This window comes from Mercenaria mercenaria, unplaced genomic scaffold (genome assembly GCF_021730395.1).
Source record: "Mercenaria mercenaria strain notata unplaced genomic scaffold, MADL_Memer_1 contig_4980, whole genome shotgun sequence".
In the NCBI taxonomy this organism is placed as follows: Eukaryota; Metazoa; Mollusca; class Bivalvia; order Venerida; family Veneridae; genus Mercenaria; species Mercenaria mercenaria.
The window spans coordinates 1-62,678 of record NW_026463254.1 but is presented as its reverse complement, the minus strand read 5'-3'; the positions used below and the strand labels follow the sequence as shown (position 1 = coordinate 62,678).

Here is a 62,678-nt window from a genome sequence, read left to right as displayed (position 1 = left end):
GATCACCTTGTGTCTGTCATCAGTCGTTAGTGTCCTCATTCAATGTGCATCATGTGTCATCAACATTGTGACTGCTAACTTTCACTTTCTGGAGGTCATAGTTTTTGCCAAATCTTAAAGGAACTTTGTCAAAATCTGACCTGCAATAAAATCTTGGATGAGTTTGTTACTGGGTCATCTGGGGTCAAAAACTAGGTCACTAGGTCAATAAATAGAGAATAATAGGTTAGTGCCGTAGATGAGGAAGTTTATCTGGCGAGGTGGAGGAGGTTATCGGGTGAGCCGAAGGCGAACCTGATAACGTCCGGAGCCGAGCCAGATAAACTTTCTCCATCTTAGGCACTAACCTATTATTCTATTTATCTTGTCATTACTTCATTTTCCGATATTTGGCAATTTATTTTACAAAAATAAGTGTTCGACAACCGCTTTAATGACGTCATATTCGTAATGACGTCACTTATATAATGACGTGATTACCGGCAAAATCGCAATAACTTCTTCGTTTTTTAATAAAAACTCATTATTTGACCACTCATTTTCTTAGTTCGGACATTTCCAACACAATGATGATAGTTTCGTTGCAAAATTTCTTATGACAACAATATCGATCATAAGGTCACATGATCAACTGACCGTATATCACTGGTCACATGATCAACTGACGGTATATCAAGAAAGATATACGGCACCCTGATATCGGGTCGAAAATACTGCAAGTGACAGGATAAATTGGAAAACATTGTTAACACTATGAAAGCCATTTTCCATCTAATCTTCAGCAGAAAATTTTGTCAAGAATATCTGTCTCTATGAAGTCTGGTTCAAGTTTGGAACTTATTTACCTGAAATCTTAAATTAGGCCACTGGGTCATAGTTAGCACTCCAGAGGCCACTTTCTCCATTTGATCTTTACATCACTTTGTCAAAATGTTTCTAATTATCTTATTTAGGTCATGTTTGAAACTTGTTTACCTCTGGTCGGAAACTAGGTCACTAGGTCTAGTTAGAACAGAACCTTGTTAACACCCTAGAGGCCAAAGTTTCATGAAATATTATCAGAATGTTTGTCTCTCTGACATCAAGATTAAATATGTAACTGGATTACCCAAAGTCTTAAACTAGGTTACCAGGTCAAGTGATAATAAACAAGAAATATCTTTAAAAATGATGGTCGGCGAATTGTAATAAGGAAAGAAGTTTATGAATTTTTCATCTAACATTCATCTTTCATCTAACATTTTTCAAATTGCAAAACTAAACACCGCACTTTAACAATTTAAATGGTTCTCTTTTAATTTTTCACAAAGGTTTCGTAGGGTTGCAGTTTTGTTTCGTTTATCCTTAGACGAATAATTACAGCAGTAGTTTGGTGAAGATTCATGAAGCGGTTCATGGGAAGAGGTCATTAAACGTGTTAATATTTTTAGCTAAATTGGTCCCTATCCCATTTGTAACAAAATAGCAGGAGACCTTACGATATTGTTACACATCGAGTTTGATAAAAATCCATTACATTTTAGTGGTTAATGCGAAGAAAGGCATATCTACTTTTAGCTATAGTGGTCCCAAATAGGACCCAAGTTCCTATATAAATAAATTTGGAAGAGGACCTTATAATGATGCTCCAGACCAAGTATGACAAAGATCCACCAAGCTATTCATGAGACGCTGTATAAAGGCATTTCTAGTTTTAGCTGTAGCAGCCCCTAAAAGGGGTCAAATGTCCCAGCTGAACAAAGTTGGCTGCGGGCCTAATAAAGATGCTACAAATCAAGTTTGATTAGAATACATGAGAAAATGTTTTAATTTATTATTTTTATTTATTTCTAAAATAGGCCAACTGATCCCGCTTTAACAAATGCATATTCGCTATCATGAGTCTTTGGACAATGACGTCACACCTATAAAAAGTGAAGGTCAAGCAAAACATACAATTGTAATTATTTCAATATTTCTGTTTCATAAGCAAAGTTTGACCGTAGTCATATCACATAGATAAACTGTATGCAGCGTACCTTCATTTCAGTGTAATGAGATTCAGTCATTATATAGCATATATATAATGAAACAGATTTCAACTGAGTTCAATATTTGTATACCATACTAAAGAAAAATATTCATATATAATAAATCAGTTAAATAATTTATAACAAATATATCAAAGCAAACAAGTACTCATTTTAATATGCAATCTGAATAAGTCAAAAAGCAAGAAAACTTTTCATATACAGACGACAATTGTAACAAGGAAAATCTTTTAAAAAGCACTTCTCTACATAAAAGACTCTTATCACACCCTTATTCATGTGATACGCAGACCGTATTCAGCTCTTTCTTTAATTTGATATATGTTGGTATTTGAACAGTTTTTTTATCATATTTATTAGACTTACTTATCATTTTGAGATATATCAATATTCTTGATAAATATACTGAGCCAAAGTTAGCTTTAAAATTGTGAACAGCGTCGTTTAGGATAAACGCTTTGTCTACATTTCACTCAGCGTAGCACAATCAACAGAGTGAAAGAAATTGACACTCTCGTCCAATCAGGAAGAGAGTTGCATAAATCTTCCATTCTGATAAATTATCTATAATGCGTTATCAAGTAGTTTGATTTGCAAACTGAAGTCACGTGGCATAGGTAGCGAAAACGAATTTAGACGGCGTTGCCGAAAAAAAATATTTACACTCTAGAGGCCACGTTTTCTATTTGATCATCATTACTGTATGTCTTAAAATTTGACTCCATGAAATTTATGTCTACTTGGTTTTTGTGATACTTTGATACTAAGAATGTTTGCCTGTTTAGAATCTAGGATACATTTGTTACTTGGTCCTTGGTCGAAAAACTAAATCAAATTGTTGAGAGAGAAAACTTGGTTAATGATTTGCCTGATTTACATAAAACATGGTCAGAATGTTTGTCTCGGTGAAATCTACTTTAAACACAATGTTTCTTCGGAGAACCTTTACCAAGATTATTCCAGTTTTTCTAAAAATTAACCACCAGAGATGTTAGTCACTTTTTCGTGTTTGTATACAATATGTCCTATATGCATATTGTGGATACTTACTTCGAAAAATCTTCTTGTCAGAAAACACTAGCCTGATTTCAAAATAATTTTAGATATATTTATATATTTTCCATGTATGAACCTCTACCAAAATTGTTCACTCAGGTGAGTAAACTAGGGCCATCGTGGGCCTCTTTGTTCTCTGTTATTACTTACGGATTTGCTTCAGACCAAAAATTTGTTTCTCACCTGCCTCATATGACAAAGAGGTCCTAATTCTCACACTAGTCAATAATCAAGTGCTAATATTTCATGAATTGTGCTTACTTTTTAGCTCACCTGAGCCAAAGGCTCAGGGTGAGCTATTGTGATCACTCACCGTCCGGCGTCCGTCCGGCCACACTTTCCTTTAAACAACATCTTCTCCTAAACCACCAGGCCAGTTTTGATGAAACTTCACAGGGATGTTACTTGGATGGTTTTCTTTGAAAAGTTTAAAGAATTCAATTCCATATAGAATAAAACAACCCGTCGGCTAATGGTCTAAATAAAAGAAGTGGGTCCCAGTCAAAAGCATTTGGATCCAGTCAGAAAATAGCATTTTGGTCCAGTCAAAAATGTTTAATACATTGTAGTTGGCTGCCTGCAAACATTAAAGGATGTGCTGAGCGAGTTCTCTAGTGTCACGTGCTAATTACAGAACGATTACCAAGGTGACAATCGGAACGATTGACACGTTTATTGATTATTTGAGAGTGCGATCAACAATTTCCTGCTTGGCAGGTAGTCGTGTATATTGAGATTTCAATCGAAATTTATACTTGTCTCCATTTTTAGCTGCACTATTCGGAGAATAGGGGGGCTATTCTACTCGCCCTGGCGTCTGTGTCGGCGTCGGCGTGAGCTTTCTTTGTTAAAGTTTTCAGCAACCTTTGTTTTTCTGTCATATCTTTGTTGCTATTGCTTATATCTTACTGTAACTTCACATAAACATTGTCCAGCATACAAACAAAGTATGTGCAGGGGCTTGGCCCATTACACCCAAGGTCAAGATCACCAAGGTGTTATACTTAGGTTATTTTTAAAGTTAAAGTTTTTCGGCAGCCTTTGTTTTTCTGTCATATCTTTGTTACTATCTTACTGTAAGTTCACATAAACCTTTGCAGGATACAAAGAAAGTGTGTGCAGGGGCTGGGCCCATTTTACCCAAGGTCAAGGTCACAAAGTTGTTATAGGCCTACTTGGAATTATTTTCATGTAAAATTTTTTCGAAAGCTTCGTTTATAGACTTATCTTTGGTACTTTAAAAGATAATGACTTGAAATGAAAAATATTTCTTTATAATCATCATCTGCATGTGTGGTTACAATCCCCATAACTCTAACTGTATTTTTGACAGAATAATGCCCCTTTCATACTTAAAGTTTTTTGGCAATCTTCGCTTTCTGTATATTACTTTAGTACAATATAAGATAAAGATGTATCTTTATCATCATCATCATCTGCATGTGTGGTAACAATCCCCATAACTCTGATTTGTACTTTTGACCAAATTATGCCCCTTTCATACTTAATTTTTTTGACAAACTTCGTTTTCTGGACATAACTTTGGTACTATATAAGATAATGACTTGAAACTCAAAATATATCTTTACCATCATCATCTGCATGTGTAGTAAAAATCCCAATAACTCTAATTTGTGTTCTTGACAGAATTATGCCCCTTGGTGAATCTTCCTTTTAAAGTAGAGGTCTCTTATTGAGACATATATTTATTTTACTGTCAAATTTCCGAATAGTGGATCGCGCTGTCTTACGGACAGCTCTTGTTACCAGACCAATTATTTTTGTCTCCCCACCACTGGAGGAGACATATTGTTTTTGCCCTATCCGTATGTCCGTCCGTACTTCACACTTCATTTCCGATCAATAACTGGAGAACCATTTAACTTAGAACCTTCAGACTTCATAGGATGGTAGGGCTTATTGAGTAGACGGCCCTATTGTTTTTGGGGTCACTCCATCAAAGTCGAGGTCACAGGGGCCAGAACATGGAAAACCATTTCTGATCCACTTGACCCAGAATGTTGAAACTTCATAGGATGATTGGTCATGCAGAGTAGATGACCCCTATTGTTTTTGGGGTCACTTTGTTAAAGATCAAGGTCACAGGGGCCTGAACATGGAAAATCATTTCCGATCAATAACATGAGAACCACTTGACCCAGAATGTTGAAACTTCATAGGATGATTGGACATGCAGAGTAGATGACCCCTATTGATTTTAGGGTCACCGTGGACAGAACATGGAAATCCATTTCCGGTCAGTAATAAGAGAACCATTTGACCTAGAACCTTCAAACTTAATAGGGTGATAAGACTTACAGAGTAGATGACCCCTAATAATTTTAGGTTCACTCTGTTAAAGCTCAAAGTCACAGGGACTTGAACATGGAAACCCATTCCTGATCAATAACTTGTGAACTACTTGACCCAGAATGTTGAAACTTCATAGGATGATTGGACATGCAAAGTAGATGGCCCCTATTGATTTTGGGGTCACTTTGTTAAAGGTCAAGGTCACAATGATCCATTTCCGGTCACTAGCTTGAGAACTGTTTGACCTAGAACCTTCAAACTTCATAGGGTGATAGGACTTACAGAGTAGATGACCCCCCTAATGTTTTTGGGGTCACTCCATTGAAGGTCAAGGCCACAGAGGGCTGAACGTAGAAAACTCTTTCCAATCAATAACTTGAGAACCACTTGACCCAGAATGTTAATTGAATATTATTAGGATGATTAGATGACCACTACTTATTTTGGGGTCACTCGATCAAAGGTCAAGGTTACAGGGGCCTGAACATGGAAAAACGTTTCCAATTCATAACTTTAGAACCACCAGGCCCAAAATGTTGAAACTTAGTGGTATGATTGGACATGCCAAGTAGATGATCCCTATTGCAGCCAACCATCAGCGTCTCTTTGACTTTCGCTCCTGTCCCCTATTGACTTCTTGCCTATACGACTATGCACTGGGGGAGACATGGGCTTTTTTACAAAAGCATCTTCTAGTTTTTTCACTTCACGAATCGGTCTGAAAAGTCAAAAATCGGTCCAAAACCGACAAACAGGCAAATTTCTGGAGCCCTCAGGTCTGTAGAGGAAACTTCTAAAATCTTCTTGAATGAAACTGCCCGATTTTTAAATAATTTCACACAAATGGTCCTTGTGTGATCCATTACCAAGATTGGTAAAATGATACTGATTCCGCAAAAAACATGGCCACCAGAGGGGTGGTCACTTTTCCCTATATGAATATAATGGAAACTTTAAAAATCTTGTATGAAACTGCATGCATGATTTTTAGCTCGACTTTTTGAAGAAAAAGTAGAGTACTATCAAAGCTTTTGACTTGAAACTTAAACATTATTAATAGTTATTTACTATCAAAGTCTACACCAGGAGAAACAATCTTCATAACTCTGATTTAAATTTTGAGAGATTTATGCCTCTTTTTAACTTAAAATTTTTTGGTTAAAGTTTTTCAAAGTTTTTACTGGCAAAGCTCTAATTTAGAGTTAAGCACTGAGAAAAGTCGAGCATGCTGTCTTATGGACAGCTCTTGTTAAATAGTTTCACACAAGTGGTCCTTGTGTGACCATCTACCAATATTTTTTGAATTAGATTATATGGTTTCTGCATTTAGGTTCTACTAGAGCTAAAAATAAAAAAAATCTTGAAACAACTTAACAGTTAATGTCCTGTGTATATGTAGTAGAAACTTTTAAAGTATTCTTGTCAGAAAACATTGGCAAGATTTCAAAATAATTTCACAGACATTTTCCTTGCATCTACCTAGCAAGCTGTTGAAACAAACACTGTAATTCAGGTGAGCAATCTAAGGCCATCATGATCCTCTTGTTATGACTAAGCTTTACATTTTAGAAATACCCATCAATGTAAAAACACTTACTGGAAAGGTCATCAGAATAAATGCCAAACTAACAGACACTATCGGAAAGGTCATGGAGAAAATTAAAGATAAAGAAGGCATTGCTGCTGATGTTCAGAGATTGATATTTGATGGGAAACAGCTAGAAGAAAACCATACATTGTTAGAATACAGCATTGGCAAAGGGTCTACTATACACCTTGTTGTTAGTCGTAAGACAGGTACATTGTTACGATTTTTTTTATCTCTGAGAAACAGGATTAAGGGGTTGCTTTTAATTACAGTTGAAAAACTGTATCTTGAATTCCAAGGTATCAAGGGCTTTACTGCAAATAACTGAAATCTGACATAAAATTATCTTTTGTGCACATTTTTTGGGGACTGGACTTGAAAATGTCTTAGAGATAGCCAGAATTTCTCGAAAAGTGAGTTCGATATATTGAGTTTCAGCTGTACCTTGTCCTGCTTGATAATGTATTAAAGACAAAAGCACAAATTACTCATTTTCTTGAAATAGTTACAAGATAAAAAAATGTACAAACCATCAACATGTACAGCATAAGTTTAATTATATGAGGCCCAAACATTGTATTTAATATAACTAAACTCTGAAAAAAGGGGAACAAAATATTCTATTTGGATATGTATCTTCATGAACGGAATGTAACCCTGAAATTTTTAAATGTATTAGAAAGACTGGCCAGTTGTGAATATGCTATTATTATGTCTCTCTTGGGGAGAGGTAATGTTTTTTGCCCTGTCCATGTCCGTCTGTCCATCACACTTAATTTCCAGTCAGTATCTGGAGAACCATTTGACCTAGAACCTTCAAACTTTATAGGGTGGTAGGACTTATGGAGTAGAAGTCCCTATTGTTTTTGGAGTCACTTCTTTAAAGATCAAGGTCACACCGGGGCCTGAACATGGAAAACCATTTCTGTTCAATAACTTGAGAACCATTTGACCCAGAATGTTGAAACTTCATAGGATGATTGAACATGCAGAGTAGATGATCCCTATTGATTTTGGGGTCAGTGTATTAAAGGTCAAGGTCACAGGGGCCTGGTCATGTAAAATAATTTCTGGAGAATAACTTGAGAACCACTTGACCTAGAATGTTGAAACTGAATAAGATGATTGGACATGCAGAGTAGATGACCCCTATTTATTTTGAGGTCACTTGATCAAAGGTCAAGGTCACAGGAGCCTGAACAGTGACTTGAGAACCACTAGGCCAATAGTGTTGAAATTTAGCGGGATGACTGGACATGCCAAGTAGATGATCCCTATTGCAGCCAATCATCAGTGTCTCTTTGACTTTCGCTCCTGACCCCTATTAACTTCTTGCCTATAAGACTTTGCATTGGGGGAGACATATGCTTTTTTACAAAAGCAATTTCTAGTTAACTATAATTTTCAAAATCCACCATGATATAATGACCAGAAGTCGGTAATGAACCAAAAATAATTGATTATTACATGTATCTAAGACTTACGCTGAAAAGATACTGTATTTTGGTGCGTATAGGTCGCACTTTTTCTACCCATTTTGCTGCCTGAAAAAGTTCCTGCGACCTATATGACAGAACATTGCCAGCAGAATTTTTTCCGGCCAATTTTCTGACTGTAGCTCTTGCAAAATTACATGCGTCTGTTATGAACAAACAAAATGGGTAAAAAATATCAATATCGGCGGCTTTTCAACCAATAGCGGTTACTTTCAATAAAATATGTTGTAAATAACCCATACAGACTATTAAAATTACGAATGACTTTAATTCAGAGATGTTTTTGCAGTTTGAATTATGTTTGTTTCTACTTTCGTTTTACTGGACGCCATTGACATGTACTCCGGGTTGGATAAAATCCTGACAGATCCGTCCTCCATTCCAAACATTGTTTATACTAATTCTTAGCATATTAAAAATCTTGAAAGATAATTTTTTAGCTCACCTGAGCAATGCTCAGGTGAGTTTTTCTGATCGCTCGATGTCTGGCGTCCGTCGTCTGTCGTCTGTCAACATTTAGCTTGTGTATGCGATAGAGGCTTTATTTTTCAACTGATCTTCATGAAATTTGGTCAGAATGATTACCTTGATGAAATCTAGGCCGAGTTCGAAAATGTGTCATCTGGGGTCAAAAACTAGGTCACTAGGTCAAATCAAAGAAAAACCTTGTGTATGCGATAGAGGCTGTATTTTTCAATTAATCTTCATGAATATTAGTCAGATTGATAACCTTGATGAAATCCAGGCCGAGTTCAAAAATGGGTCATCACCGGTAAAAAACTAGGTCACTAGCTCAAATCAAAGAAAAACCTTGTGTATGTGATAGAGGCTGTATTTTTCAATTGATCTTCATGACATTTGGTCAGAATAATTGCCTTGATGAAATATAGGTCAAGTTTGAATATGGGTCATCTGGGGTCAAAAAGTAGGTCACTAGGTCAAATCTAAGAAAAATCTTGTGTATGCGATAGAGGCTGTATTTTTCAATTGATCTTCATGAATATTGGTCAGAATGATAGCCTTGATGAAATCTAGGCCGAGTTCGAAAATGGGTCATCTCGGGTCAAAAAGTAGGTCACTAGGTCAAATCAAAGAAAAACCTTGTGTATGCGATAGAGGCTGTATTTTTCCATTAATCTTCATGACATTTGGTCAGAATGATTGCATTGATGAAATATAGGTTAAGTTTGAATATTGGTCATCTCGGGTCAAAAAGTAGGTCACTAGGTCAAATCAAAGAAAAACTTTGTGTATGCGATAGAGGCTATATTTTTCAATTGATCTTCCTGAAATTAAGTCAGAATGATTGCCTTGATGAAATCTAGGTCGAGTTTTAATATAGGTCATCTGAGGTCAAAAACTAGGTCACTAGGTCAAATTTAAAAAAAAACTTATGTATGCGATAGAGGCTGTATTTTTCAATTGATATTCATGAAATTTCCTCAGAATGATTGCCTTGATAAAATCTGCATTGAGTTTGATTATGGGTCATTGGACTCAAAAAGTAGGTCACTAGGTCAAATCAAAGAAAACCCTTCTGTATGCGATAGAGGCTGTATTTTTCAATTAATCTTCATGAAATTTGGTCAGAATGATTGCCTTGATGTAATCTAGGTCAAGTTCGAAAATGGGTCATCTCGGGTCAAAAAGTAGGTCACTAGGTTAAATCAAAGAGAAACCTTGTGTATGCGATAGAGGCTGTATTTTTCAACTGATCTTCATAAAATTTTGTCAGAATGATTGCCTTGATGAAATCTAGGTCAAGTTCGAATATGGGTCATCTGGGTTTAAAAACTAGGTCACTAAGTCAAATCAAAGAAAATACTTATTTATACTCAAGATTTTTTGCTCCAATTTTAATGATTATTGGTCAGAATATTGTGTATGCAATAGGGACTGCAATTTACACTGGATTTCATAAAATTTGGTCAGAATGGTTGCCTTGATGAAATCTAGGTCAAGTTTGAATATGGGTAGTCTGGGGTCAAAAACTAGGTCACTAGGTCAAATCAAAGAAAATACTTATTTATACTCAATATTTTTTGCTCCAATTTTAATGATAATTGGTCAGAATATTTTTTTCCATGAAATCATTAGGTCAAACATGTTTACACTGTTATGGTGTGTTTCTGAGGTGAGCGACCTAGGGCCATCTTAGCTCTCTTGTTTACTTTTGATTTTTAAATAAAAGAAAAAAATCCAAAAAGAGATATTTTGTTAATCTTTTTACTCAGAATGAAAAGTACGCGGTTAATTACATGGCGCGGAAAGGTGTTATAATTGCTGTGCAAACAATTCACACTTTAACTTGCATAATTACAGAATGTAAACGCAGACCGACTGCTGCCAATTAGTGTCAAAAGGCCGCTTTTCTTTGATTTGAAATGTAGCCTGTTACCGATACTACTGTTGGTACAAAACGGTTGGGATCAAAAATAACACTGTCCGGTTTCCACCAATCGGGTTCTGATAATAATTCAGTCCGCGGCATCAATATGGCCGCCGCCATAATTATTTTTGCCGGTAAATATTGCTGGGGAAAAATCCGAAATTTAACTGCGACTAATACGCTAGAACTTAAATTTTCCGGCCATTTCCAGAGCAAAAATTAGATGCGGACTATACATTACCACGACCTATACGCACCAAAATACGGTATTTGATAATTTAGAATGGGGGTATAGAAAACTATTTTGCAATATATTTTAGTTTATATTGCCGAACCCTATAAATTGAATGTCGTCACAATACAGAGTGATCCAACTTCTTGAAACGATTTTTTATTTTGTGTTCTAAGACAGAATTATCGTGCAAAACAAGGGCGATAAACTTTCAGGATGACCGAAAACTCTTAAGAAATATTTTTATCTTATACATCTACATAGGCCTATTCTCTAACTATTATGTCTGTTTCATTTGAATTCATATCAAGAAAATTTCTAAAACTAAAATCCGAAACTTTCATTTCATATGCGTTACTTCACGTTATTTATGCTTTGATTTGATACAAACTCGCACAGAATGATTATCTTGATGATCTCTAGGCCTGGATCGAAACTGGGTCATGTCAGGTCAAAAACTAGGTCATCAGGCCAAATCAAAGGAAAAGCTTGTTAACAACCTAGGGGCCACATTTATGACCGTGTCTTCATGAAACTTGGTCAGAATGTTTATCTTGATGATTGCTAGGCCAAATTTGAAACTGGGTCATATGGGGCCAAAAACTAGGTCACCCAGTCAAATCAAAGGAAAAGCTTGTTAACACTCTTGTTCATTTGATGTGCATAAAACTTGGTCAAAATGTTTGTCTGCATGAAACTTGGTCAGAATGTTTGTCTGCATGAAATATCGAATGAATTTTTATCTGGGTCATGTGGGGTTAAAAACTAGGTCACCAGGTCAAATCAAAGAATAAGCTTGTTTACACACTAGGGGGCACATTTTTGATTCTATCTTCATAAATTTTGGTCAGAATGTTTGTTTTCATGAAGTCTTGGACAGTTTGAAATCTGGGTCACTTGGGTTAAGCACTAGGTCACTAGGTCAGGTCATAGGAAAAGCTTGTATACACACTAGAGGGCACTTTTTTGCTCCAATCTTCCCGAAACTTTGTCAGAATGTTTGTTTTCATGAAATTTTGGACAAGTTCTAATCTGGGTCATGTGGGATAAAAAACTAGGTCACTAGGTCAAATCAAAGAAAATGCTTGTTTACTCTCAAGAGGCCACGTTTTTTGGTCCAATCTTAATGAAAATTGGTCAGAATATTTGTCTCCATGAAATCACTAGGTAAAACATGCTTACAGTGTTATTGTATGTTACACAGGTGAGGCCCTCTTGTTTTTTAGCTCACCTGAGCACAAAGTGCTCAAGGTGAGCTTTTGTGATTACCCTGTGTCTGTCTTCTGTCTTCATCAGTCGTCCATCGTCAGTCGCCCGTCGTCAACAATTTGACTGTTAACACTCTAGAGGTCACAATTTTAGCCGAAACTTAATGAAACTTGGTCAGAATGTTACCCTCAATAAAATCTTGGAAGAGTTTGATATTGGGTCATCTGGGGTCAAAAACTAGGTCACCAAGTCAAATCAAAGGAAAAGCTTGTTAGCACTCTAGAGGTCACAATTTTGGCCCAATCTTAATGAAACTTGGTCAGAATGTTCCCTTGCAAAAATGCAGTTGAAAATCCAAGGAATTCTTTGAAAATTCATTGGAAATCATTGCAGTAAAGTTCAAGGAATTTCTAAGGATTCTTTGCAAAAGTTTGGAAAGGTTTGATGGAAAAACATTGGAAAACATTGCTGGTATTGGCACAAAATTCCAATGAATTCCTATGAATTCCAATGAAATTTGTGATGAAAATCCAAATAATTTCAAAGAATTGCAACCTAGAAAAAGATAGGAAATCTTTGGAATTTCAATAAGGCCTGGCAATGAGGAAAAGATTGCAATTCATTGAAATTTTTACTATTGTACCTAAACAGATACAATATTAACTATGGAAAACTTTAGAATACCTTGAAATCCTAAAGAAATTCCAAGAAATCCAAAGAAAAAAAAGAAATAATATCATTACAAAATTATTTTAATATAATAATAATAATTTTAAATATTAATAATATTGTGACAGATCTGGGCTTCACAAAACACAAAAAGCATAAAATTCAAAAGGGAATAACACATCTGTCAGCAGCTTTTACATCTATGGTTAAGAATAATAAAAATTCACTTAGCTTAAACTTAAAAATTAAACTAAAAGATATATTAAATATAAAAATTATTTGGTGGAAAGTTATGAATACAACAAAATCATTTTTGGAGTATTGTAGGCTCAATATAAGGTGGCATCAGAATGTCTCTTTGCTTTTCCAAAACCATCACCTGGGTCAGGAACTTCATTCCAGCCATTTCTGAAAATGATATAACATATAATATAGAAACAAATTATATTATTAATTGTGATTAAAATATAATTTTAGACAATACAATATTACCTAGTATAATAGTATGTGAAATGAAAACTCTAAAGCCAGTTTTAATTTGTAGTTACCATTTAAACATTCTACATGTATCAGAACCATTTAATTATTTATTGGACACTGAAATGAAAATATTGAGAGCACCGCCTGAGGGTATTATACTATCCCTCATCTGTGTAAGTGCTTGACCATACAATATGCAAGTTTTTTTTAATCAGACAAGATTAAAAAGAAATCTTAGAACTTAGTACTGACAAAAAATTAATGTCATAAAATGTTGGTGTAATGATCAACCTGTCAGTGTGACGTTAACCCCAACAAAATAAATAAATTATCAGCCTTTTATAGTAATTTGTATAGTATAATTGTTTGCAAATTTTAACTTACAATTTAGTTGAAATATTCTGTAATTTATGTCTGATGGGATTTCTGTCTGTGATCTCACATCATCCTGTACATAGCATAGTCACTGAAGCCATCTGATTTCTCTGACTACATCAGTTCATACATATGTGTTGAAGGCATACTTCTAATAATTAGATATGCACACTCTTTCATCTGAAAATGTTTATAGACTCTGTTGTAAGTCAGAGGTTCAAAGTGATTTATCTTCATTTTAGTACTTATTACAAGAAATAAAGAATTGAAAAATGCAATAATTAAGTATTAAATAAACTGTTGCTTCAGAAGCATAATTATCTATCATTAACATACACCTGAAAAGTTACCTGTAACCAGGTGAAAGTTCAATCTACTGAGATGAATAAAGTTCCTGTTTCAGTCTATTAATTCTAGACCTGTGACATATAGCTTTAAAACTTACATTTTACATTAGAAAGTTTGATGTTCTTACTGATATCCCTCTAAAAACATTTTAGAGTTTCAAGTTAGCTTTATTCCATTTGCCTCCAACAACATGAACAAAGAACTTCCTGTTTACATTCAAATTTTTGTATTCATGAGCGATTTTCTTTGGTACAATATAGTTACTGAAAGGAATACTAGAATGTTCTTAAAATATATATGTATACAGTTCATGGGAGAATTTATCCATTTATTTGCTCACAGAATTTGCAAAGATCACAGAAAAAAAAAACAGGCAGAAATATTGGGATTATTTTTTTGGGTACAGGTGTAAAACGGCTTCAGAAGCCTGTATTTTCATTGGTCGTTATCTTGATCAGAATGTCCAGGTGTTATCAGCTATCTCTGTGTGTTAACATATCAGTATACATTGAACAGCAGTATATAAATGACTGTAAAAGCTAGATAATTAATCATTGCCAATCATCAAAGGAATAGATTTATTCAGTTATGATGATGTAACATTATAAGCATAATTTCATTAACAATTTGTTGGACTCATGACATGACTTTTAATGCCTATTATCTGATGCTGTTGTTTGAGGTGTTCAATAACCAAGAAATAAATAGCTTATATAATGGGACATAATTTTATTATTTTCAATGATATATCTAGTTACATCAATTAATAAAATGATAGAATTCTAATTTACATCTTTTTATTATACAAAATGAAAACACTGACTTAAATTTTAATTTGTTAGATTGCTTGTTTCATTTCAATTAATTTGGATACCTATATGACCATTAAACTAAGAAAAGTAATTACAGTTGGAATTAAAACTTGCTTGTGAAATAATTGCAAAAGTGTGGACTTTCCCTTTTTGAAAGAATTTATAAGCTAAAACTAAAGTCCAAGTTATTCCAATATTTTCCAAATGCTAGAAACTCAGAACACAAAAGTCCGAGGATTTCCAAAGACACTGAAATCTGATTTGAGGGAGCAAAATATAAGTCCAAAGTAATCCATAGTTTTCTGCTTTGGAAAACATTGGATTTGTTTGGATTATTTTTTCAAAGTTTTCCATAGTATTCCAAAAGTATAATCCAAACAAATCTTAAGATTTTCAATGAATTCTTTGCTGCAATTTAAATTAAGAAATCTTACTAGGAAAACTTTGCATTATCTTAAAAAAACTAAGGAATTCTTTGGAATGAGGAAAACATTGGAATTTTTTTTGCAGGGGTTACCCTCAATAAAATCTTGGAGGAGTTTGATATTGGGTCATCTGGGTTCAAAAACTAGGTCACCAGGTCAAATCAAAGGAAAAGCTTGTAAACATTCTAGAGGTCACAATTTTGGCCCAATCTTAATGAATCTTGGTCAGAATGTTACCCTCAATAAAATCTTGGACCAATTTGAAATTGGATCATCTGGGGTCAACAACTAGGTCACAAGGTCAAATCAAAGGTAAAGCTTGTTAACACTCTAGAGGTCACAATTTTGGCCCAATCTTAATGAAACTTTGTCAGAATGTTACCCTCAATAAAATCTTGGACGGGTTCGGTATTGGGTCATCTGGGGTTAAAAACTAGGTCACCAGGTCAAATCAAAGGAAAAGCTTGTTTTCATTCTAGAGGCCAAATTTATGACCACATCTAAATGAAACTTGGTCAGAATATTAATCTTGATGATCTTGAGGGTAAGTTCGAATCTGGGTCATCTTGGGTCAAAAACTAGGTCACCAGGTCACATCAGGAGAAAAGCTTGTTAACACTCTAGAGGCCACATTTATGGAATATTTCAATGAAACTTGGTCAGAATTTTAGTCTTGATGATCTTAAAGGTAACTTCAAATCTGGGTCAAGTTGGGTCAAAAACTAGGTCACCAGGTCAAAAAATCAAAGTTAACACTCTAGAGACTACATTTATGACTGTATCTTCATGAATCTTGGTCAGAAAGTAAAACTTAATGATCTTTAGGTCAAGTTTGAATCTGGGTCATGTGGGGTCAAAAACTAGGACACCAGGTCAAATCAAAGGAAAAGCTAGTTAACACTCTAGAGGCCACATTTATGACCATATCTTAATGAAACTTGGTCAGAATATTAATCTTTAGGATCTTTAGATCAAGTTCTAATCTGGGTCAGGTGGGGTCAAAAGCTAGGTCACCAGGTCAAATCAAAGGAAAAGCTTGTTAGCACTCCAGAGGCCACATTCATGGGTATATCTCTATGAAACTTAATCAGAATGTTTGTCTTGATGACCTCTAGGTCAAGTTCGAATCTGGACCATGTTGGGTGAAAAACTAGGTCACCAGGTCAAAAAATCAAACGAAAAACTTGTTTACACACTAGAGGTCACATTAAGACTATATCTTCATGAATCTTGGTCAGAATGTTAACCTTGATAATCTTTAGGTTAAGTTTGAATCTGGGTCATGTGGGGTCAAAAACTAGGGCACCAGGTCAAATCAAAGGAAAAGCTTGTTAACAATCTAGAGGTCACATTTATAATTGTATCTTCATGAAACTTGGTCAGTATGTTATTCTTTATGATCTTTAGGTCAACTTCGAATCTGGGTCATATGGGGTCAAAAACTAGGTTACTAGGTCAAATCAAAGGAAAAGCTAGTTTAGTGGCCACATTTATGACCATATCTTAACGAAACTTGGTCAGAACGTTAATCTTGATGATCAGGTGAGCGATACAGGGCCTTCAGGGCCCTCTTGTTTAAAGTCATTGCTGTTATTCTAGAAAAGAGAGAGAACAAACACAACCCTGTATATGTGCCTTCATTTCAAAAGTGTATTCATTAACAGTGCAGAGAGCCTAGCTAGTCTGCGCCCACTTCGAGTGTGGGGATGGATTGGGTTCAATCTCTGGCCCCGTCATACCAAAGACGTGAAAAATATTACCAGTAGCTCCCTTGCTTGGATGCTTGTCATTAAAAGGGAAAGTGGTTTCTCTGCTCCTACTCTGATGATGGATTCATCAGGAATGAAATGTCGAAATTGATTTATTTATAGAACTTGCTTCACTAGCCAACAAGGAGACTGCAGATTTATGGATCGCAGGATCGTGAGTGCGATCCCGGAGCGATACTTTTCTTAGCCATGACAATTTGATAAGGGATATTGTGAGTAAAATCATTCGTCCTCCATCTCAGAATCATGTTGGGAAGTTGACATTTACTTGCGGAGAACAGGTTTTTAGTGGTACGGAATCCAGGAATCTGGTAAAGTTAACTGTCTGTTACTGTTGAAAAGCTTTAAAATGCAAAACAAAACAAATCACAATCGACCTACAATAAATTATTACAAACAAATGTTGATAATAAGATGACGCGTCTTTCGATATTTTAGATATTCTTTAAACACAAATATAGCTTAGCTATTGTGTTTTAAAAATGGTTATATAGGGATTTTATCTTTTATTCATAAAATAGAATATTTCACACCGGAAATGACATGTCAGTGACATTAATTGACTCAACATACGCTTTTTAGCTCGACTATTCGAAGAATAAGTAGAGCTATCCTACTCACCACGGCGTCGGCATTGGCGTCGGCGTCACACCCTGGTTAAGTTTTTCGTACCAGTCCACATTTTGACAAAGTCTTTTGAGATAAAGCTTTGAAACTTTCAACACTTGTTTACCATCACCATGTCCAGTTATAGGCAAGAGTACATAACTCTGTCAAGCATTTTGACTGAATTATGGCCCCTTTTGACTTAGAAATCTTGGTTAAGTTTTTCGTACCAGTCCACATTTTGACAAAGTCTTTTGAGATAAAGCTTTGAAACTTTCAACACTTGTTTACCATCACAATGTCCAGTTGTAGGCAAGAGTACATAACTCCATCAAGCATTTTGACTGAATTATGGCCCCTTTTGACTTAGAAATCGTTGTTAAGTTTTTCGTACCAGTTTATATTTTGTGTAAAGTGTTTGACATATGGCTTTGAAACTTTTATATCTTGTTCAGTATAATAGTCTCTATCAATAGGCAAGAGTACGTAACTCTCTCATCTTTTTTGGCTGAATTATGGCCCTTTTTGAACTTGGAAATTGGTTCTGTTTTGTATATGTCCATGTTTTGTCAAGACTATTTGACATAATTATGGCTTTTAAACTTTAAACACTTGTTTATCATTATGATTTCCATCTGTATGCAAGAGTACATAACTCTGACAACTATTTTGACTGAATTATGGCCCTTTTTGGACTTTGAAATTTGTTCAGTTTTTCTTACAAGTCAGTGTTTTGTCAAAACTATTTGAACTGTGGCTTTGAAACTTTTAACACTAGTTTATCAACATGATTTCCATCTATAGGCAACAGTACATAACTCTGTCAACTATTTTGACTGAATTATGGCCCTTTTTGGACTTGGAAATTAGTTAAATTTTTCATATAAGTCCATGTTTTGCCTAACATATAACTTAACATATTTGCCATCATGGTCACACATTGCCATTTAGTGCAAGACTAATCGAAATCCACAAATACAGGAACATTTTTTGTTTAATCCATTTTTTTGTTTAGTCTGAAAATCTATGGAAATATTTTGACCCCATTCTTCAATCAATTCTTCGAATAGTCGAGCGCGCTGTCATCCGACAGCTCTTGTTTATGAAACTTCATACGGTGGTGAAACGGAGAATTTTAAAACTGATGAGAAAATTCTGAGTTGTTGACTTACTATTTTTCATACGTCAACAAAAAGAAGTATAAAACACATGTTTATAACTTTATCACAGATAACAGTAAAAGAATAATTGACTAATTATAGAAATAACACGGTTAAATGGTTTAAAATATTTGAACTCGCGTCTAAAAATATAAAATCTAAATATGGTTTGCAACTCACCATTAAAGATGTTTATGATCAAAATAGTACTTTCTGTTGTTATTGACAGAAAAAAAGTTTTACTGGATTTGTTGGGAATCGATCTCGCATACCACTGACATGACTGATACCAGGCATAAAACTTCATTTCAGCCGTCGTGTGTACCGATTGCGTCACAGACTTATACAAACTACGTCATAATTTTTACATAAAAGAACTATCTACCTGTACTTTCTGTTGTTATTGACAGAAAAAAAGTTTTACTGGATTTGTTGGGAATCGATCTCGCATACCACTGACATGACTGACACCAGGCATAAAACTTCATTTCAGCCGTCGTGCGTACCGATTGCGTCACAGACTTATACAAACTACGTCATAATTTTTACATAAAAGAACTATCTACCTGTGTCTACTAGTTGCGGTGCGCATGAGTTATCTTTCTTGTCTCTATAACATTTACGTAAACAATAACAATTAACTTTTTAAACAACTTTAATTACACTTTATTCTTTCTTTAAAAATGCCACTTAAGGAGGTAGGTTACCTTGTTACCAGGGTAAATTCAAATTAGTCGAACCGCAGCAATATTTTGTATTACGTGTAATATGATGTTTTAACTGCTACAATTTCAATTTCGTTTATCTCTGTCCCTTCAAGTTCAAATTTTATCTAGGTTTAAAGGACATGACCCTCAAAAGGTATTTTATATTGAAAGAAGGAAAATGCGGATATTTAACACTCTTCAGTGTATTTTAGTTTCATTGATTTCTGTAGAAGTCTGCATAATTGATAATTTTACTAGTATGCGCGTTAGCTTCCTAATACAAGCTTAAAATGTATATGTCGCGGGCTCGTGTTTCCATGGTAACGCATTTTCTCTCATTTTTAAACAACTATGTATAAAAACGGGGTTTTCGACGGCTTCAGTGTCATTCTATAAATGACCATCATGGAATATTTGGGTAATATTATTAGCAAAATACCAAGCACTTTACATGGTATCCTATTTTTCTTAAAGTTTAAAGTAACCGTGGCAACAGAGATGTTTAAAATAGCTTATATCTTGCTTTTTGTCGTAATTTCTTATAAAAAATATTGAATAAAATTATGTTTCTTTTTAATGTAGCTTTAAAACATATTTTTTCTAATGTAAGTTATATTTCCATGTTATTTCCATTTATTCAAACATATTTAACAGCTTAAAATACTTACAGCAGTACCCTTCGTCCGGCATTTTTCATGGAAAAATCGTTCAGAATGCTGTTTTTATTCTCATTGATATTGTTGAAATGAAAATAAAAAGCCGAAGCTGTGTTCCTTAAATAGACCAGTGTCAACGCTTTTGAATTTTACATTTAAATATATAGGTCACGGGCTTCGTTTCCATAGTAACATCAATTAATTCAAGAAACCACAATTTTCTACTGAAATTTGAACAATTTTAGATCTTAGTTTTAGTATATAAGTAACAAATAATCAACGGAAACTGAAAAATAGGTTTTACAAATCGAATTGCTAGTTATTTTATTTGAAAATGGCCGTAACAAGTAACCTTTCACCCAACTATATTCCAAATAACATTGGTTACTATCGTCCATTTTCTTACATTCCGCATAACATTTCAATATAACTACATAAAAGAAGCAAAATATTGATTATTATTCAGAGCAAAAGACTCGTAAAAAATATTTCAGCAGATAATGGCTGTTTAAAGATAGTTCAAATAAAGAAAATGCACAGAATTACGTACTTTCAAAATAAAAGCTATTAATTTTGCGTGGTAACTGACACGTAACGTCATGACGTCAATGACGTCATTTTAAGGCAAAATTGTTATGAAGCGTTTCTGCGGCAATTTATTGTTTCTTATTATTTATTGTTTCTGCATTATTAAACCATAAAGCATCAGATCGGAGACAGGTTCATGATTTGTTTTCAGAAGAATAGATATACAAACACATTTAGTTTGTCGTAAACGTCGTCGTAAATCGTCACGTTAGCTTCCGGTTGGACATGCGCACATACATTAAGGTAATCTGCCTCCTTAAGGATAACATGGTGTAATAGCCATATTTCATATCTTGTAACTAGATGGTAATATTTAAATGAAATTTGGTCACTTTAAAGACATTCAAAATTAAAAACGTTTCACAGAGAGATTTTTTGAATTTTATCATTTTTTGGGGAGATAATCGGTATTGAAGTTAACATTAATGCCTATGGGAAATATATGATTTCTTTGATTACGAGAATCTTAGCTTGAATTTTGAGGAAATTTTGTAGTAGAAAGCTGCATTATATAATTCTGATACAAATATCAAAAAGAAATCTAAAATTCCCTGTAGGGAAAAGAAGAAAATTATTTTTTTCTAGTTTTCAGAAGAGATAACTCATGAAAAACCAAAATTATCAGGGGAGGTAATCTAAAGGAAATTTTTGAGAACTTCTGTCACTATATAACTTGTCAATATGCACCTTATTTCTATCATTTGACATTTTCAAAGCTTACATTATCAAGTTGTATGTACGCTTTTGGTGAAATTGAGGCCTATTACGGGTAGTCATCCTTAAACAAAATCAACTTGAATATAATCCCGAAATACAGTTCATGTAAGACATGTAACTGATCATCAAAATGTCTAGATCTACTTTCAGTTTCACTTTTGCATTAAACTCAGCTCTAAACATTTAATTTTCTTATAAAAACAGGTTTTGGTTATCAGTTGAATGATAAGAATAAAACTCCCGCATATCTGTTTGATGCTCGGTTGCTTAGAGATGAGCACGTTATCCTGTTTCCTTCAAAGAAAAGTGAGGCTAAAAATTGGAAATTCAATATGTGCCAGACCGGGTGTCAAGCTGATTTTTTCTGAAAATGTATATTTTAGTAACCTTTTTTTCTCAGCAAAACTTCAGCTTGACACCAGGTCCGGCTCACAATGAAAATCCAGCATGTAGTGCGTTAATCTTGTGTAAAAACAGAAAAAGTCACGGACCTCGAGCATTTTAAAGGTCCAAGTCGTACAAATAACTTGGTTTTGAAGTTTTTTAAAGTCACAGCTTTAACGATTATGATCTTTTTTTTTTTGTTTTAGACAGTTAAAATTTCAATTATAGAGTTTTCATACTCTAATTATTTAGGGGGCCATTTCCCATATCTTATCATATTGTGGTGTAACAGGGTCTAAGGTTCATGCTACTAAACTACAGCAACAACAACAACTGTTCACTATAATAACTACTATTTAATATTGACTATATGCTACGTTGATATATAAACATCAATGTCTTTCTTCATAATTCATCAATATAGTCTCTAACATAAACTCTGTTATTTCAAATAATCTCTAAACTTTAACATTAATACTTCATCGTTAATTGCCTCGGTCCTAATTTAACTTATTTCGTATGGAGTATCGGCATATGTTACTACACTCGGACAAGCAAGTTTGATACTGAAGTTCTGTCTCAAAACTTCTGCTAATAAAAGAAATGATTTGTGACTTGAGTCATGTGACGTGATCAAAAGACCGGGTGTATAATTATTACTCTTGTCATTTATTCAGTTAGTCAGCTGTCAAAACAATTAGTGATTTTGAAACATACATTGCTGGACAATGCATAAACTGGGCGAAAGAATGTAACCTGTCAGTTATTACACATGACTAATTTCTACACTGAAAAGCTGGGTGTGAAAAGGAATACGAAAGATATTCTTCAAGTGTATGACTTATTCTTGACCGAAAAGCTAACTGAAAAGAATGCCTAAAAATTATTTGGTATAATGGATTCTTTAAACTATTATACCACATTATCTCGTCCTTTGTTTATATTTGGCATGAATGTTTAACTCAATAAGAAGGAGTGTCATACACAAACTCCATGTTCCTATCTCAAAGGTCAAGGTCACAGTTGGAGGTCAAAGGTCAAATTAAAGCTTGTCCGGAGCATTTCTTCTAAATGCATGGTGGGATTTTGATGTAACTTGGCATGAATGTTCACCTTTATGAGACGGAGTGCCTTGCGCAAGAACCAGGTCCCTAGGTCTAAGATCAAGGTCACACTTTGAGGCCAAAGGTCAGATACAAGAATGACATTGTCTTGAGTATAATGGGATTTTGATGTAACTTGGCACATATGTTAGACACCATGAGACAACCTTGTTTTTAGAATTACTTCCCTATGTTTTACTATAAATAGCTTATATTGTAACATTTTTATTACTGGCCATCTGGAAATATTGAGACAACTTTTCTGTGGTACAGCATGCATGTTACATCCAATTTTTAGGTGTACTTTGACCTATCTCTACCTGTTAAGGAGTTTTATGTGGACTTAAACATGTATTATATAGATTATTTTTGTAACTGGTAAAAAAATTCCATATGCAAATACAGGTGCTAGTGTATAATCTGTTCTGACACCGCCAAATAATATAATAAATGTTACTTTTTTAGACAGCTGGTGGGCTCGACATTCTGCCCGTGGGCATACAGAATGTATTTCTAGTATCAAAAACCGATACACAACCTCAGTGATTGGTCTGTTTTTAACATATGTTTACTGGGCTAATAAGTCAAAGATTTAAAAAAATTAACTTGAACATTAATTTCTGATGTCATGTGAATACACACATACTGACTGGCTTGCTTGATAGTGGTCAAAACATCAGATTTGTCTATTGACATCTGAGTTTTTGACTATTGACATCAGTTTTTGACTATTGACCGACAGTCCATTCATTAAGTGTATAATGATTATATGGGCTGTTTTGATACAGGCCCGAGTGCTAATGTTTAGTTTCATGATATTGTAAGCCTTGTAAAACTTTTTTGCATTACATGGAATAAGAAAGGTTTTATGAATTGACTACAGCGAACGTTTCACTTTTATTAAAAATGAATTTTGATATCAAGCTAATATTTTGAACAATTTGGGCAGATATTGTGTAGAAAATAGGTCTATGGAAGAATTGGATTATAGGGTTCTGTGATCAAGCTAAAGGTCATTAAAATACAGTTCTCAAATTTGATTACAATTTTAGCACTTCAGAGAAACTTGGTACTATTGTGCTTGTAATAGAAATGAAGGTTGAGGTTGTTTGAAATTTCAAATGATATTGTATCTAGCTGGTATAATCATGTGATGTTGGTATGTAACTTCAAGTTTTGTGTTAATTAGTTTACATATTGGTTACTTAACAATATTTATAGGTATGCAGATCTATGTGACAAAACCGAATAAAGAAAAGATTCTTCTAGATGTACAGAGAAATTATTCTGTTGCAAAAATCAAAGCCATGATAAAAGATGAGAGTGACATTTTCGCAGAGAATTGGTGTTTGCGCTTTGGTAAAGCGAAGCTAGAAGATGAGAATAAGACTTTAGCTGACTACAGCATACTACATGGTTCTTCCTTAATTGTTTTCTTACCACGAAAGACAGGTAACTGTTTTTCATACTCACAATTTAGGCTTATAAAAAGTAACTCAGATTGTACAAACTTTTAAAATTTTCTTAGCAGTGATATAGAAACGTGATATGAAGATGCCCTGAGTTCTGATTCTGACTTAAAACTTTGAAAGTATGTGACTGTGTCTTTTAGTAACTTCAGGCTGTCTAGCGTCCCTAAAATTCCTACTTTTTCCTATTTTTTTTCAATTTGGCTAAAATTCCTATTTTTTTTAAAAAATCAAAGGAAATTCCTAAAAAGGCCCTATTTTTTCACAAAGATTCCTAATTTTTTAACTTTTTTGCAATGATCAAAAAGAGAAAATGTTTTAAATGTTGTTTAAAAGTTCTTCTAATTCAGAAAAAAGACAATTTAGCACAGTTCAAAACAGTGGAAAGCTAGGAGACGTCTTTTCTGTAAATAAAGCACTATTTCTGAGTTACTTTTATGTCAATCACATAAAGGTAAGCACATTACATGGTCTTTAAAGTCTATATTTTGATTTGAAAATTCCTAAATTTAGCCCTAAAATGTCCTTAAAATTGTACCAAATTCCTAATTTTAGCCCTATTTTTTTGTACAAATTGCCCTAAAATTAGCCCTAATTTTTTGTTGGGGTATGCTAGACAGCCTGTAACTTAAGTATTCTTGAATTTTGATATTAATGACATGGTAATCTAAATATATCCTGAATTTCAAAAAAGTACATTTAATTCATTATTTGCTTAATTTTCTTAGAATATTTCCAAGTTTTGAAAAGTCGGAGTTTAATCAAATTCTACATTATAGAAAATGTTTTGATCTGAATGTGCAGAACAACCTTAAATAAAAGAATTACTCTATATTAGCATTTAGCTAGGTGTGGATCTGTTAATAGGCATGTCTCTACTCAATCCCAATGGCAAGGGGGAACAAATTCACTTGTTAGTTCCCACCCCCATAATAATGATTAAGAGTAACCAGTTGTAATTGGGGGTGTGGGGTGGAATTGACTGGGGGGTGGGGGATGAACTGACCTGTCAGTTTCTTCCCCAGGGAAAAAAACGCTGTTTAAGGGGGCAGCTCAAATATTCAGGTACTGTAGCTGTTTTTTATGGTGCCTGGTTAAGGACTTTATTCATTTAATTTACACCAATCTGATAGGTAATATCTTTGGGATATTATCATTGCTTTGTTTTTAGCTCACCTGATCACAAAATGCTCAAGGTTAACTTTTGTGATCGCCCTGTGCCCGTCGTCCGTCCGTCTTCCGTTGTCGTCAACAATTTGACTGTTAACACTCTTGGGGTCACAATTTTAGCCCAATCTTAATGAATCTTGGTCATAATGTTACCCTTATCTTGGACGAGCTGGATATTGGGTCATCTGGGGTCAAAAACTAGGTCACCAGGTCAAATCAAAAGAAAAGCTTGTTAACACTCTAGAGGTCACAATTTTGACCCAATCTTCATGAAACTTGGTCAGAATGTTACCCTCAATAAAATCTTAGATGAGTTTGATTTTGGGTCATCTCGGATCAAAAACTAGGTCACCAGGTTAAATCAAAGGAAAAGCTTGTTAACACTGTAGAGGCCACATTCATGACTGTATCTTCATGAAACTTGGTCAGAATGTTAATCTTGATGATCTCAAGGTCCAGTTTGAATCTGGGTCATGTAGGGTCAAAAACTAGGTGACCAGGCCAGATCAAGGAAAAAGCTAGTTAACACTCTTAGAGGCCACATTTATGACCATATCTTAATGAAATTTGGTCAGAATGTTAATCTTGATGATTCCTAGGTCAGGTGAGCGATACAGGGCCTTCATAGCCCTCTTGTTTAAGATACAGCCTTAAAATTTGAATGACATTTACAGTTTTGCACACTAATCTTAAAACAGGTCAAATCAAAGGAAAAGCTAGTTAAAGGTCACAATTTGGCCCAATCTTAATGAAACTTGGTCAGAATGTTACCCTCAATTAAGTCTTGGACGAGTTTGATATTGGGTCATCTGGGGTCAAAAACTAGGTCACCAGGTCAGATCAAAGGAAAAGCTTGTTAACACTGTGGAGGCCACATTTATGACTATATCATAATGAAATTTGGTCAGAATGTTAATCTTGATGATTCCTAGGTCAGGTGAGCGATATAGGGCCTTCATGGCCCTCTTGTTTAAGATACAACCTTAGAATTCGGATGACATGTACAGTTTTGCACACTAATCTTAAAACTGACTTTCAGTGACCATGAATATGACCTACTGACCTACTTTCTAGTTTTTGAAGCTTTAACAAAGAAATTTGTTCAGGCAAGCAATTTAACTCAGGTGAGTGCTATAGGGCCATCATGGCACTCTTGTTTTAAAAGTTTTACTGTGGAGCTGTACATGTTAGTGAATTCCCTGAGCATTTGAGTAATGTTAAATATCAACATGAAGTTGTTTTAAATGTAAAATTGTGTAACCTTGTTTCCATCAAAGACAGTTGAACATTTTAAACAGAACAGTAAACTAGATAAATGCACTACTAGTTTAATTATAGAATTTTAGACATATTGAAAAGGCTGCATTATATGAGGAGGGTAGTGCCAGCCACATATTATTTATAAAATGTAACTTGAAATTGTAAAATATTTCAAAAACCTAATTGCATGCAAATTGAAGAGTAGAACATAATACCCCCCACCCCCCATATTTCATCTGCATATGACATCCAAGTCGGCATTGGGATAGGTTAGAAATGCCTATTGAGAACAAATATGTTGTGTTCTTCCTCTATATTTGTACTTTGGCTAATAAATCCCCATTCATGGCAGACATCTTCATTAGTGACTTCCATTGTTTTCAAAAAGTTATTGCTGTTTTTGTCATGTTTTTACCTGACCAGACTTCTAGCAATAACACTAGTCTAGTGATGAAGACTTTGCGAGATAGTTGAATATCCAAAACGTTCTTTATACATTTGTTCTGAGTGTGGATTTTTAGCTCACCTGTCACATAGTGACAAAGTAAGCTTTTGTGATCACCCTTCGCCCGTCGTCCGTCGTCAGTCCGTGCGTCAACAATTTCTTGTCTGCACGATAGCGGTTTCATTTATGATTTTATTTTAACCAAACTTGCACACAACTTGTATCACCATAAGATCACGGTTCCTTTCTTGAACTGGCCAGATCCCATTATGGGTTCCAGAGTTATGGCCCCTGAAAGGGCCAAAATTAGCTATTTTGACCTTGTCTGCACAATAGAAGCTTTATTTATGATTTGATTTTTACCAAACTGGCACACAACTTGTATCACCATAAGATCACGATTCCTTTCTTGAACTGGCCAGATTCCAGAATTAGCTATTTTGACCTTGTCTGCACAATAGCAGCTTCATTTATGATTTGAATTTAATCAAACTTGCACAAAACTTGTGTCACCATAAGATCTTGGTTCCTTTCTTGAACCGGCCAGATCCCGTTATGGGTTCCAGAGTTATGGCCCCTGAAAGGGCCAAAATGAGCTATTTTGACCTTCTCTGCACAATAGCAGCTTTATTTATGATTTGATTTTAACCAAACTTGCACACAACTTGTATCACCACAAGATCTTGCTTCCTTTCTTAAATTGGCCAGATTCCTTCATGGGTTCCAGAGTTATGGCCCCTTTAAGGTCCAAAATTGGCTATTTTGGCTTTTGCAGCCATATAGAGACTTCATTTATGGTTTAATTTGATACAAACTTCCAAAATATCTTCAGCAACAATAAATCTTGGATTCCATGACAAATCAGATCCAATCGTAGGTTCCTGAGTTATTTTATATCTGATTACCTCCCCTGATTGTCATCAAAATGGATTTATATCAGTAAGTACTTATAGGACTAATTTGAAATTTCATTATTGTTATTAGTTGGACTGAGACAATCAGGGTAGATAACTATGGACTGATTTTATGTCAAATTACCTCCCCTTATTTCAAATTAAAATGGGTATATCTCCGTAACTAATGAAGATACTGATCTGAAATTTCATTTATGTCAACAGATTTATTTGGCAGATCCTTCTTTTGTTCACTTACAATTTTTTTTTTAATTACTTCCCTTTTACGTTACTATAAATAGCTTATTTTTAGTAACTTTTTTATTATTGGCCGTAGGGAAAAACCGAGACCACTTTTCTGTGGTACAACATGGATGGTACCTCCAATTTTTAGGTGTATTTTGACATATCTATACCTTGTAAGAATTTTGTTTTTCTTTTTGGTTAAATTTCTTCCCTTTGTTGTTCCTGTCCTTTGGACTTAAGATATTTTTTCTGAGGGCCTTCTTGTCCTCAAGTGCAATGATAACAGGTGAGCGATATAGGGCCATTATGGCCCTCTTGTTGTTACTATTTTGCTTGTTTGCACTCTGATTCCAAAAGAATTTCTTGTGGATTTGCTTTCAGCTATTAATGTTTTGTCAAATGTCAAAGATTAAATAGAAAAAAGCCTAGGTCACACATCTCGCAATCACAGCTACTCACATCAGGTTCTAACAAGTGTCCATAACAAGTATTGTTCTGTTTTTATTCAGTCTAAATGTGTACCAAATTATTTATTGTATGTTCCAATTTAGGTAAAACACATCAGAATGTTGAGAGAAAGGGCGTGTCCACATTAGAAGGACAGGAGTTAGAAACAGGGTGTAACATTCAGCCAGGAGAGCCACAAACTAAAGGAGCACAAGGTAAAATCATAAATGAAGTAATTTTTCTGATAATTTTATTTTAGGAACTGAAGCAGTTGTTGAATGATTGCACATAAATTTCATCTAGGTATACAGATGTTTTACCAAATAGCCAACACTTTATCAATGCATAAAAGCAATTTATTATTACATCCTAATGGAATACTGGAAAATATTGATGAAATATAATTCATATTTTCACAGCATTTATTTTTCACTGCAGTGAAACATATTTTCTATATTTTTCACTGGTATTCCGTAACTACTTTGGTATTCTTGGGGCAATTACTTAGGTCAATTTACCATTCGAAGGGGAAAAATGTATATGAATAGTGAAGCAAACTAGATTTATTTCAAAATTATAGAATTTACAGTAATCGCAGCCCGTCCGTACATTCTAACCGGTATTTGTATGACTACACGGCATTTAAACCTACAGGAAGGGCAGGGCTCCGGAAATTTTGATAACTCAGTCGGTCCGAAACGAAAATCCTGACATCGGCGCTACCCCACCCACCGCATTCCCAATATTACATATTTTGTAAAACGTGATAGAGTAAAGAAATAAGCATGTCATACATTAAAACTGAGTTACCGGTCAGCGCGTGTTTCCATACAATGAAGACAGTTATTCAGTGTTATGTGTGATTGTTACTTTGTTTAAATTTCAATGTTTTTCCGAGAAAATACTTGCAAGGATAAAATTGCCGAGGCATAATTTGACACCGTGTGTGTAACTAGTCTAAAAGCCAACGCACGTGACTTCGATACCGTATACACAGCAGATACTTTGTGATGTTTCCTCATTCTTTGACGGAATTCTATAAAATACAATGCGTCAAAGTGAATTACACGACACATATTCTCTGCTAAACAGCCTCAGTATTTTAAGAATACTCTGCCGCGGACCGAATGTGTATGTTATGTGAACGCTGAGATTGAATTTCCCGCATGTATAGTACCAAAAGGTCACGCGTGTTGGCCACGGATATTTCATTTCACTTACGTTGTTCTTCAATAAGCAACTACATTTTATAAAGTTATATGTTCTCTTCTGATGTAAACAAAATTTCATTTTGAAACGTTTTTTAAAAGACCGATTTGATAAACACTGCCACTCCGGTTTTCTGTATCATTTGTGTTTGTCAGTCCATTTTTATGCCCCCGAAGGGAGGCATGTAGTTTTTGAACCGTCTGTCGGTCTGTCAGTCTGTCGGTCTGTCAGTCTGTCCGCAATTTTTGTGTCCGGTCCATATCTTTGTCATCGATGGATGGATTTTCAAATAACTTGGCATGAATGTGTACCACAGTAAGACGACGTGTCGCGCGCAAGACCCAGGTCCGTAGCTCAAAGGTCAAGGTCACACTTAGACATTAAAGGATAGTGCATTGATGGGCGTGTCCGGTCCATATCTTTGTCATCGATGGATAGATTTTCAAATAACTTGGCATGAATGTGTACCACAGTAAGACGACGTGTCGCGCACAAGACCCAGGTCCGTAGCTCAAAGGTCAAGGTCACACTTAGACTTTAAAGGATGGTGCATTGATGGGCGTGTCCGGTCCATATCTTTGTCAACCATGGATGGATTTTCAAATAACTTGGCATGAATGTGTACCACAGTAAGACGACGTGTTGCGCGCAAGACCCAGGTCCGTAGCTCAAAAGTCAAGGTCACACTTAGACGTTAAAGGTCATTTTTCATGATAGTGCATTGATGGGCGTGTCCGGTCCATATCTTTGTCATTCATGCATGGATTTTAAAATAACTACGCATGAATGTGTGACACAGTAAGATGACGTGTTGCGCGCAAGACCCAGCTCCGTAGGTCAAAGGTCCTAAACTCTAACATCGGCCATAACTACTCATTCAAAGTGCCATCGGGGGCATATGTCATCCTATGGAGACAGCTCTTGTTTTCTTTTTCTTTTTTGTACAGTCATGTTGCAAAGACGATTTTCTGCACTTGTTTCAACTGGAGCCCCAACAAATGAATCTTTTAATTTTTTTCAAATCAAGTAATTATAAAAATTATTTTTATCGGTTTTCTGTGTGATGTCTCATTAAATCAAAGACCTATAATGTACAATTATAGCTCTTTGATTAAATGCAGTGACCATTTGTTTTTTACCATGATCAAACATAGCCTTTTGAAATAAACCATCCGTCCAATTCTAAATAAAAGTGGATCCCCGTCGAAATGATTTGGATCCAGTCAGACACATTTGGAAACCAGTCAAAAATGTTTAATACATTGCAGTCGGCTGTCTGCAAACATTAAAGGATGTGCCGCGCGAGCACTGATTGCGTCACGTGCTAATTACGGACCGATTATCAAAGTGACAATCAGACCGTTTGACACGTTTATTGATTATCTGAGGGTGCGACCAACAATTTCCTGCTTGGCAGGTGATCGTGTATTGAGATATCAGACCTAAATTTATACTTTTCTCCATTTTTACGGGACCGATTTTTTTCGTTTTTTCACTTCACGAATCGGTCTGAAAAGTCAAAAATCGGTCCAAATCCGACAAACCGGCAAATTTCCGAAGCCCTGACGAAGGGACATTACTTGGGAGAACATTTAGAAATGCCAGAAAAAATAAACACAACAATATGTCGAAAATATCGGGAACTGCGAGTTGTACGCAACTCATACAAAAACACTTTCATATTTAATATTTTTGCAGATGCTGTAAAGGTAATGTTTTTGTTTATTTCTAAAATAAGACTATATTTTGGCTGTACTGAAAATGCATTGTTGTTGTTGTTGCTCGTTTTGACTTCTAAATGTAAACAAACAACGTTTTAACTCATTAAGGACGCAGATCGCATTTATGCGTTCATTTTAACTCTTATCGAGTACCGCATGTCGTATTTATCCGTCAAAAGATAAAGGCGTGTATGCCGAGGGTCGCATAAATGCGCTATCTGCCTGATAGTACTGTATGCCGCGTGACGTGATTTTACGCTAGTAAGAGTAATAACGATTGGACTGCTGTCAAAGTCAACTAGATATTTTACACTAAAGATTTATAAAACTCGGAAGCGATTGAAACTATCAAAATATTTATTATTTAAGCATGTATTTTCAATACTCTCATCACTAAATATCGAAACTACAAAGTTATTTCTAGGTATTGCCTGTTTGATTTTCTCATTCTATTATACTGCAGAGTCTATCTTTTTGATTCAGTACTTTTAATTTTATTAAATAAAGCATAATTCTGTTCTTTTATAATGTCATTTGCTTTAAAGTTTAGTGGTAAATGATATTTGAATAAATATAAAATAATGGCTGTTTTTCTAACGTCAAATCTTTCTTGAATATTGCAGTTTTCCATATTTGTGTTACTTTAATAGGCCTGTGAAACAATTTTGCAAATCAAAATAATAGTAAATTAAATTTTTTTGAATAGATCATAAATTGTAGTATCAGATGTGAAAATTTAAGTTTTATTCATCTGTTATAAACAGATGTTTGTCCCTAATATTGATCAAAGGATGCCTAGATCTTATCGATTATTGATTATCAGTGAAAATCCACAGGTATACAAAGCAGATAAATTGATAAGTGGCTCAGCAATGTATTGGAAAATTGATGCCAGTAATTAAGCGGCGATATGGCTGCAGGTGTTAATGTATAATTATAATAAACAGAAAATTCAAGTTTTTTTCCTGAATATGGTTTTTAATTTCATCTTGATGTGTGAAAAAAACATATTTCACGAGTGGTGTAGCCATGCGTGAAATATTTTATTTTAATACCACTGATGAAAATAAAAAACATATTCATGCAAAAAACATGAATATCCTCTATGTATTTCTTGTTATGGCCCTTGAAATAGCCAAACTAGTGTATTTTTTGTTTGTGATGCTGTAGCTCAAAAAGTTTATGGCCTAGAATGATGAATCCTTTTCATAAAATGTTTGTTGAGGCTAAACCCCATTAACACTGCAAACATTTGAATTATTGCCCCTTATTTGTGACAAATGTACTAGTGGGGGGCACACCCTGTGTCCTACAGACACATTCTAGTTTTATTTAACTGCTTTCTGAACAATTTAAAGAACATTTGTCTTGAGATTAAACACCTGTTTTCATTGTGTAAAATAAAACATGGAAAAGGCACACTTTACGCAACTTCTTAATTGAAACTGAAAATTCAATATAGATGGAACTCATGCACTGATTTGATTGTATCTCATTATTTTAGATTTTAATAATGGTGATTGCATGTTTATGATTAAATTATTTTTATACGCTTGTTAAGAAAAAAAACAGATGTTTTATGTGATGGCCTGTGTGTCTGTTGTCCATTCATAGTCCGTATGTCTGTTATCTGTCCATCCACAATATTCTTCAAACAACATCTGTGGAACCATGTGACAGTAGTTGATGAAACATGGATGTTCCTTGGATGGTCTTTTTCCAAAGTTGTTCAAATTTTTCTGCTTGGTTGCTCTTATGGGCAGCCTGAGCTAAAAAATGAAAAGCCTTCTTGTGTGAAACAGCTTGTTAGATTTTAAGATATGGTCCATGCCTAACCATCTACCATGACTTTTCAAATCATTCCCATTTTTTCAAGAAACATGGTAGCACATAGCGGTCTTAGCGCAAAAGGGTTGTAACTTTGTTTTGCGCTAATTTAATTTAATTTAATTGTACCCCCCGACAACAAAGTTGTAAGTGAGGGGGGGGGGGGGTATACTGGTTTCAGGTTGTCTGTCTGGCCGTCTGTCCGTAGATGCAATCTTGTGCGCACCATCTCTCCTTATCCCCTTGACAGAATTTAATGAAACTTCACACAAGTGATCAGTACCAACAGTAGTTGTGCATGGGGCATGTTAGGTTCTTTTAGAAAAAAAAATTGCAGAGTTATGGGACTTTGTTTTTTTGTTACTATACTATATACATAGACACAACCTTGTGCGCACCATCTCTCCTCATCCCCTTGACACAATTTAATGAAACTTCACATAAGTGATCAGTAACAACAGTAGTTGTGCATGGGGCATGTTAGGTTCTTTCAGCGACAAAAATTGCAGAGTTATGGGACTTTGTTTCTTGTTAACATACTATGTACATACAGTCTGCATATGCAATCTTGTGCGTGCCTAATCTACCTAACCCTTACAAACAATTTAATGAAACATCACACAAGTGATCAGTACCAACCCTAGTTGTGCATGGTGCATGTTACATTCTTTTAGATAAATATTCTCCATAGTTATGGGTCTTTGTTTTTTGTTACTATACTGTATACATTCAGTCTATATACATACAGTCCACATAATTATGCAATCTTGTGTGCGTCAAATTGCAATGTACTGTGTCAGTGCATGCAGGGGGTACATTCATCACCTTTAGTGATAACTCTAGTTTTAATATGTCCAAAACATTGCTGAATAATACTAATTTCTCTTGGGTAATGATTTTCATTTTACTCAGACTTTATCATAGACTCCCTGTGTAAAATTTCAAACTTTTAACTAAAATAAAAGTATTAAATCGATATAATATTTCAATGAAACTTCAAAGTTCTGGGGCATGTGCAGTGAAAAATCTTAATTTTATATCTAAAATAGTGTATTATTTATTTCTAAAGTCACTATATTTTCATTGTAAATATACTTCGTTATACCCAAGTGGAAACTGGCAGTTACTCGGAAATGCAGCTCTCTGATTGGTCAGTTAGAACCCCTAATGTACTGTGATGTCATGATAAAGTTATGAATACTTAAATGTCAAGCAATGGAAATAAGGAAAAAAAATATAAAAATAAATAAAGCAAAAATCAGAGAAGTTTCTAAGTATGTCATTATATGAATAATATGTATTTTCATGTCATTGTCCTACTAATATCTGTATACTGTAAACTACTGTTACATAGTAAAACAAACAGATTAGCAGTAGTAGTGGACCTAGGCCCTTTGAGTCTTGATTCTTAAGTACTACACTGGAACCCCATTAACATTGTCATTGGGGTCCAAGATGGAAAAGGTGTTTAGATACACTGGCAGTTTTATAACTGGTTATGATCAAAATAAATTTCGTCTGCAAGCACTGATTTTTGTTTGTTTTTTAGTGATCACCCTTCGTCCGTCGTCCGTCCACAATTTCTTGTCTGCACGATAGTGGTTTCATTTATGATCTTGCACACAACTTGTATCACTTGGTTCCTTTGTTGAACTGGCCAGATCCCATTATGGGTTCCAGAGTTATGGCCCTGAAAGGGCCAACATTACCTATTTTGACCTTGTCTGCACAATAGCAGCTTTATTTTTGATTTGATTTTTACCAAACTTGCACACAACTTGTATCACCATAAGATCTTGGTTCCTTTCTTGAACTGGCTAGATCACATTATGGGTTCCAGAGTTATGGCCCCTGAAAAGGCCAAAATTAGCTATTTTGACCTTGTCTGCACAATAGCAGCTGTATTTATGATTCGATTTTTACCAAACTTGCACACAACTTGTATCACCATATGATCTTGATACCTTTCTTGAACTGGCCAGATTCTGTAATGGGTTCCAGCGTGATGGCTCCTGAAAGGGCCAGAATTAGCTATTTTGACCTTTTCTGCACAATAGCAGCTTCATTTATGTGTCACCATAAGATGTCGGATTTGCTATTTTTGTGCGTCAACAATTAATTGTCTGCAAGAAAGTGGTTTCATTTATGATTTTATTCTAACCAAACTTGCACACAGCTTGTATCAACATAAGATCTTGGTTCCTTTCTTGAACTGGCCAGATCCCATAATGGGTTTCAGAGTTATGGCCCCTGAAAGGGCCAGAATTAGCTATTTTGACCTTGTCTGCACAATAGCAGCTTCATTTTTTTAGCTCACCTGTCACATAGTGACAAGATGAGATTTTGTGATCACCCCTCGTCTGTCGTCCGTGCGTCCACAATTTCTTGTCTGCACGATAGTGGTTTCGTTTATGATTTTATTTTAACCAAACTTGCACACAACTTGTATCACCATAAGATCTCGGTTCCTTTTTTGAACTGGCCAGATCCCATTATAGGTTCCAGAGTTATGGCCCCTGAAAGGGCCAAAATTAGCTATTTTGACCTTGTCTGCACAATAGCAGCTTCATTTATGATTTTTATTTTAACCAAACTTGCACACAACTTGTATCACCATAAGATCTTGGTTCCTTTCTTGAACTGGCCAGATTCCATTATGGGTTCCAGAGTTATGGCCCCTGAAAGGGCCAGAATTAGCTATTTTGACTTTGTCTGCACAATAGCAGCTTCATTTATGATTTGAATTTAATCAAACTTGCACAAAACTTGTGTCACCATAAGATCTTGGTTCCTTTCTTGAACTGGCCAGATCCCATTATGGGTTTTAGAGTTACGGCCCCTGAAAGGGCCAAAATGAGCTATTTTGATCTTGACTGCACAATAGCAGCTTTATTTATGATTTGATTTTAACCAAACTTGCACACAACTTGTATCACCACAAGATCTTTGTTCCTTTCTTGAACCGGCCAGATGCCATCATGGGTTCCAGAGTTATAGCCCCTTAAATGTCCAAAATTGGCTATTTTGGCATTGCAGCCATATAAAGACTTCATTTATGGTTTGATTTGATACAAACTTCCAAAATATCTTCAACAACAATAAATCTTGGATTCCATGACGAACCTGTCAGATTCAATCGTAGGTTCCAGAGTTATTTTATATCTTATTACCTCCCCTGATTGTAATCAAAATGGATTTATATCAGTAAGTACTTATAGGACTTATTTGAAATTTCATTATTGTCATTAGTTGGACTGAGACAATCAGGGTAGATAACTATGGACTGATTTTATATCAAATTACCTCCCTTTATTTCAAATTAAAATGGGTATATCTCCGTAACTAATGAAGATACTGATCTGAAATTTCATTTATGTCAACAGATGGACTTGGACAACCAATGAAAATACATATTGACTGAATTTATGACAAATTACCTCCTTTATTATTTATCTAAATGAATACACCTTAGCAGCTTCTAATGAGATTGGTTTGAAACGATCATATCATTTTGAGCAATGGTACTCAGGTGAGCGACACAGGGCCATCATGGCCCTGTTGTATTTGATTTTAAACCAAACTTGCACACAACTTGTATCACCACAAGATCTTGATTCCTTTCTTGTACTGGCCAGATTCCTTTATGGGTTCCAGAGTTATGGCCCCTGATAGGGCCAGAATTAGGTATTTTGACATTGTCTGCACAAGAGCAGCTTCATTTATGATTTGAATTAAGTCATACTTGCACAAAAACTTGTGTCACCATAATCTTGTCTGCACGATAATGGTTTCATTTATGATTTTATTTTAACCAGTTTTATTTATGATTTGATTTTTACCAAACTTGCACACAACTTGTATCACCATAAGATCTTAGTTCCTTTCTTGAACTGGCCAGATCCCGACACCTGACACAAATGTTCACCTCATGCTCTGCACATGGTTTCGGATGGCTCACTTCAAGGTCAAGGTTACACTAAGGGGTCAAAGGTCATATGACTTTGTTTTGTATGTATATTGCCCTGCATTTGCGTTGCATTGCAGTGCTCTTGTTTTTATTAGCTCACCTGTCACATAGTGACAAGGTGAGCTTTTGTGATCACCCTTCGTCCGTCGTCCTTCGTCTGTGCGTCCGTCCGCCCGTCAACAATTTCTTGTCTGCACGATAGTGGTTTCATTTATGATTTTATTTTAACCAAACTTGCACACAACTTGTATCACCGTAAGATCTCACTTCCTTTCTTGAACTGGCCAGAACTCTTTATGGGTTCCAGAGTTATGGCCCCTGAAAGGGCCAGAATTAGCTATTTTGACCTTGTCTGCACACTAGCAGCTTCATTTATGATTTTATTGTACCCCCCCCGACAACAAAGTTGTAAGGGGGGGGTATACTGGTTTCAGGTTGTCTGTCTGTCTGTCTGTCCGTCTGTCTGTCTGTCCGTCCGTCTGGCCGTCTGTCCGTAGACGCAATCTTGTGCGCACCATCTCTCCTTATCCCCTTGACAGAATTTAATGAAACTTCACACAAGTGATCAGTACCAACAGTAGTTGTGCATGGGGCATGTTAGGTTCTTTTAGAAAAAAAATTTGCAGAGTTATGGGACTTTGTTTTTTTGTTACTATACTATATACATAGACACAATTTTGTGCGCACCATCTCTCCTCATCCCCATGACACAATTTAATGAAACTTCACACAAGTGATCAGTAACAACAGTAGTTGTGCATGGGGCATGTTAGGTTCTTTCAGAAATTGTCTGTCTGTCCGTCTGTCTGTCTGTCCGTCCGTCTGGCCGTCTGTCCGTAGACGCAATCTTGTGCGCACCATCTCTCCTTATCCCCTTGACAGAATTTAATGAAACTTCACACAAGTGATCAGTACCAACAGTAGTTGTGCATGGGGCATGTTAGGTTCTTTTAGAAAAAAAATTTGCAGAGTTATGGGACTTTGTTTTTTTTGTTACTATACTATATACATAGACACAATCTTGTGCGCACCATCTCTCCTCATCCCCTTGATACAATTTAATGAAACTTCACACAAGTGATCAGTAACAACAGTAGTTGTGCATGGGGCATGTTAGGTTCTTTCAGCGACAAAAATTGCAGAGTTATGGGACTTTGTTTCTTGTTAACATACTATGTACATACAGTCTGCATATGCAATCTTGTGCGTGCCTAATCTACCAAACCCTTACACACAATTTAATGAAACTTCACACAAGTGATCAGTACCAACCCTAGTTGTGCATGGTGCATGTTACATTCTTTTAGATAAATATTCTGCATAGTTATGGGACTTTGTTTTTTGTTACTATACTGTATACATACAGTCTATATACATACAGTCCACATAATTATGCAATCTTGTGTGCGTCAAATTGCAATGTACTGTGTCAGTGCATGGGGAGGGGGGTACATTCATCAGTGAATTTACAAATATTGTTAAATAATCTGAATGATTGGTGTAAAAGTAACGACATGTTTAACGACACCTTTAGTGATAGCTCTAGTTTTAACCAAACTTGCACACAACTTGTATCATCATAAGATCTTGGTTCCTTTCTTGAACTGGCCAGATTCCTTTATGGGTTCCAGAGTTATGGCCCCTGAAATGGCCAGAATTAGCTATTTTGACCTTGTCTGCACAATAGCAGCTTCATTTATGATTTGAATTGAATCAAACTTGCAGAAAACATGTATCACCACAAGATCTTTGTTCCAGCCATATAGAGACTTCATTTATGGTTTGATTTGATACAAACTTCCAAAATATCTTCAACAACAATAAATCTTGGATTCCATGACGAACCTGTCAGATCCAATCTGATTACCTCCCCTGATTGTAATCAAAATGGATTTATATCAGTAAGTACTTATAGGACTTATTTGAAATTTCATTGTTGTCATTTGTTGGACTGAGACAATCAGGGTAGATAATATGGACTGATTTTATGTCAAATTACCTCCCTTTATTTCAAATTGAAATGGGTATATATCCGTAACTAATGAAGATACTGATCTGTAATTTCATTTATGTCAACAGATGGACTTGGACAATCAGTGAAGATACACATTGACTGAATTTATGACAAATTACCTCCCTTTATTAGCTCACCTGAGCAATGCTCAGGTGAGTTTTTCAAATCGCTCGATGTCCGGCGTCCGGCGTCTGTCGTCTGTCGTCTGTCGTCTGTCGTCCGTCGTCTGTCAACATTTAGCTTGTGTATGCGATAGAGGCTGTATTTTTCAATTAATCTTCATGAATATTGGTCAGAATGATAACTTTGATGAAATCTAGGCCGAGTTCGAAAATGGGTCATCTCGGGTCAAAAACTAGGTCACTAGGTCAAATCAAAGAAAAACCTTGTGTATGCGATAGAGGCTGTATTTTTCATTTAATCTTCATGAATATTGGTCAGAATGATAACTTTGATGAAATCTAGGCCGAGTTCGAAAATGGGTCATCTCGGGTCAAAAACTAGGTCACTAGGTCAAATCAAAGAAAAACCTTGTGTATGCGATAGAGGTGGTATTTTTCAATTAATCTTCATAAATATTGGTCAGAGTGATAACCTTGATGAAATCTAAGCCGAGTTCGAAAATGGGTCATGTCGGGTCAAAAACTAGGTCACTAGGTCAAATCAAAGAAAAACCTTGTGTATGCGATAGAGGCTGTATTTTTCAATTCTTCTTCATGAATATTGGTCAGAATGATAACCTTGATGAAATCTAGGCCGAGTTCGAAAATGGGTCATCTCGGGTCAAAAACTAGGTCACTAGGTCAAATCAAAGAAAAAACCTTGTGTATGCGATAGAGGCTGTATTTTTCAATTGATCTTCATGAATTTTGGTCAGAATGATTGCCTTGATGAAATCTAGGCCGAGTTCGAAAATGGGTCATCTCGGGTCAAAAACTAGGTCACTAGGTCAAATCAAAGAAAAACCTTGTGTATATGATAGAGGCGGTATTTTTCAATTGATCTTCATGAATTTTGGTCAGAATGATTACCTTGATGAAATCTAGGCCGAGTTCGAAAATGGGTCATCTGGGGTCAAAAACTAGGTCACTAGGTCATATCACGTAAAAACCTTGTGTATGCGATAGAGGCTGTATTTTTCAATTGATCTTCATGAATTTTGGTCAGAATGATTGCCTTGATGAAATTTAGACCAAGTTCGAAATGGGTCATCTGGGGTCAAAAACTAGGTCACTAGGTCAAATCAAAGAAAAACCTTGTGTATGCAATAGAGGCTGTATTTTTCAACTGATCTTCATGAAATTTAGCCAGAATGATTACCTTGATAAAATCTAGGCTGATTTCGAAAATGGGTCATCTGGGGTCAAAAACTAGGTCACTAGGTCAAATCGAAGAAAAACATTGTGTATGCAATAGAGGATGTATTTTTCAATTGATCTTCATGAAATTTGGTCAGAGTGATTGCCTTGATGAAAACTAGGTCGGTTTTGAATATGGGTTATCTGAGGTCAAAAACTAGGTCACTAGGTCAAATTAAAGAAAAATCTTGTGTATGCGATAGAGACTGTTTTTTTTTTCAGTTGATATTTATGAAATTTGGTCAGGTTGATTGCCTTAATGAAATCTAGGTCGAATTTGAATATGAGTCATCTGAGGTCAAAAACTAGGTCACTTGGTCAAATCAAAGAAAAAACTTCTGTATGTGATAGAGGCTGTATTTTTCAGTTGATCTTCATGAATTTTGGTCAGAATGATTGCCTTGATAAAATCTAGGTCGAGTTTGAACATGGGTCATCTAGGGTCAAAAACTAGGTCATATCTAAGAAAATGCTTGTTTTATCGCAAGAGACCAATTTTTTGGTCCAATCTTAATGAAAATTGGTCAGAATATTTGTTTCCATGAAATCACTAGGTCAAACATGTTTTACACTGTTATGGAGTGTTTCTTAGGTGAGCGACCTAGGGCCATCTTGGCCCTCTTGTATTTTTATCTAAATGAATTCATACACCTTAGCAGCTTCTAAAGTGATTGGTTTGAAATATTATTTATGTCTTTCATGGTAAGAAATAGTCATATTAGATAACTCTTAACTGAACAGTTTTCGATATGAATACTTTACTAATATATTGTTGTATAGGCTTGTACTTTGTATCTTCTACATGCAATTACCTGCCCTGATTTTAATAAAAATGGATTTATCTCGATAAATATTTATAGAACTCATTTGAAATTTCATTACTGTCTTTAGTTGGACTGAGGCAATCAGGTTAGATAGTATAGACTGATTTTATGTCAAATTAACTCACTTTGTTTCAAATTAAAGTGGGTGTATCTCAGTAACCGATGAAGATACTGATTTGAAATGTCATTGTGCCATCAGATGGACTCGGACAATCAGGGTAGATAACTTTTAACTGAATTTATGACAAATTACCTCCCTTTATTTTATGTAAACAAATGTATATCAGCAGCATCTAATGAGATTGGTTTTAAATGTTATTCAAGTGTTCCAGAATGGTACTCAGGTGAGCGATATAGGGCCATCATGGCCCTCTTGTTTGTTTGTTGTGCATAAAATTGGTCAGTATGTTTGTCTGGATGAAATATTGCATGAATTTTTATCTGGGTCATGGGGGATCAAAAACTATGTCTCCAGGTCAAATCAAAGAATGAGCTTGTTTACACTCTAGGGGGCACATTTTTGATTCCGTCTTTATAAAACTTGGTCAGAATGTTTGTTATAATTAAATACTGGATGATTTAAAATCTGGGTCATGTTGGGTCAAAAACAATGAATGTCACTAGGTCAAATCAAAGAAAATGCTTATTTACACTCAAGAGGCCACATTTTTTGGTCCAATCTTAATGAAAATTGATCAGAATATTTGTCTCCATTGTGTTACTCAGGTGAGTGACCTAGGGCCATCTTGGCCCTCTTGTCTTACCTTTACCTTGTCAGAAAGAGAAATGATATGCAGGCAATCAACTTAAAAAGGAATCTTTTGTTTGTCAATAATTGTGCCCCCCCCCCCCACCCCCGCATGAGTGGTGGGGGCATATACATTTGGTCTTGTCCATGCATCCATGCGTCCGTCTGTCCGAGCCCACATTTGCATACTTAGGTGGCTATAGGAACAGTAGGTAACTGTACTTTTTCTTTGATGTCATTCAGTCCGTAAGGCTTTTATGTGGCTATTTTTCTCTTACTTGGCTAAAGGAACAATAGAGAGAACAAAAGAGTAGCCACATAAGTATCCATATGTAGGAACGTGTGTCCGAAGTTTGTGACGCGCCTAGCTCGAAAAGTATTTGATATAAATTGATGAAACTATGCATGAGTCTTTATCATGATAAGAACTTGCGCACCTCCTATTTTTCGTCTGGCTCCGCCCCCTATTTTCAGCGTTATGGCCCCTGAAATCGTTAAAAATGCACATTTTTACCTTGTGACACGCCTAGCTCAAAAAGTATTTGATAAAGATTCATGAAACCTTGCATGAGTCTTAATCATGATATGAACTTGCACACCTCCCATTTTTCATTTGGGTCCACCCCCTATTTTCAGAGTTACGGCCCCTGAAATAGTCAAAAATGCACATTTTCACCTTGTGACATGCCTAGCTCAAAAAGTATTTGATATAGGTTCATGAAACCTTGCTTGAATCTTAATCATGATATGAACTTGTGGACCTCCTGTTTTTCATCTGGCTCCGCCACCTATTTTCAGAGTTATTGCCCCTGAAACAGTCAAAAATGCACATTTTCACCTTGTGACATGCCTAGCTCAAAAAGTATTTGATATAGATTCATGAAACCTTGCATGAGTCTTAATCATGATATGAACTTGCGGACCTCCTATTTTTCATTTGGGTCCGCCTCCTATTTTTAGAGTTGTGGCCCCTGAAATAGTCATAAATATACATTTTCACCTTGTGACGCACCTAGCTCAAAAAGTATTTAAAAGAAATGGTTGAAAACATGCATAAGTCTTTATCATGATATAAACTTGCACACCTCTAATTTTTTGGTTGACTCCACCCCCAGTTTTTAAAGTTATGTCCCCTGAAATATTAAAAATGTGCACTTTTTCACCTAATTATGTGCCTAGCTCAAAAAGTATTAGATGTAAATTCAGGAAATCTTGCTGGAGTCTTTATTGTGATGTGACCTTGCACACTTGGCATTCATCTTGAGAATCTTAGTGCTTATTACAGTGTTTTGGCCCTTGTAATAGCCAAAATATGGATTTTTTGTTTGTGATGTTCATAGCTCAAAAAGTATAGGGCCTAGAATAATGAATCCTTTTCATAAAATGTTTGTTGAGGCTATACTCCATTAAGGCTGCAAACATTTGAATTATTGCCCCTTATTTGTGACAAATGTACCAGTGGGGGGCACACCCGGTGTCCTACAGACACACTCTAGTTATTATAATGTTTTCACAGATAAACCATCAGCTCCTAAAGATTTGACTGTATGTGACATCACATCTGGATCATGTAAACCTTGTTGGGGAAAGCCTGAGAATGATGGTGGTAGCAGCATAATTGAATACATTGTCCAGTGGAGAGAAGCAAATGCTGAGAAATGGACTGAATCTACATGTTCTGCAACTGAATGCATGATAAAAAGTCTGAAAGAAAGCACACAGTACATATTCCGTGTGGCTGCTAAAAACATAATTGGAACTGGAGAATTCACTGCACATATAGAACTTGAAACCAGTAAGTGCAGCTACTAAACAATGCCTTGAAAGTTATAGCCATTAATTGGTTAAAGTACATGTAAATTAAAAGTCAGTAGATCTATTTGAAAATAGCCTCACTCTAAAGCAGATGAGCAAATTCACTCAATTTTCTTGTATATTTAATCCTGTCTGGAATTTTAATTAAGTAACTACAATACAACCTCTCCAAAGCATCCCTCTTTGAAGATAAAACCTCGCTGTAACAACATCATCCAAATTTCTGAATAATACTATCAAAATTATCTCTCCAGAACAACAACCTCTTCGTAACAGTCAGTATGTGTATCTCCCAAAGGGTGTTGCTCTACAGAGGTTGCACTGCTTGTAGGTATTAAAAGATGTTTGATCTGTCAATGTTAGAATTACATCATCTATTTTGGAGTGAAAACAAAGCAAGGTGTCTCAAAATAACTGATAATGTCATTTTAAAGTGTAGCAGAAACACAAATATTTTGAATACAAAGTCACTGTTAAAATGACAGTTGTAAATATAACAATAAAGTCATCATCTGCAGTAATAATAAGTATTACCCTTACGGATATTCAGGTATTTAGTTGCAAATAAATTATCAAGACATTTTAAGAGATAAGCATTCAGATTGACAGTAACAAGTGTTTTGTATAAAATTTCACTACCATTTTAATGTGTGTGACAATTGTACATTTAAATTATATTTTTTCTCCTAAATAGAATGGAGTTACAAGTGCAATGGAAGTATGAACATTAAATCTGGTAAACCAATGTTCCTTGAGATGAAGTTTAAAGGTCAGAAACCACACGAATCGTATATTCATTGTCTGTTCAATGGCAGTGAACATCCAAATAAAAACAGGACAAATATTGAAATAACAGACAGCAAAATTATTTTCAAACTTGAAAATGTTGTTCTGTCAGATAAGGGAGAGTACATATTAACTGCAGAAAACAAAACGGGAAGTGGAGCTGTTAGTGCCATATTGTATGTCATAGGTGAGTTTACAGATATTTTCTGTTTTTACAAAGGAAAGTAATTTTAATGATCTTGAACAATATGTAAACAAATCTGGTCTGACTCAAATAATGTTTGGTTAGAACTTTTTTTTTCGTGAATTAGCAGATCAAAATGACTTACTTTTCCTTTTAAATCTTAAGGGAATTTACAGTAGTTGTTGCTGGGTTTTATCCCTAGAGGTTATTTATAAAGTCAAATTGTTGTAGACAGCAACAGACATTTTGAGTCAATCAAATGAAAATTTTACTTTAGTTTGTAAAAAGTGAGAAGGTCAGTTTCTATCCAAAGGAAATTCAAATGCAATGAAAACAAAGATTCCTGTTAAAAAGAAGGCAGAAAGTAAACGATTTCCAGGGACTACCTTAGCCTGGAAAATTAGGGAGAAGTGACTTCTCCCTCCTGGGGAAATAGGGAGGTTTTGAAAATTTGGGAGAAGTTTGGCAAACGTGAGACAGGACATTGCTTACATGCATTAAATAACAATAATAATGTTTATTCAGTTCCATTTGTAGTATTATCTTTTTATGACATAAATAAAAATGGTGCAATGTTTCAACAATACAGTACATATTTGCACTGTTTTACTGCAGAATGTTTGACAACTTGACACAACAGATCTTTCCTCATAAAACCAGTACTTAATATTTCTTGGATTTCTTCCTTCCTAGAGCAGCTTTTTCATGTATGTGAGCATTTTGAGTTTAAAATTTTTATATGTAGTTCCTTCAATTTGACAAACTAAAGAGTTTAAAAAACTCTCAAACTTACAATGAAATGTTATTTGTATTGATCCGTAGATAAAAGACTAAAAAATCGGGCAATATTTTTTAGCTCACCTGTCACATAGTGACAAGGTGAGCTTTTGTGATCATGCAGCGTCCGTCGTCCGTGCGTCCGTCCGTCCGTAAACTTTTGCTTGTGACCACTCTAGAGGTCACATTTTTTGTGGGATCTTTATGAAAGTTGGTCAGAATGTTCATCTTGATGATATCTAGGTCAAGTTCGAAACTGGGTCACGTGCCATCAAAAACTAGGTCAGTAGGTCTAAAAATAGAAAAACCTTGTGACCTCTCTAGAGGCCATATATTTCAAAAGATCTTCATGAAAATTGGTCAGAATGTTCACCTTGATGATATCTAGGTTGTGTTCGAAACTGGGTCACGTGCCATCAAAAACTAGGTCAGTAGGTCTAAAAATAGAAAAACCTTGTGACCTCTCTAGAGGCCATATATTTCAATGGATCTTCATGAAGATTGGTCAGAACGTTCATCTTGATGATATCTAGGTTAATTTCGAAACTGGGTCACGTGCCATCAAAAAAAAGGTCAAATAATAGAAAAACCTTGTGACCTTTCTAAAGGCCATATTTTTCATGGGATCTGTATGAAAGTTGGTCTGAATGTTCATCTGGATGATATCTAGGTCAGGTTCGAAACTTGGTCACGTGCGGTCAAAAAGTCTAAAAATAGAAAAACCTTGTGACCTCTCTAGAAGCCATATATTTCATGAGATCTTCATGACAGTTGGTCAGAATGTTCACATTGATGATATCTAGGTCAAGTTCGAAAGTGGGTCACGTGCCCTCAAAAACAAGGTCAGTAGGTCAAATAATAGAAAAACCTTGTGACCTCTCTAGAGGCCATATTTTTCATGGGATCTGTATGAAAGTTGGTCTGAATGTTTATCTTGATGATATATAGGTCAAGTTTGAAACTGGGTCAACTGCCTTCAAAAACTAGGTCAGTAGGTCTAAAAATAGAAAAACCTTGTGACCTCTCTAGAGGCCATACTTTTCATGGGATCTGTATGAAAGTTGGTCTGAATGTTTATCTTGATGATATTTAGGTCAGGTTCGAAAGTGGATCACGTGCCTTCCAAAACTAGGTCAGTAGGTCAAATAATGAAAAAACCTTGTGACCTCTCTAAAGGCCATATTTTTCATGGGATCTGTATGAAAGTTGGTTTGAATGTTCATCTTGATGATATCTAGGTCAAGTTCGAAACAGGGTCATGTGCGGTCAAAAACTATGTCAGTAGGTCTAAAAATAGAAAAACCTTGTGACCTCTCTAGAGGCCATACTTATGAATGGATCTCCATAAAAATTGGTCAGAATGTTCATCTTGATGATATCTAGGTCAAGTTCGAAACTGTGTCACGTGCCGTCAAAAAGTAGGTCAGTAGGTCAAATAATGAAAAAACGTTGTGACCTCTCTAGAGGCCATATTTTTCATAGGATCTGTATGAAAGTTGGTCTGAATGTTTATCTTGATTTATAGGTCAAGTTTGAAACTGGGTCAACTGCGATCAAAAACTAGGTCAGTAGGTCTTGAAATAGAAAAACCTTGTGACCTCTCTAGAGGCCATACCCTTGAATGGATCTTCATGAAAATTGGTCAGAATGTTCACCTTGATGATATCTAGGTCAAGTTTGAAACTGGGTCACGTGCCTTAAAAAACTAGGTCAGTAGGACAAATAATAAAAAAACCTTGTGACCTCTCTAGAGGCCATACTTTTCATGGGATCTGTATGAAAGTTGGTCTGAATGTTCATCTTGATGATATCAAGGTCAAGTTTGAAACTGAGTCAACTGCGGTCAAAAACTAGGTCAGTAGGTCTAAAATTAGAAAAATCTTTTGACCTCTCTAGAGGCCATATTTTTCAATGGATCTTCATGAAAATTGATCTGAATGTTCACCTTGATGATATCAAGGTCAGTATCGAAACTGGGTCACTTGCGGTCAAAAACTAGGCCAGTAGGTATAAAAATAGAAAAACCTTGTGACCTCTCTAGAGGCCATATTTTTCAGGAGATCTTCATGAAAATTAGTGAGAATGTTCACCTTGATGATATCTAGGTCAAGTTCAAAACAGGGTCACGTACCTTTGAAAACTAGGTCAATAGGTCAAATAATAGAAAAACCTTGTGACCTCTCTAGAGACCATATTTTTTAATGGATCTTCATGAAAATTGGTCAGAATTTTATCTTGATAATATCTAGGTCAAGTTCAAAACTGGGTCACATGAGCTCAGAAACTAGGTCACTATGTCAAATAATAGAAAAAACAACGTCATACTCAAAACTGGGTCATGTATGAAGAGGTGAGCGATTCAGGACCATCATGGTCCTCTTGTTTAAACTACGTATTTTGACATAAAAAGTCTAAAAATTGGTTATTGTATTACATCCCTTTAACACATTTCAAAATGTACTAAAAGAGTTGTCTGCTATTTTGATCAAACAACAAATTTAATAGTTTGTCAAGGGCCTTATATTTAACTTAATGTTTTTAATGAAAGAGAAATGAAGATTAAAATGATTTGTAAGCAGATCCCGATTGAAAAATAAACGTCAGGAGTAACGGGTAGTCTACATTGTGATGGCAATAAAACGATTTTTATCAGAAACCATGAATTACTGGATAAGGCATCTCCTTATAAAGTACCGAGGGCGTTCGTTTGACCTGAGGTTCCGTGTTTTGACCCGCGAAAATAAAAAAAACCTCAAATTTGACCCGCACAAAAAAAGTGTCCCATGCGTCGTCTAGATCCGCGATATGTGTCTCGAGTTCTGCTTTGTCAATCAAAATCTCGATGAATTGCAATTTCAATGTTGTTTGCCGCCACAAACGGAAGTATGACAGTAGGCGGAGCGTCGTATGTTAATTAGCTACTGACAGATGTCAATCACGCCACACGCCGACTGACACGTCTTAGGTTTGTAATTCGGAAGTTAATTATCACTGTTTTACGAAGTTTTTGGGCTCTCTGATCTCCGATTTTGGTCAACTTTCATTATTACTCTTTCACTCTTTAATTATCATTTATTGCAATCACATTAAATGCAAACAATTAGCAGCTTATCCTGCGGCATCAATCTGAAATTGAGTGACTACTTTTGTTGTCATGGACACGTTTTGCCGCGCGTGCCTCCCGGTGACATCCTGTGCATTGCGTATTGTGTTTACAGACTACATAACTGAGATGTATAATCTCGGCGCACTTTATTGCCGATTATGTTTTCCTTTCATCCAATTTTAGGGCGACTTGAACTTCGCTTTTCTGGGTGGGAAGGGAGAAGTGAAATACTTTAAAGCGAAGTAATCCCTCAACTTCGCCTAAAACACTGTCCCTGATTTCTTTTTAAGCTCAACAGAGCACAAAGTTCTCAGTGTGAGCTATTGTGATTGCTCACTGTCTGGCTTCCATCTGTCTGTCCGTCCGCACTTTTCTTTAAACAACATCTCCTCTGAAACCATTTTATGGAAGTTGGCCTGGATGTTCCTTAGGTGGTCCCCTTTAAAAGTTATTCAAAGAATTGAATTCCACACAGAACTCTGGTTGCAATGGCAACTGAAAGGAAAAACTTCAAAAATCTTCTTGTCCAAAACCATAAGGCATAGAGCTCTGATACACTGGGCCCCCTTTATAATGCTGTCTGAAACCACAAGACCTACGCTTTTGATATTTGGTATGTTGTATTACGTTTCGGTCCTTTACCAAGAGTGTTCAAATTATGTCCCATAGGTGAAAAGAGGCCCCACCCAGGGAGTCCAGAGTTTTACATAGACTTACATAGGAAATTTTTTTAAAACCCTATTTGTCTGAAACTGCAAGGCCTAGGCTTCTGATATTTGGTTTGTTGCATTGCCTAGTGGTCCTCTGCCATAATTACTCAAATTATGTCCCTGGAATGAAAAGAGGCCCTGAGAGGTCCCAAGTTACATAGACTTATATAGGAAAGATTTTTAAAATCTTCTTGTCTGAAAGTTCAGGGCCTAGGCATTTGATATTTGGTTTGAAGTATTGCATAATGGTTCTCTAACAAGATTGTTCAAATTATGCCCCTGGGGTGAAAAGAAGCCTGGCACTTGGGGGGGACACTTCTGTATGAGTTAAATAGAAAAAAAATTATTTGATCATATTTACTAGACTGTTTCATTATAATTACCTAGTGGCCAAAGTGATTAGGGGTTCACTTGATTGTGACCTTGACCTACTGACCTACTTTCTTGATTTTAGCACACCTGAGTTACTGTGATCACTCGGTCATTTGATGAAGACATAGTTGTCCAAATGGCTGTTCGGTGTATGTGCGTCTGTGCATCCTTCCGGATTTGTTTGTCCGGACCATAACTTTGACATGCATGGAGCAATCTTATTTACATTTGGCATGAATGCTAACCTCAGTGAGACGGAGTGTCTTGCGCAAACCGCAGGTTCCTATCTCAAAGGTCAAGGTCACAATTTGGAGGTCAAAGGTTAAATTCAATAATGACTGTCCGGAGCATTTCTTCTTCATGCATGGGGGGATTTTGATGTAACTTGGCACAAATGTTCACAACAATGTGACAGAGAGTCATGCACAAGCACCAGGACCCTAGGTCTAAGGTCAAGATCACACTTAGAGGTCAAAGGTCAGATGCAAGAATGAATTTGTCCAGAGCATTTCTTTTTCATGCATGGAGGGATTTTGATGTAACTTGGCACAATTATTCACCATCATGAGACAGAGTGTCATGTGCAAGAACCTAGAATTACTTTCCTTTGTTTTTACTATAAATAGATTATTTTGTAACTTTTTTATTACTGGTCGTAGGGAAAAGTCAAGACCACTTTTCTGTAGTACATTATGCATGTTACATCCAATTTTGAGGTGTATTTTGACCTATCTCTACTAGTAAGGATTTTTGTGTGGACTTAGATTTTTGTCGAGCCCATAAGGGAGCAAAGACATAGTTGTCTAAATGGCTGTTCGGTGTATGTGTGTGCGTGTATCCGTGCATGGGTCAGTGTGTCCATCCGGATTTCTTTATCTGGACCATAACTTTGTCATTGATTGTGGGATTTTAAAATAACTCAGCACAGTTGTTCACCACCATGAGATGGCATGTCATGCGCAAAACCTCTGTCAATATCTTAAAGGTCAATGTCACACTTGGAGTTTAAAGGTCAAATATGGCTATAATTGACCTTGTCCTGACAATAACTGTGTCATTTAATGTGGTATTATAAAATAACCTGGCACAGTTGTTTACCACAATGAGATGGTGTGCCGAGTGCAACACCTGCATCAATATCTTTAAGGTCAAGGTCACACTTGGAGTTTAAAGGTCAAATATGGCTATGATTGACCTTGTCCAGACAATAACTTTGTCATTGATAGTGGGAGTTTAAAATAACTTGGCACCATAAGACGGCGTGTCGCTCAACACCCGTGTCAATATCTTAAAGGTTAAGGTCACACTTGGAGTTTAAATGTCAAATATGACTATAATTGACCTTGTCCGGACAATAACTTCATCATTGAATTTGGGATTATAAAATAACCTGGCACAATTGTTTTATTTGGCACAAATGTTTGTCTAAGTGAGACAGAGTTTTGTGTGCAACTCTCAGTCCATTTGACAGCTGGCGGGCTCGACATGTTGCCCTTGGGCATCTAGTTTTAAAGATTTACTTCCCTTTGTTGTTACTATAAATAACTTATATTGTAACTTTTTGCAATCATTTTTATGCCCCCGGCATCTACTGATGCGGGAGGCATATAGTGATTGTCCTGTCCATCCGTCCGTCCAATTGTCCGTCCGTACGAGATTAGCCAAATGGGACCATTTCGTCTAGCATCAATACCTCTTACTAGAATGACTTGTTACTAAAACAGATGTAACCAGTGACCATTCCTCATCTTCAAACATCACCTGACCTCAGTTTGACCTTGACCTTGACCTTGTTTTGGACTTAATTTGCTTTGTATGGGCCATCTCTTGTTTAACCAAATGGGACCATTTCCTCTAGCATCAATACGCCTTACTAGAATGAATTGATACTAATGCAGTTGTAACCTGTGACCATTCCTCATGTTCAGACATCACCTGACCTCAGTTTGACCATGAACCTGACCTCATTTTGGACTTAGGTTGCTTTGTATCGACAAGGATGCCACCGGGGGCATCAAGCGTTTATTGAACGCAGCTCCTTGTTTATTTGGCATAAATGTTTGCCTCAATGAGACAGGGTGTCATGTGCAACTCCTAGTCCTTTTGACAGCTGGCGGGCTGGACATGTTGCCCATGGGCATTTAGTTCAATTAATCTTCATGAATATTTGTCAGAATGATAACCTTGATGAAATCTAGGCCAAGTTTGAAAATGGGTTAACTGGGGTTAAATCAAAGAGAAACGTTGTGTATGCAAAACAGGCCGTATTTTTCAACTGATCTTCATGCAATTTTGTCAGAATGATAGCCTTGATGAAATCTAGATCATGTTCAAAAATGAATTGTATGGGTTAAAAAACTATGTCACCAGGTCAAATCAAAGAAAAACCTTGTATATGCAATAGAGGCTGTATTTTTCAATTGATCTTCATGAATTTTAGTCAGAATGATAGCCTTGATAAAATCTAGGTCAAATTTGAATATGGATCACCTGGGGTCAAAAACTATGTCGCTAAGACAAATCAGAGCTCCAGATAAGCTTTTGGTGCAATTGGATATCTACCCATCACTTTTTATCTGAATTGAGTATTGGAAATCTGAATTTGGTAAAAATAATATCATTACCCAGCCTTTTCAGAAGTAATTGGGTAATTGCTAAAATCAGTTGGGTATTTCACCAGTCTCGCACAAATAATTGAGTATCTTTTGCTTACAGTATACATGGTATATATCTTTAACCTGGATTTACTAACTACATAGAAGTACTTTAATGGCACCCTTCAAAGTATTTAAAATTGTAATGAAATGTGATTAATTAAAACAGTACCATCTAAATGCAGTCGGAGATCAATTCATTCACAATACTGAACGATATGCATTCTCCTATAAGATGTCATCCAGTATCGGTGACACTACATTGTCACAAACAGATAGCTATCATTGTTTAACAGCAAAATACCCCACTTATTTGTTTGTTAGTGCTGCAACAATGTTTTTCTGCGACCTCTTTACATTTTATCGGCATAGAATTGTTTACAAAGCGTCCAGAAAACACCGATCAGTCAACTGAATGGTCCTGTGATTTTTCCGATAAATTGCAACCTGTTCTGTGGTAACGTATAACCAGTAAGTTGTCTGGTGGTTGAAGTCTCGTACCTGTTCTAGTAATAAGGAAAAGGCGAAAAGCAAGCGATTCTTTATGAATTGGGTATTAGGAATTATGTCCCACCCACCCTCTGGGGGAGACATATTGTATTTGCCCTGTCCTTCTGTCCCTCCTTCTGTCCGTCAGTACGTCACACTTCATTTCCGAGCAATAACTGGAGAACCATTTGACCTAGAACCTTCAAATTTCATAGTTTGGTAGGGCTTATGGAGGAGACGAACCCTATTGTTTTTAGGGTCACTCCGTCAAAGGTCAAGGTCACAGGGGCCTGAACATGGAAAACCATTTCCGATCAATAACTCGAGAACGACTTGACCCAGAATGTTGAAACTTCATAGGATGATTGGTCATGCAGAGTAGATGACCCCAATTGATTTTGGGGTCACTCCATCGAAGGACAAGGTCACAGGGGCCTGAACATGGAAAACCATTGCCGATCAATAACTTGAGAACGACTTGACCCAGAATGTTGAAACTTCATAGGATGATTGGTGATGCAGAGTAGATGACCCCTATTGATTTTGGGATCACTCTGTTGAAGGTCAAGGTCACAGGGGCCTGAACATTGAAATCCATTTCCAGTCAGTTACTTGAGAACACTTGACCCAGAATGTTGAAACTTAATAGGATGACTGGTAATGCAGAGTAGATGACCCCTATTGATTTTGGGGTCGCTCTGTTAAAAGTCAAGGTCACAGGGGCCTGAACATTGAAAACCGTTTCCAATCAATAACTTGAAAACCTCTCGACCCAGAATGTCTAAACTTCATAGGATGATTGTTCCTGCAGAGTAAATGACCTCTATTTGTTTTTGGGGTCACTCCGTTAAAGGTCAAGGTCACAAGGGCCTGAACATTGATAACCATTTCCGATCAATAACTTGAGAACCTCTTGATCCAGAATGTTGAAACTTCATAGGATGATTGAACATGCAGAGTAGATGACCCCTATCAATTTTGGATTCACTCTGTTAAAGGTCAAGGTCACAGGAGCCTGAACATGGAAAACAATTTCTGATCAATAACTTTAGAACCACTTGACCCAGACCGTCGTTTATATGACTGAAAAATTGTTGAAAAAGACGTTAAACCCGAACACACACACACTTGACCCAGAATGTTGAAACTTCATAGGATGATTGAACATGCAGAGTAGATGACCCCTATTGATTTTTGGATCAGTCTATTAAAGGTCAAGGTCACAGGGGCCTGGTCATGTAAAATCATTTCTGAAAAATAACTTGAGAACCACTTGACCTAGAATGTTGAAACTTAATAGGATGATTGGGCATGCAGAGTAGATGACCCCTATTTATTTTGGGGTCACTTGATCAAAAGTCAAGGTCACAGGAGCCTGAACAGTGACTTGAGAACCACTAGGACAAGAGTGTTGAAACTTAGTGGGATGACTGGACATGCCAAGTAGATGATCCCTATTGCAGCCAACCATCAGTGTCTCTTTGACTTTCTCTCCTGACCCCTATTGACTTCTTGCCTATAGGACTTTGCATTGGGGGAGACATGTGCTTTTTTACAAAAGCAATTTCTAGTTTTAATTGTGTTTCGGTATGCACACTGTATGAATTCAATTGGGTTTTCTGCAATTTTAATTGCGTAAATATGCAAATATGCAGCTTATCTGGAGCTCTGGACAAATCAGAGAAAAACCTTGTGCATGTAATAGGGGATGCATTTTATACTGTATCTTCATGAAATTTGATCAGAATGTTTGTCTTGATAAAATCTAGATTGAGTTTGAATATTGTTTATCTAGGGTCACCTGTTCAAATTAAAGAAAAACCTTGTGTATGCAAGAGGAGCTGCATTTTATACTGGACATTCATAAAGTTTAGTCGGAAAGATTGCCTTGATGAAATCTAGGTCAGATTATTATATGGGTCATCTATGGTCAAAAACTAGGTCACTAGGTCAAATCAAAGAAAAACATTGTGTATGGGATACTGTATTTTTCAGTTGATTTTCATGAAATTTGGTCAGGATGATAACCTTGACGAAATCTAGGTCTAGTTTGAATATGGGTCATCTAGGATCAGAAACAAGGTCGGTAGGACAAATCAAAGAAAAATGTTTTGTATGTGATAGAATCTGTATTTTTCAATTGAAGTTCAAGAAATTTGGTTAGAATAAATTTCTTGATCAAATCTAGGTCAAGTTCGAATGTAGATCATCCTGGCTCAAAAACTGGTTCACTAGGTCACTAGGTCAAATGAAGAAAGTAAGTTTACACTTAAGATTCCACATTTTTAGCTCGACTATTCGAAGAACAGTCTAGCTATTCTACTCACCCTGGCGTCGGCGTCGACGTCGGCATCACACCTTGGTTAAGTTTTTGCATGCAAGTACATACAGCTATCATTTAAAGGCATATAGCTTTAAAACTTATTTATTCTTTTTCTAGGTCAATTACCAACCTCACTGGGTCAAGTTCCATAACTCTAACATGTATTTTGAGCAAATTATGCCCCCTTTTGGACTTAGAAAATTCTGGTTAAAGTTTTACATGCAAGTTACTATCTCCAAAACTAATGCAGATATTGAATTGAAACTTCACATGTGTCTTCGGGGTTATAAACTAGTTGATAGCACCAAGTCCCATAACTCTGACCTTCATTTTGGCCAAATTATGCCCCCTTTTGGACTTAGAAAATTCTGGTTAAAGTTTTGCATGCAAGTACATACAGCTATTACTAAAAGGCATATAGATTTGAAACTTATTTTTTCTTTTTCTAGATCAATTACCTACCTCACTGGGTCAAGTCCCATAACTCTGACATGTATTTTGGCCAAATTATGCCCCCTTTTGGACTTAGAAAATCCTGGTTAAAGTTTTGCGTTGCAAGTACATACAGCTATTACCAAAAGGCATATAGCTTTGAAACTTATTTATTCTTTTTCTAGGTCAATTACCAACCTCACTGGGTCAAGTTTCATAACTCTTAACATGTATTTTGAGCAAATTATGCCCCCTTTTGGACTTAGAAAATTCTGGTTAAAGTTTTACATACAAGTTACTATCCCCAAAACTAATGCAGATATTGAAGTGAAACTTAACATGTTTTTTCGGGGTTATAAAACTAGTTGATAACATCAAGTCCCATAACTCTGATATGTATTTTGGTCAAATTATGTCCCCTTTCGAACTTAAAACTCTTTTGATATTTAACATTTTGGGTAATAATTTCCTGCTTCTGTGACAATATTTCGAATAGTCGAGCTTGGCTGTCTTACGGACAGCTCTTGTTAGCTCACCTGTCACATAGTGACAGGGTGAGCTTTTGTGATCGCCCTTTGTCCGTCGTCCGTCCGTCCACAATTTCTTGTGAACAAGATAGAGACCACATTTTGCAAGCCATTTTGATCAAACTTGTACAAAACTTGTATTGGCATGATACCTCAGTTCATTTCGAAAACTGGTCAGATCCCATCATGGGTTCTAGAGTTATTGCCCCTTAAAGGGCCAGAATTTGCTTTTTTTGTGCGTCAACAATTTCTTGTCTGCATGATAGTGGTTTCATTTATACTTTTATTCTAACCAAACTTGCACACAACTTGTATCACCATAAGATCTTGGTTCCTTTCCTGAACTGGCCAGACCCCATTATGGGTTCCAGAGTTATGGCCCCTGAAGGGCAAAATTAGCTATTTTGACCTTGTCTGCACAGTAGCAGCTTTGTTATGTCTCCCACCACACAGTGGTGTGGGAGACATATTGATTTAGTCCAGTCTATATGTCTGTCTGTGTGTGTGTGTGCGTGTGTCTGTCTGTCTGTCTGTCACAAAGCTTGTCCGCACTCTAAGTCGAATATTTCTCATCCGATCTTCACCAAAATTGAACAAAATGTGTTTGACCATAAGACCTCTGCCAAGTTCGATAACTAGCCAAGTCCGCTTAGGCACTTTTGAATTATGGCCCTTGAATTACTGGTTGGATCCATTCGTCTAGACCAGAGAAACTAGTCACTTTTCATTGGGCAGTTGTGGGAGACATGCGCTTTTTAATCCCCCCCCACAAGTGGTGGGGGGTTAATAGGAATGGTCTCCGTCCGTCCTTCCGTCCGTCTGTCTGTAACAGGTTCGTGTCCGCTCCATATCTCCTAAACCCCTTGAAGGATTTTCATGAAACTTGGGTCAAATGATCACCTCATCAAGACGATGTGCAGAACCCATGAGTCAGCCTTGTCGGCTCAAAGTCAAGGTCACAACTCAAGGTCAAAGGTTTGAGCCTGCCATTTTGTGTCCGCTCTTTATCTCCTAAACCCCTTGAAGGAATTTTATAAAACTTGGGTCAAATGATCATCTCATCAAGACGATGTGCAGAACCCATGAGTCAGCCATGCCGGCTCAAGGTCAAGGTCACAACTTACGGTCAAAGGTTTGAGCCTTCCATTTTGTGTCCGCTCTGTATCTCCTAAACCCCTTGAAGGATTTTCATGAAACTTGGGTCAAATGATCACCTCATCAAGGCGATGTGCAGAACCCATGAGTCAGCCTTGTCGGCTCAAGGTCAAGGTCACAACTCAAGGTCAAAGGTTTGAGCCTTCCATTTTTGAGTCGGCTAAACGCTGTCAAGCGTTTGACGAGTCCTTGCTATCGCACGATTTCTCATTCTTAAATGGCCTCACATCACAGCGAAGTGATGTAGTTCCATTGGATTGTCTCTAATTTCAAAGAGTTCATTGATCGAATGAAGTTCATTTATGTCAATCCTATTTGCTATGACCAATATACGATGTAATCTGTCATATTTATGACTTGTAATTGTGCAATACTCGAATAAAGCCACGTATTTTCTTCCGCGGTAACTCATTAAGCATAAACACGCATAACGATTCTGCGGGATTTGGTAATACATTTGCGCATATGATTATGGTGACGAATTTTATGCCCTTTTGTCACAAAATAGCAAATATGATGTTCACAAATTCAAATAAAAACTGCATATTAACTTATTAGCCAAATTATCCATTTGCTACCCTGTCCGTTTCAAAAAATAATCTTTAAAATCATTGCGCAAATAACAAATTTATTGTGCTGTGCATTTTATGAATTGCGCAGACTTACAAAGCTTGCGTAACATCCAGCGAAAGACAAAATATAGTTCCAGAACATACTGCTAGTATTTTATTGAGTGGGTACCTCTGAAAGCATTGGAATGTCTCTTATCAAAGAGTTTACCACATCGATGAAATTAAATTATGACAGCTTTATTTTACATGACCCGAATAAGATATGTGCAGTACGTTAATTCTTCCGCGAGACTTCGCGGATGAATCCTAACTACATTCTGGACACTTCTCGGCGAACACGCGTGACCTGTTTATAACAATGCTTCTATGACTTTGCGTGGGTTGAATTTTGTAGTCAGTAAACGGATAAATTATCGGAAGAAGAAGCTCTACTGGTTTGTTTAGTTACTACTGATATTAAAAATGATATTAATTCTTATTTTCGAGAATAAACAAATCGGCGAAACATTAAATTGTATTTTCTTGTAGTTTTGAAATCGAAAGTAGATCGTCTATGTTAGAGTGCTTTGACGAAACGAAACAATTTTTTTTATGAAATGATTTAAATAATTTCACCGTAAACTTCAATGTCAGATACTGCCAATTGCTGCTACACTGTCTTCATATCATCACAATTTGTAAAACATATTGTTGAAACTGGAGATTTTGGCAGTATAAAAAAAGTGTAATCATATCCGGATATAATATTTTGGGTAAATATCGAGCTGTGTTTATAAAATTTAAACATTAAAGTAACAGACATGATAGATATTATTGTAACAGAAAGATTCTAGAATTTATTTTTATAATACACATGTACATACATAGAATCAATATCAGACTTATATTCTAGTGCTGAGGCATGACCTGAAAGTAAAAATATGAAGTGACAGTCATTCATACTTTGAATATTGTAATACTAAAAAGAATCTAGGTAATATTTAGAAATTGAAACATAAAATTTTCAGTTAGAAATCGCACCAAAGGCTGTATCAAGGGTCTACATTTTCAAAATTTCCTTGTGGTGATACCCCAAACCCTACTTGCAGGAGGGGGTATCCTCCCACACCCTCCCCCCATATTGCCACTTTACAGTTTGATACATTTGCCCTTTTACCACCTGCCACAATGCCCATTTCAAAATCTGACTGCAGTTCAAAGCGGGAAGGAACACCCCTCCCCACACCCACCCTGCTACCGACCACATAAAAATGGCTCAAACATTTTTTCAGCCCAGTCTGGGCCTGTCTGTCTACATGAATCAAAACGGATAATTGAAAGTACATAGACTTGGGGACTACTGACATGGTTTTGAAGGGGTTAACAGGTCTGAAATAGAATAAATGATGGTTTTAACTAAAAAAGAACTGCATTTATTAATATTGGTTATCTTTTCCGGAATTGGTAGCTAGTCCGAGTAACTTCTCTTAGTTTCGAATGCGCAATTTTCCTGTCAGTGTAAACATTCATGACACTATATATTGACACTCAGCAACATTTACATATCTTTAAACGCAAAAGTAAGTATACTTTAAATTCACATCCCTTATAATATGATTGAACAATACCTAGCGTGTGACACGGTTATTGCCAGGCCCCTTATCTGTAAAATATCTGAACAGTTCTTTCGTCCATCCGTTACAAATTGTATGTGGCAATCCGTGCTATAAAATTTCAATATATAAATTTTTATATTCAAATTTTATCATGTGCGAATATATACCAGCTGATAATTGCCTGTTTTGGTAATGCCGGAGGCAAATGTTTACTGGAAAAATATTTATAGTCATGGGCAGTATCTTAGTGTCACCTGTCAAATTGTAGTTTGTACTTTCAACATTTTTATTTTTGCGAACCACTCTTCAATTTTAGAGAAATATATTGGGTTTAAATACTTGTATAAATTATAATGTCAATCAAAGTTTTACTAGGCATCGATTGAATGTCCATTTCATCTATTGTAACAAAATCTCTGTTCAGTTGGAGAAAAAAACTAAAACCAAACTGAAACTGGTAGACTATACTACCAGTACATCAATCATTAGCCCACTCTCAGGCCCTTCAGGCCTTTGATTTGTCCGCTCTATATCTCCTAAACCCCTAAACCCCTTGAAGGAATTTTATAAAACTTGGGTCAAATGATCACCTCATCAAGACGATGTGCAGAACCCATGAGTCAGCCATGCCGGCTGAAGGTCAAGGTCAAAAGTTTGAGCCTTCCATTTTGTGTTCCATTTTGTGTCCGCTCTATATCTCCTAAACCCCATGAAGGATTTTCATCAAACTTGGGTCAAACGATGACCTCATCAAGGCGATGTGCAGAACTTATCAGTCAGTCATGTCGGCTCAAGGTCAAGGTCACAACTGAAGGTCAAAGGATTGAGCCTTCCATTTCGTGTCCGCTCTATATCTCCTAAACCCCTTGAAGGAATTTTATAAAACTTGGGTCAAATGATATCCTCATCAAAACGATGTGCAGAAATTATTAGTCAACCATGCCAGCTCAAGGTCAAGGTCACAACTAAGGGTCAAAGGTTTGAGCCTTCCATTTTGTGTCCACTCTGTATCTCCTAAACACCTTGAAGGATTTTCATCAAACTCGGGTCAAATGATCACCTCATCAAGAACTTATGAGTCAGCCATGTCAACTCAAGGTCAAGGTCACAACTGAAGGTCAAAGGTTTCAGCTCTGTATCTCCAAACCCCTTGAAGGATATTCATGAAACTTGGGTCAAATGATCACCTCATCAAGACATTGTGCAGAATTCAGAGTCAGCCATGTCAGTTCAAGGTCAAGATCACAGCTAAAATCAAAGGTTTACCGTTTCACTATCCATAGCATTGGCGGGGGATTTAGCTGTCTTTCAGACTGCCTTGTCTCAAAAGCATCTCTAGTTTATGACTTGACTTTTACCAAACTTGCACACAACTTGTACCACATTAAGATCTTGGTTCCTTTCTTGAACTGGCCAGATTCCATTATGGGTTCCAGAGTTATGGCCCCTAAAAGGGCCAGAATTAGCTATTTTGACCTTGTCTGCACAATAGCAGCTTCATTTATGATTTGAATTTCACCAAACTTGCACACAACTTGTATCACCATAAGATCCTGGTTCCTTTCTTGAACTGGCCAGATTCCTTTATAGGTTCCAGAGTTATGGCCCCTGAAAGGGCCAGAATTAGCTATTTTGACCTTGTCTGCACAATAGCTGCTTCATTTATGATTTGAATTTAATCAAACTTGCACAAAACTTGTGTCACCATAAGATCTTGGTTCCTTTCTTGAACCAACCAGATCCCATAATGGGTTCCAGAGTTATGGCCCCTGAAAGGGCCAAAATAAGCTTTTTAGCTCACCTGTCACAAAGTGACAAGGTGAGCTTTTGTGACTGCTTGATGTCCTCCGTCCATCGTCAGTCATCCGTCATGCGTCGTGCGTCAACAATTTCTAAAAAAATCTTCTTCTTGAAAACCACTGGGCAGAATTACACCAAACTTCACAGGAATGATCCTTGGGTGCCCCCCTTTCAAAATTGTTCAAAGAATTGAATTCCATGCAGAACTCTGGTTGCCATGGCAACCGAAAGGAAAATCTTCTTCTCAAAAAGCAGAAGCCCTAGAGCTTAGAGATTTGGTGTGAAGCATTGCCTAGTGGACCTCTACCAAATTTGTTCAAATGATGACCCTGGGGTCAAAATTGACCCTGCCCAAGGGGTCACTTGATTTTACATAGGAAAATCTTAAAAAATCTTCTTCTCAAAAACCAGAAGCCCTAGAGCTTAGATATTTGACTTGTAGCATTGCCTAGTGGACCGCTACTAAAGTTGTTCAAATCATGACCCCGGGGTTAAAATTGACCCCGCCCCAGGGGTCACTTGATTTTACATAGGAAAATCTTCAAAAATGTTCTAAAAATAAACCAGAAGGCCTAGAGCTTAGATATTTGACATTGTAGCATTGCCTAGTGGACCTCTACAAAATTTATTCAAATCATGACCCCCGGGGTCAAAATTGACCCGGCCCTAGG

At 36.1% G+C, this 62,678-nt stretch overlaps 1 protein-coding gene across 2 annotated transcripts; it reads left to right on the top strand.

The window, feature by feature from the left end:
- Nucleotides 1-6,968: 6,968 nt before the first annotated feature.
- Nucleotides 6,969-47,992, top strand: LOC128554370 (titin-like; the record flags this gene model as incomplete). Of its 2 annotated transcripts, XM_053535654.1 has the most annotated exon segments (5): nt 6,969-7,196; nt 24,334-24,564; nt 29,147-29,257; nt 44,227-44,505; nt 45,220-47,992. In XM_053535654.1, coding segments are annotated over 5 exon segments (1,169 nt in total), but the record flags the coding sequence as incomplete, so codon positions are not given.
- Between the last annotated feature and the right edge of the window lie 14,686 nt (nt 47,993-62,678).